A 72,089-nucleotide genomic window follows, 5' to 3' on the forward strand; every position below is an offset into this window, starting at 1 on the left:
TTCGGTTCCGACAATATCAAATCCTTCCTAAAACATACGTCACGACTCGAATACAAAAAAGTGACTCACGCACTCGTAGCCATGACAGGTGGTTAGTACCATTTAGACGCACAAATTATCTTGTGCAGTCACTACGACATAGCCTACCTTCGTTGTTAAACAAAGTGCAAGGGGAAACATTAACTCTGAATACTTTGACTCGCAAACAAATTAGACAATACTTTTGTAAATCGGATTGAACATATAAAAGACATCGTTGATGCATTTTCGCAATTACTGTTACATTATCTACTTTGCGCTCAGTGTTTCAATATACAAAGTATCATCATATTGTGCATCATGGTCATTTTTATAACAGTGCTTTTCTTAGTGTTGTAAATACTATTGTTTCCTATGTATCACAATGTACTGTCACATCTCTTCTCACATATGTATTACATTTCTATGTTATTTTTAAGTACCATGTGTTCGTGGGAAATCACTGTTATTCAACATGTTGCAAGTTCTAGTTTCAATTGAAATGGTGTATTTGCATATATGCTAAACATCTGTATTTATGTTTGTCTTAGTGTTACTGCTGCCATGTGAGGGCCTTCAGGCACATTCAAGTTGTACTTTGCAGCTTTTCGCCTGAAGGACCCCCAACAATTTCGTTGGAAAATAAAAGCATTTCTGATTCTGATTCTGATACCGCGACCTGTGGGTCAGCAGCCGAGTACCTTAGCCACTAGACCACCGCGGCGGGGTATGCTGGTTTGTTTCTATACGTTCTTAGTGCACAGAGGTCCGAGTTAAGCTCTATACTGACGGTCCCAAAGCGACATAATCACGTTCTCGTTGTCGAAGGCCTTTCATTGCTTAGGGGTCTTCTCGCAACAGCCTTGTCCCTTCCTGTTCCCTAACATGCTTTCGTTGTACGAATACCCAGGGTCTTCCGTTCACCGCTGTCGCTTCGTAGTCATTTTTCGAGTAACTGTTGCGTTCTTCTATGGCGCAAGTTGTGTGTAGCGGGACCTATCTGCTTTCCGTGGCACTACCCTTTTACTTGGCGGTAGTTTATTGACACGGAATGAAAAAAAGAGTGACTTGGAAAACAGCGTTGCTGTTGGTAATATAGTGGTGCCTGTAACAAGCCAATAGCCAATGTGCTAGGCAGCTCGTAGCAGACATGTGCCAGAAGAATAGGATGAGCCGCGCTGCTCAAGTATGGTCTTCTAAAGCAATGGTCCTGCCGAGGTGGTGTAGTACTTATGGTCTAGTACGGTGTTCATGTATACAATTATGGCGCTCGATTGCTAACCGAAAGGTCGCAGGATCAAATCCTGACTGTGGCGGCTGCACTTCTGATGGAGGGTATGTTTGGACTAAGATTTACGTGCATTAAGAAGAACCCCAGGTGGTCGAAATTTCCGAAGCCCTCCACTATGGCGCGTCTCAAAGTAGAACCAGCACGAAGCTGTTTCTTCAACAGTCCCACGATCGTCTTTATACATGTGCTACGTCACACCAATTTTAGAGTATTGTTGCACTGTGTGGGAGCCTTCCACAAATGCCTATTGCGAGAATACTGAGCGTGTTTATGACGTGGGTGCCAGGTGCACTATTGGTAGCCATAAAGGAAACCTTGGTATTACTGCTGAACAGAGAACATTGAAATGGGAGCTTTTATACAAAAAAAGACAAATTTTGCGCTTGAAGCTTTTTTATAGTATATATCATGGCTACATTGGAATAGACCATAATCGGTATATTCTACAGCCTCATAATACATCAAGACGAACAGATCATGAGCTCAATGTTATGGAGCATAGCTGTTGAACTAATCTTTTTAAAAGCACTTTTATTCCCCAAAACAATTTCTGAACAGAATAGTCTGCTTGCCAACATGTTCAGCATACTGGATAACGAAGCCTTCGCTGAAGTTGATTTTTATATAATGTTCAGAAATCTTACCACATAGTTCATGTATTTTTTATGTTTGTACAGTATAGTTTCATGTTTGTATTTCCCTCTCCGTGTATAGGTTAGATGGTTTTTATGTAATTCATGTGAATTGACAAAAGTGACAACAATGTTCTTGAAATGTATGATGTACCAATTCTCTGCGTGACCACCCCACAGTAATGACTTAATGACGCTGTGGGTATGAGTGTAAATAAAAAAAGTCTTACTTTTGGGACGTTCAAACACAGACACTACTACAAATTATAAAACTTAGCGGGTGTGTACAGAAATTGAGCAAGTGTCCACACTCATCTCCGGTCCCCTAAACGTTATGACATTTAAATTTGAAGCTCCTTCACTAACTTAACATCGTGCAAAATGGTTAAACCATGCAGATGGTGGCAAGCCAATCATAGAGCAATGTTAATTGGGGAAGTACCAAGGCGATGCTAGTAGCTCCACCGCTTAACCAGTCTTTTTAACGTTAAGTCAAATGCAGCTGCTTCACATTTTTTTTACACAATCTATCGAGAGTTCGAAAAGCCCCACGAAAAGATAGATGTAAAATCGGGTTATAACAAAATTGCAAACAGAAATATACAATTAAAATTGGGTGGCAATCACCTGTTCATGTTCACATTTTTGTGATCGTACAGAGGAAGATGGTACGCGAAGAGAGAAGACAATTAACTAAGCCCTGGAGGAAACGCAGAATCAGAAGTATTACGTCAATTATATAACGAAACATTCTCCTTTGCCGCGATGCAGGAATCAAATAAACTTAGGGTCGGCCACCGCATAAATACAGTACATTTATGCTCCGTGTCATAATGGATGCAATCAAAAGCAAAAGGTGTCGAATGACCCCGGTCCCCCTCCTCTCCTTCAACCACGCCTGTACACGCAAACCAAACATACAATGCTGACAACAGTCACTCCAGCTAGTGAAAAGGTAGAACCTGCACTTCCTAATGCACTACTCTGAAGCAACATCTCTCAAGTGCCGTTGACGTGTACTTTTATTTTTTAAGCGTTGTATAATTTTTTTCAAAAATGTATTTCTCACTACATTCACTACCGCTTGTCACTTTGGTGCAGTACGTTATCTGTCTCCTTATCTTATCGCAGCGTTCGTTCTATTCAAAATTCTATCTAAACACAAACACATTGTTTTTGGAAAACTTCACTATAAGAATTAAACGTTACTAAGAAGTGACGGACATTCGCGTCAGCTTACACGCTAATAAAGTGATTTCAAGAGAAGTATTATCTTATTAAGAAAGACAGAACAACATGCTTACTAATTGTGAAAAAAAAATTAAGTTGCAGACGTGGCTGAGAAATTTGGCAAGGAAAAGCGTGGTATATGAGAGATACTGGGAAATATACCAGACCCAGCCTGCCCTTACGTCGTCTCAAGTGCTCAAGAGCCACCGAAGTTCTTGCTTCTTTGCGATGTCCTTTTTGTCAAATCGCTGCAGCTTCCTGTCGATCTTTGCTGCGGAAGCCACCCTGTTTTCGCCTCGACCCACTGATGGTGACGCAAGGTTGACCATACTCTTCGCCCCGGCAGGCGCTCTCGTGTCCTCGGAAGGGTCAGAATGACGTCGACGTCCGCCATCGAACTCATCAACGCGACTCAAGGGGTGATGCTGAGCTCCTTTGGGGTGCACGTACTCGAAGGTTCCGTCCTCTAACCATACAACTCCATCAATGCCCACTGGGAAACTGGAGACAGTGGGCTCCGGTTCGGACATCACGGGTCCCCGGCTTCCGGCGGAAGCAGAATCAGAACCCATTCGTTGCTCCACATTCTCTTTTTCCGTTCGCTCACTGGCCCCGGAACTTGAGTTCTTGAAGTGAGCTCTACCGGATTGGACCATCGCTGCGTCAAAGGAGTCGCTGCCGTCAGCCACGAGCACGTCACCACCATCATCCTCTGAGTGCCGGCTGCCGTCCTTAGCCCGGTCTTTGGAATTGCGCAGTGCGAACACCAACGTGAGGGAAATGGCCACCGCCAGCGACACGACCATGACCGACATCTGAACGTACCACATGGCTGACCTGTGAAGCAAGAAAGAGACGGACATCCGCACCTTTAGCTCGGCGTTTAAAAGCTTAGCATTTCTATAGAGCGAATGACAGACAAGACACTGAGGAACGACGTGGACCGGGACAAGATACTGAAGACAAGACATTGAGGTATAGTCCTTTGCTGAGGTACCGGCGTTGTCCTTTCCGCGTGCTGTAGGTGTTACGATGGAATACCAGCATACCCAAGATCACGTTCTTTATGTTCGAAAACTCATCTACTTTATTTATTTATTCATCAATACTGTCGACCTCCTTCGTGATCATTACAGGAGGAACACAAAGTGAATGGCCTTGAAGGAGCTTGATAGGAGGTGCACAGGACGTTTTTTGGCAAGACCATTTCCGTAGAGAGGCTCGTTAACGAGGGCGCGAATGATGTGTACGTCGAAGGGCCGAATACGTAAGACAACGATGGAGCAGGGAGGATCAATATCGATTGAGAACAAAAAACAAAAGATGACATTCACCTCTGGCCTGTCTTGAGCGATTGCATAAGGCACCCTTCGAGTGCTTGCACTAAGCATACATGCGATGCCAGGCAACTAGGAAAGAAGACCCGAAAATTCGTGCAGCTCGTGATTCACTCCGCCACAAACAATGTAGCAAAGTCGATACATGCTCACCACTGATGTCTCCTCGGCTTCGACGACTCGCAGCGAAAGCTGAGGGCCGGCTTTTGACCATCCTCCAGCACTTTATCTACACATGGCGGCGGAGGTGAAGGCCGGATGTGCTGCTGTCGCTGTTTTTCTTGCTTCTCGTCTTTCCCATGCTTCTTTGCTCCGGAAAATATAGGCGCAGTCGAACGGCTCGTCTCCTCCGCGTCTTGCTCGCTCCATGCAGAACCGCAGATCGAGTCGTCGGTCAGCGCCATCAATTTTGATCTATCCTCGTGGTGATGGCGCCAGAAATCCGTGGCCATGAGGTTGATCTTCTTGAGCTACGAAGGGTGAAAATATGGACCCATTCGATACAGAAAATAAATTTAAGAGGAGTGGCGCAATAGCCTAGGAATTACAGATAAAACACAGTAAACTAGCTTTCAATAAGGGGCGCGCGCGCGCGCGCGCACGCGCGCGTGTGTGTGTGTGTGTGTGTGTGTGTGTGTGTGTGTGTGCGTGCATGTGTGTGTGTGTGCGTGTGTGCGTGTGCGTGTGCGTGTGTGTGTGTGTGTGTGTGTGTGTGTGTTTTGCAAGCCCTTGTTTGACGTGCTGCTTTCACATTCGATCTGAGCTGCGTTATCCGAAGGTTTCAAGTTTGGTCCCCACAAGTGAAAAGCTTTCTTTTTGTCCGGTTTACATTCTTCACCTCTATATCCCAATACAATAATCTCCAGACAATAAAACTAAAGCCCCTTGTATTTACCTTTGCTTCTTTGTCTCCTTGTTTTTGTCACAGTCATCTCACACAAAGAAACGAGCCGTCAAAATTGCACCTTCTTTCATTCTCGGGTGTTACCAAGTGTGACCCCACAGTTATTTCAATAACGGCTCGAGAGACAGCATTATTATACGAGGTCAAAGTTACTTTTGCACCAATAACGTTATGAGCTGCTAAGGCAAACCATCACAGTAGCCGAGTGGTTATGGTGATTTAGTGCTGGCCCGTACGTCACACGATCTAATCCTGGTCATAATGGCGGCATTGCAATGAAGGCAAAGGCCTTGAAGACCATGTGCGTAGATGTAGCTACATGTTAAAAAACTCTAAGAAGTCTAAATTACTGGAGCCCTCCACAAGGCGTCTCTCATGATCACATTTTTCTCTTACGTCGTACAACCTCAAGGAATATTGTTAGCTATAAGAGAGTTTGGGAATTGGGGACCCAAAGCATTAGGTCTCTAAGCTGCTTTGGATAAGCCTTCGGAGAATCACGACATTAAAATTGGCTCAAATGCATGCAGGTTGCGTTGGGTCAGACGCACGCCACGCCACAGGTGTTAAAAATGAAAATTTTGCGAGAAGGGGACCATAGGCACCATGCAGTCAAGTTTTTCACTGTGATTGCCGAGCCGGAGCACATGGTTCAGCAGACGAAGACATCAATGTTGAGGCGGGCCATACAAAATTATGATTTATGAGGTTTAACTTCCCCAAACCATGATATGATAATGTGAGACGCCGTAGTGCAGTGCTCCGGAAATTTCGACCACCTCGAGTTCTTTAGCGTGCAGTAAAATCTAAGAACGCGGGCTACGAGCATTTTCTTTCTGGAAAATTCTATCGCTGCAATTGGTGATTGGATACCCTAACGTGGCGATCAGCAGCAATAATATAATATGGGGTTCTACGTCCCAAAAGAAAGATGTAGTAGAGGGCTACAGAAATTTCGACCATCTGGTGTTTTTTTTAACTTTCGCTGACATCGCACAGCTCAAGGACCTTAACCATTTCGCCCCCAACACAAGGTGACCTCCGTGGTCTGGATCGAATCCGCGATCAGCAGTCGAGCCCCTCAGTCACTAGACCACTTTGCCGGGTGCTCGCACAAAAAAGATCGTGATGCGAGCGTCCTTATTGCTGCGAAATCCTGAATGAGACCCTTAAACACTTTTGACGATATTGTATGAACACGTTGGACTGGTAGACCAAGTACAAAGGGTCATTTAAGAAGCGATTCAAGCTCTTTGCGTGAACTGTGTAATTTATTACAATTCGTTAAGGCTTCAAATCGCTGCAACTCGGCCAAGCGCATTTTCAACTGCGCATTTACAAATCGACATGCTCTGCCTCATCGACGTCACTGTGGCTCCTGATCTGATTGTCTGTAGAACGTGCGGCACAGGTCCCGTGAAGGTGGAGCTTAGGCCCGAGCACTCGAGCGAAGTATCAAGGTTGTTGAGGGTGAAAGGTGGAGTGGAGGAGGAGGGTACTTATTTATTAGTAATAGCTCCGTTATTAGGGGGTGTGTTGACTCAGTTTTGGCGCCAATTATTTGCTCCAGAAGTGATCTAATCAAAAGTGAAATGGGAAAAAACCACTTCAGTGACCCTTTAAGCTAAAAATACAGGGCTCGCCAACATGGACACTTGGAGAAATTCAGGCAACCACAAAGGTCTTTGCAGTGTCAAAAAGCGTTCGTGGTGTCATGACTTCATTTTGTCTCTATGTTTGCACACATTGTCTCTTTAGAATAAATACGTAGTATTTATCTCAGATCTTTGTTATTCTGAGCCTTAAGCTTTTCTCTGAGGTGTCGAGAACTTGAAGTCCATCAATGACTGACTCATTGAACGAAACACGTAAGGAGAAAAAAATGGTACCAACACCCACAAAACTTACTAGAATGATGACCATGTATGACATTATAATGATGTCGCCGTGACGTCACGTAATGACGTCATCATGTAGCATCGTAACTTGGTACAACGTTTGCCGATCTCGGTGGTCATGCAACCCTGCCCGAGAGGATAAAATCATCAGGTGGAGAGAGGCTCCTGCAATCAACTGATAACGTCAAGGTTATTTAATGCGTGTACCACTCACTGGGTTTCATCGTTCTCTCGAGAAAGTCTAGTCCGTGGCTGTGCAACTCAGTGAATTACCAAGTGGGCAGAAGGCTTTCGCCTTTATTTGCTGCAAAGGGTCACGTGGTTCTGAACATTTTATGTTGTGGCTATGTTCTTCAAGCTGGTGTAAAAGAACGGTTTTAATGTGGCGCTATATCCTGGTTAAATACAGCGATGTAATAATGGTTTAGACCAGGGGTCGGCCACCTTTTGAGACAGCGGGCAATAGTTGCATAAAGCCGACATGACTGAAGGTCACATGGCCAACCGAAGAGCGTGGCAGGCAACGTCTTTGCAGGCAACGAGCAAAAGCTCAGCGATTTGGAATTCACACTAACGTGATAAGCGAGAGTAAAAGTAACCTTTATTTCCAGCACGCATGTAACAATTTTACGATTTGCAAACGTATCTTGGAACCATTTGAGATCAAAACTGCCACGTCAACCTTCAGATAGGGTGTGACAAGGAAGGGGAGTGTTGGCGATGCCGTGCCGGGGCCTGTACAATACTGCCACGTGGGCCGCAGGTCACAGAGCCCTGGTTTAGGCTACCTCTAGCGCTTAAATTACAAGGCTCAGAGGTATAGAGCGTAAACAATAACTGTCTTCAGTAACCTGCGGTGTGACTCTTTTTAAGTGTTATCTGCTTCCAGAACTTGGTGTCAACAATAGCATTTTCATTATTACACTTTTCTGACGCCTCACGTCTCTCGCTCCATTCGTCCAGCCCATTCGTGGTAAGCTCGAGCTCCTTCATACTGTAGTCAAAGTTTCGCTTGCCAATGCGTTGTCTTCAGTTTCCCAGTAACTAGCTTCGTTATACTTTGCACTATCATTGCCTATCAATGCTAAGTAACTTGATAATAAGTGCACTTTCTCCAAACGAGATACAATGTTTGACCTAATCAGAAATGGCACTTTGACCTAAACTTTTTGTCGTGGCTAAGCAGGTCCGAGGAAGCAGAAGAGAAGCACAGCGGGTCGCCGACGTGGTCAGCAGGGACACGAGCTAGCCATGGCTCAGTGGGGTTGACGCGAAGCGTCAACGAACAACATCTACTCTACTCGAGTGCTCGTCACATACTACTCACACAATTTGTTTACAAAGCCTCATAGGCACTCTCACGGTCCGTACATCCTCGTTTCCGAGTGAGGTGCCCCCAGCAACTCTGATAACCGAACCCAAACTAGACAACAAACCACAGCGCAGCAGAAAAAGTACTGCTTATTTTACAAGGGGTAGTACCGATTGACGTTACCGTTCGAAGGCCATAAAAAGAAGGGCCCTCCTTGGCGTTATACGCTATGGCAGGTTGATGCAGCAACTCTTGCTACACCACCTGCAGAAGGTTTACCAGGATGGTGTGCACAGGGCCACTGATACCACTATAATTCCTTCGGATTTAAGCTACGTGGGACCCGTGTTTCGATTACGTGTCATGCAGTCCCCATGCGATATTGTGCGATGCCTAGAAGAGGAAATTCTTACCATTTGGCAGCTTGTTCTCAACGAGGCTTGAGCGAAGATTTGCCGGTTGCTTGCTTGCTTGGCTCTTGTGATATGGCTCATACCCACTTCGGCTATCGGCCTTCAAACCCGCGGTCATTATAGGGATAAAGATGAGGCTTAAGAAGAAGAAAACAACAGCAACAAACAAAATAACAAAAAAAGCAAAACCAATTGGTTTACTGGGAAAATAAATTCAGAGGAATAATATACCAATATAACAAAATATAGATGAATACAGCTGAGCATTCTGTTCTTAATTCTTTTTCTTCTGCCCTGTGTCGCTTCTGCCTGCCTGTGCGTGCGAGCTACACTACGGGCCTACAAGTTTGAATAATTTTGTGAGAAACCTTATCCAGCGTAGTACCCAGACACATGTCCGGGGTGTTCTGAACAGCCATTTTTCACCCACATAACGTGGACGTGTAGACTTGAGCCACCCAAAATGAATCCACCCTTTTAGGAAGAAACCCTCTGTAGAGGCAGTAGGAGGTCTGGCTTAAAAGCAAGGATCAGAACATTCAAGTTTCCTCTGCTATTCGAGGCCCATCGAGCCTCAAAAGGCCGGTAGGACCCTGGACTATAGGACCCACCCACCTTCGCATAAATTCCCTCATGTACAATAAAGATTCTACTACTACTACTACCCCAGCAACGAGAATGGCTTAGAAAATATAAAAGGGTCATTACAATCCAAATTAATGAAGAGGAATGGGGAGGAGCTGTGCCTGTCATCTTGAACTGGAACCAACAGCCACAAGACGGAGCGTAGAACTGTGAAACGAAGAGTGCTTATCTCTAGTTGAATGACTTGTGCCGCTTGCAGAATGTTAACGAAGCATTGTGTACTTGGCAGGTCTTATATTGATGGTAACTCATTTTTATGGCATCAAGTTACAACTGGTACATACAAGAGGTACCAGTGGTATAGCGTATCACGTACAGGTACCAGTTCTTTCTTCATTTGGCTCAACAGCTATCATGTCTAATAAGCCTGATTACTAGCCTATGTGAAAGAGAATGAACCCTCAGCGCTGTCTCAATGTCAATTACCAATGTTACCATGCACTCGTATGTTGAAAGACGGCAATTTTCGTGTGTTTAGCTCTAATCAGTGATGCGGTTCAAATGTAAAAAAAATGATTATTGGTGTGCTGATATTTCTGTAGAGTCGATTTCTAAAGACAGCTTCGCGTTAAGGAATGTTCTGTGCGAAGAATTCTGGCCATTAAAGCAAAAAAAAAACTTGAATCTTACGCGCATGTTTAAGTAATACAAGTATGATCATGGCAGTTCAGTCATAAGTTACGTCATAGACAACTAAGGAACCCACTGTACAATAATACCTAAGGATGAACTTTTGATTGTTTCAAAGTAAATTCTCTGATAGTCATGCTTGCAGCATGGTCGAGTTACTTGAGCGTCCCTTTGTCTCTAAGCCAACGTTTTAACATGATCTCCTAGATTCCAGCAGTACAGCTCTGATTGCTTAAAGGTGATATTTGGCGAGATGGAGCATATATTGCGGGAAGATTAGGTACAATAGTACACATTCAGCCGTGTTAAAAAACACGAGTGGCACCTACTTCCACCAATACTTTCATTAACACTTTAGATAAAAGTTAGCGTTGCTCCTGTCACTCTCAACCTACGCTAATGTACCATTTTTCTCTTCAACTCTTTACGAAAGACTTTGATTCCACCACTTGGTGAAATCAGCGCTTTAACCTGTTTCTGAACAGTCGTCTGTTGCGTTGACATATTACAAATGACAGCGTGATGCGCTGGTGTGATCTGAGCTCTTTTCAAAAGCTCCGCGCTTCTACAAAAATCAATACGAACGCTTGCTGCGCCCACTTCCACCTAGCTGGCGCTGCTTACCCAAATCCGAAAGCTAGCGCGAGGTAGCGCGAGGCCGCTTACTGCTCCATCTCTTGGCTGAAACAAAAAGTTTCAGTATGAAAGTACAGCCTCAGAGTGTTGTTTTGGGGCTTAAATTTCAAGTAAAGTCGCACCAGCTCACACGCAGTCGGTGCTGCCCAATCAAAATTGGCGAAGTTTCAAGGCCACTCACTGCGCTATCTAGTAGGCAAAATTGTAGAATTCCTCATCAAAGCATGGCCTCCGAAAACTAAAGGGCATCCACTCTCGAAGGCCAGAATCGTACTCTTACTTTCGACGCCACGGGGCACTACCATCGTGACGTTTTGTGTCGCCACCTTCTGCGAAAGGCCACCGCACAGAGCGAAAAAAATTTGTCATTGAAATAAATTATGAGCGCTCTATAAAGATTTCTGCAAAAAAAAACTTTCATCTGCCCTCAGCACTTTTACCTGTCCATTTATGCAGCGTAATTTCCGCTTTGTGGGCCAGGCAGCCTTCGAAAAACGCACTAAGCGGTGAAGTTTCAATAAATATTTGGTTTTAATTACTTTTTCATGCACGTAGGCGAGCGTAAAGGGGGCAGGGTGAGGGTGTCCCCCCAAAACACAGAGGGCGGTGCTGGGACGACCCTTCCCTTACCCTCTCCCCCCGCCAAAAGGACGACCCTGCTTACGCGTAAGGTCATGCATATAAACGGACTGACACGATATTCACAAAATTATAATGAAGATGAACCATGACTTGCGCAGCTTTCTTTCATTCCCCTTATATCTTTTAGTCTAATCAACATTTCATTCTCTTTCTTTACACGCAACGTTTTTTTTTGAAGGCAAGAGAACGTGCTCCACGTTAGAAGAAGATACTGAATTCACTGGCCTTGGCCAAAGGTGTTTAAGAAGCATGGTATAGAAAGGCATGTGCACGTGTACGTGTGCGCTAGCGTGCCATGTTTTCGAAAACGACCGCCCGCAAGCCTGGTATAATAGCTGCACGTTAATTTGTAAGGCTGAAACTTGATCGGGGGCCATTAAGACGGTAATGCGCAAAACTCGATAGATTCGAAACAATGCTGTATACAATGCACCTAATGGCATCTGGGCAGATAGACTGGTGTCACACCAGTTGCAAGGCAGAGATAAGTGTTTCATTGAACGTGAAAACATGTCCAAGAATAAAGACCTGTTTTGTCGTTTAATCTTAGAAGCAAGCCAGAGATTAAATTCCAACATTTAGATAAGGTGCAGGCAACAGAAAACGGGACATTAGCTGCACAGCATTTGTGAGTTTCTTTTTTAAGTTTGAGAATGCTTTTATCTGCCTTGTGACTGCTGAAGTTGTGATTCCAACTACAGACTGAAACAGTAATTTGGAGGTTATTTTCAGATACAAAGTGGTACTATAACTTTGTCGAAACTTTTATGTCACACATTCTTTTGCTGTTTGGTGTACATTCGTTACTGTCACCTCACTTATTCTGCTAAGCTTGCATGTTTATTTACTGCATAGATGGCCCATAAGTTGGTAGTTTCCTTACACTGCAAAAATATATAGAACTCTTTTGTGCACTTGTTCGACAAAAAATTGCGAGCCAGTAGCAATGTTGTTGAACTTTCTTTTTTTTCTGATGTATCATAAGCGAGTCAGAGATATTTGGGTAGAAATAAGAAACGGGAGGGTCCTTTTTTTGCATAATCCCTATATTATGGGATCACGATCTGAGAAAGAAAAGTTCGCGTTATTGTAAGAACCACCATTAAATATAAAGACAGAAATGGGAAGGATTGTTCTAAAGCAATCCGCTTTTCCCGAGGGATTGAATATGTGTATTCGTTGCCAGAAATTTTGCGAGCACATTCGTGAAAAGGGTGGAAAGTATCATTGAAACTCCATTTTACTGGCACAGCACACTGGAACTGGCAGCTAGGCAACGAACCCACGACACATCTTCAGCCATTCATTAGCCCCTGAATTCCTCGACTCCTGACGACAGCCTTTCGGTCCAATCGCTTCAGTTCCCTGCCGAGCTTCGCTTGGGCAACCTTGTCTTCATCTCTGTCAGAAAGAGATGACTGAGGGCCATTCGCGACCTTCGACGGCTCAAGTGTGGTCAGGCCATCACGCGGCATAGAACGCTCTCGTCGACGTCCGACGTCCATTTCTGAAGCAGGACCCGGTGAAGGCATCAGCGGTGGAACGTCCAGGCGTACGTTCCCGAAGGTTCCATCCTGTAACACCAAAACCGCTGAAGAATCGTCACTGGATCTCTGTTCGGGCGTTGAGGGTCTCGGTTCTTTGATATTTCTAATAGAAGATGGACTAAGCCTGACCCGTCCACCTCCTACGCTGGCGGTGTCAACTTCGTGAGACGCCGGAGGCTCTGGCTCCTTGACACCTGCGTCACTGAGGTGGATCACGTTGTGGTCGGTAGCATTCTCGGCGGCTACGATGTCGACGTCATTACCGTCAGACAGTCCAGCGATGTCTAGGTTCTGAACATCGGTGTCTCGCAAGGTGAACACCAGGGCGATGGTAGCGGCCACCGCCAACGACACGACCACGAGGGACATGTGGACGAAAAACATGGCGGACCTGTGACATGTATAAATGTAGTGTTCGTTACGTTTGAGTTCGATAGAATAATTTACTGATGAAGCATGATGGCAAGTTGGGTGATTCAGTTCAATTCATCTTGAAGAAAAAGCGTATTACTCAGTGTGTACAATGCGAACTCTTACAGCGTGGTATAGAGTGTCACAGTGGGATGAACTGCTTGTGTGTTAGTCAGCTAGCCCTTTGTGGCATAGTGCGAAAAAAAAAAAACTTGTATAGGCTTGATTTGGAGGGACGTTTCAGCAAATCTCCACTCCACTATATTATGCGCCATTAACACGTGCTACCATCTTGTATGTGCACTACATGTGTTCCTACATGTACACCTTAGTTCAGAGTTCCGCACACACTATGTGCATTACCTTTCTGGTCCTTTTTCGCGTAATGCGCTGTTCTCTTAAAAGAATAAAGTGTTTTCCATTTCATCATATTAAGATGAGCGCCCAACGTGGTTGCATAAACTTCTTTTTATTCAATTTGCGAAGAAATGCTACGCCAGTCTGTCATCGTTTATGAAAGAAAACAGTTTGTGTGTTTGCCATGAGTACTGGGCTTCTGCGAGAAAACAGTGAGCTAGAAAAAAGCGCGAAAGCGTTCCGATGCTATTTGACCACCTTTCTACCAATAGAGCTACATTATCTTCAGTGGTTAAATACATTTCAACAAACAGACCCTACATGCACAAAACGTTGTCATTTGTTTGAGGAAAATTCGCTTTCCAGGAGAGACTTGCCATCAGACATAAAACCCTTTGAAGACCATCGACATCGGTTCACTGTGGGGAGTGTATTGCTCGTCTACGCTTCAAAAGTGGTCGTTTCAGACTGTTGCCGAAAAGAAGTCCTATGGCTTTTACATGAAGAATATTTTGGCACAACAAACACACTTTCACGAGCCCAGGGACTGTGTCCAGGGGCCCCGCTTAGGATCTGACGTCTTGTCTCTAGTGAAGTGATTTCAGCAATTCATTGAAACTTGAGTCAACAAGAAAAAGACCACCAATGAGCTCCTAGTTGCCTGAATGTCCTTGACAATGCACTACGATAAACTTGTTTCACTTCAAGAACCACTGGTGATTAATAGGTAGTGATTATTACTGTAGATACCCTGAACTAATCAACCTGGAAGAGATAACTTCCGCAGCTGTCGTCAACCACTGCATTTCTTGTTTTGTACGCCACATAATTCTCAAAAAAGGGGTTTCTAACAATGACCCGCAGTTTTCATCGACTAAGTTTTGATTCTTCACCCAAGATTACTGCTTCAAGCCGATTACTACTGGCGCTCACTAACCTCAGTGAAATCACCTTGCCGAGGCTGCAGCAAAAATCACCTAGATTTATATGACGAAGACCGAGGGCCTTACGTGGTCTTATAGCTTACAGGTTGAACCCTTTCAAGAAAGAGGTATAGCCCTTCTGAACTATTGATGGGTCATTGGCTGCAATTCAAGGTTCCTTATATTTCACCAAGCTGACACCTTGATTGCCAGATCAATACAGCCTTCGAAATTTTGTGGAAGCTTACCGAAAGCTTCAAATGAATAACTTTGAAAGACGTCCCGTAATCCACGACTTGTCGAAAGTTCTTGATGAAGATGTCGTGTGGACGATCGATATCAAGATAAAAGGGACAGTTCAAGGCTTAGCTGATGTTGTTCGATTTTATTAGGTTAATATCGATATTGGTATTATACGCGAAAAGTGAACGCATCTAGTGCCATATTTCCGAGGTCACAACGCAGAAGACACCAGTACCACTGAGGGAGCTACAGACGTCCGTTCGTGTTGTCAGGACAATTCCCACAGGCACACTAGAAGCGGGAAGTGCGAGACGCCCCCTGCTGCATGATACAGCAAATTTGTGTACACATGAGTCAGCCTATTGCCTTCTTCGCTCATCTTAAACGACTTCAACAACATCGTCATCCTTTGTGAAAAGAAATATAGTTTACGCGTAGGTGACGAAACCTGGCCTAAGGCAGTTCAGCCAGCATTTAAAAATGAGCAAATTATGGATGAGCCTGTGCTCATTCGAGGATTCGGGGAAATAAAAAGCCATTAGAAGATGCGTGGAGTACGACTCTCACCTCTGCTGTCGCCTTGGCTTTGGCGAGGCGCCTCGCACGCTCGTGACGGAGTGCTCGGAATCGTCCAGTACCCGCTCTAGCGAGGACTGTGACGATGAACGTCGACTACGTCGCTGGCGCTGCGGCCGCTGCTGTTGCTGCTCGGGCTCCGCATCGCACCGGCTGCGTCTCTTCTCTTCAGGCAGGACTGCCTCGGTCGACGAGCTCGTTCCTTCCTTGCCTTGCTCGCTCCAGGTAGATCCGAAGGTGGTACTGTCAGTGAGCGGCGTCATCTCGGTCTTCGCCTTGCGGCCATGACGCATAATATCAGCGGCCAAGCAGCTCGCCTTCTTCATAAGCTGCAAAGGAGATTACCATTGAGACGCTGAATTTATTCATTCGCTGCATCGATACGTGTTACGTGGATTCTCTGGTCCTAAATACAAATGATAACAGACACAAAGATTCTGTAGCGGCTGTAGGCTAGGCACTCTTTGTAGAACTTTTTGCTAAAATAGTTCGTCACCAGCGTGGAAATATCAAGCACCATGAAACAAGAAGAATCTGCATATTCATGCTTCATTGGCAGGTAGCTTTGTACTTAAATTGCAATCCTAGGTACTTGCAAACAACATGTATTGTGCAGCTCCACCAAGCACAGTGAATATGATATTAGAAATTGCAAAACGTTCATAGACTTAGTTATCCCTAATGCCACGACATCAACTGCACTTCCAATTTATTATTAAACAACATGCGCAAGGAGAGCTGAAAGAAGACTACACGTCTCTTTCTGGGTCGTCTTTCTTGTGAGGTCTCTACGCGTCTTGTTTATTCTAAGAACCTCGTTAGACACTTGACTCCAGTACTGCAGATTAGAGCTCTCTTCCTATGGGCGATCCGGCGTTTAACGTGTCGTCACTTAATTATTGTTACCTCTTGGGGTTCGATAAGATAGATGCTTGGGTGAGTTCACGATTTAGAATCAACATAATTGCGCAAAGCAAAAAAAAACGAGCAGTTACAGCGAATATACTGAAAGAAGAAACGTATACAGGAAGAAGCGCTGACTTTAACTAAACTTTAATGGTGAAAACCCTGGAAATATATACACGTGATAGAAAGCAGCGCGCCACAGTACAACCACACAACTTACTGCTTTACAGCCAGATAATCGATATGTTGTTAAGTGTGTAAAACAGCTCCCCTCAGCACAAACTCATAATTTATTGCGTCACAGCCTCATACTATTTTTAGTGAGCACAACCGGAGGCATGGTTAACACATAGGTCACCCAACAGTTTGATTTAATTAGCCTCGAGGATCTCACGTGTTGGCTGCTGACGTTGTACAACAGTGTACTTTTCACATTCTGATTTGCAACCGCAGTCTCTACAATGAATACCAAAATTACCCTGAACATCTGAGTGTAGATAATATATAGTGATGCCCATTTAAACTCTAATTCAATCATCTGCCCATTCGGTCAAAATACTTGTTACGGCAGGACACAGGGACCATGTAAACTACAACCCCGGCACATGCTACAAGTTGCCTTCTATCTTTTGTTGTGCAGGTGCTTGAGCTGTTTGAGCAGTCACACGTTTGCAGAACACCGAAATCTTTTCTGGGGCAGACAAATTAAGCTTGACGCAAACATTATCCATTACCTTTTTCAGATTGTGTGAAACCATTCTATCAGCGTCAAAAGGAACCCGAACAGCAGTAAGCCTTTGCGATAGTATACATTGCGTGCCGCCCAGTTATCCCTACGAACAGGCACGCATATATGCGAGGGGCTACCGAACAGGATGCGAGCGCCTGGCAATGGTGATAACTGGACGGCACGCACTACACTATCGCAAAGGCTTGCCGCTGTTTTGGTTTTATTTTATACCGGTAGTACGCAGATAGGCAAGCAAAGCGACGAGCTTTGTGTTACTGGCCACGCCGTTAGCTGATGTTTCACATCTCTGCCTAATGGTCTTCGGCACCTTTCCCACCACCGAAACCAACCCAACGATTATCAGACGGAAAGCCAGCTCAATAAAGCTGCTGTTTAACTAGTGAGCGCTGTTTCTTAGGTTTCTTCATAATTAGGCAGCGAAGTGTCAAGACGGCACAGATAAGGCATGAGACTTTTGCTTTTCCTTCCTCGTGAAACATCCCATCAGGCCGTATCCCTCCTGCTTGGACGATCTGTTCATCAGCAGGCTTGGATGGAAGACAATGGGCAAGCCAACGAAAAAGCATCTTCCTTGTTGTCGCAGTGAAGACCGCTACTGAAGAGGAGAGCTTCACGAGAACCACGTGTAATGCAGTTGTTATGTGAGTTAACTTAAGTAATAAAATAATCTCACCATTATGAGGTCTTTGCGCGGCAATTCCAGGTAGCGGAACGACAGCTGCGCGAGGTAGGTTAGTTGGCGATGATGATTGTCCAAAAAATATTGGTTCCTACCCACTCGGAGGAGATGCTGAATATTCAGGCGTACCGTATCTCACAAATAATGAAAGTCCCAACTTGGGAAGAAACATTTGAAGTTTAAAGTTTGAGGCTCCTTTGTAACAAAGTAAGGATACATAAAATGAAAACACGTTTTGCAGACTAGAGTCCCATAGCCCGAAGACTGAGAGGGGACCCATGATTAGAAAGCATACAAAAATATGACAATGGCAAATGGCAAGTCGATGTAGTATTACTAGAACAATGTTATAGAACAACTCTAAAAATATATTAGAATAATAAATATAATAAAGTTTCCGTAAAGGGACACTGAATAAAAAAAATAATTTTTTGCGTTCAAGTAAAGTACAGCTACACAATCCCGAAAACACCACTCTTATAGCATGAGATGACGTTTGGTAAGCGAACAAATGAGCGAAAAGGAAATGGTGGAGACCCCACCTTGAGATTCTCGCACAAAACAGCGTGACTTCATAGACTTTGATGGCGTCCACTAGGTCCTTCGCAGCTTATGATCGGTGAAAATGAAGTACAATGTCATGGGAGCGATGGACCTAACGTACGAAATTTGAGAAAATTTCATCGAGCGAATGTCGCAAAAATGCAATGAATTCATTTTAAAAACCGTGGCGCAACGTGCGGAAATTTCAACGCAAAACTTCAGAGTCAAACTCCAACCTTGATTTTATCCTTTAACGTGATCTTACGGGGAAACTTATTACAACAGAGTTCTTTAGGTACAGTTTAATAGTCAAAACCAAGGCAGTGTTTCACTTTGGTGTCCCTTCATTGAATGTTAGTAGAATGCTCAACCAACCTTTTTGAATAAATACCTGGGGGGAAATTTGCAAAAAAACAATACGACAAGAGACAATGTGATGTAATTACGACAGATTAGTGAAGAAACTAAACTCTTAATGAAACTTTCAAAAACAATTTACATATTAAGGAAGATTCCACTAGCGCTGCCAAGTATGAAGGTCTGGGTAGCCTTTGTTCTTTTAGTTAGTTTTGCTCTCATTAAATTGTTTCCTTGATTTATATTTTTTTCTTTTCCCACCTCTCTATTTGTCCTCTGCTTTCTCTTCGTCTTTATTTCTCTCTACCTCTCTTTGCTCATTACCACTTTTTTTGGATACTATATTTTCCATTCCATTTTTATCTTTCTGCGTTTGTTTCTCTCTATCTCTCTCTTGCTTTACCAGTCTATGCAACGTCTTACTCTCTCCCGTACTTGTTTCACTCATTCTTTCCCAAAGATGTTTTATCCTCTGCGTCACTTCTTCCTCTCACTCTTTTGTTTGTTCTCTCTAATTTTTCTCTCGCTTTCTTGCTCTTTCTATCTTTATCTTTGTTCCTCTATCTTCTTTCTCTAACTTTCTTACAATATCAATCATCTCTTTATTTCCAGCGCATTGCATTCTCTTGCCTATTTCTTTGTCTTATTCTATTTCTGCCTTTTGTTTTCTTTGTCTGAGTCTACTTCTCACTTACTACTTTATTTTCTACTCTCTTCCGTCCTGCTTTGCTTCCTCTTCTACCTCCCACCGCTCCTTTGCACCTTCACTTCGCATTGCCGCCCTCCCTCTTGTATACTATAATATACAAAGTTATGCTATGTTCTGCTTACGTGTCCCTGTAGGCGAGTGCTTACGATGCTAACCTATTAATCTCGAGAAAGTGGGTATGAATCCGGCCTAGTCATAAAAACTTTTTTGCAAAACAATTGTTTTTTTTCTTCTGTTTCCTTCTTCATTCCTCTTTTCTTGGTCCTCTTTCATTCTTTCTACACTCGCTCTCTCCACTGCCAGGTTACTTTTCTTCATGCCGAAGAAATCGCCGCACATGTTTGTTCTCGAAGCTATGGAGTTTTCTACAATTAAGTAATTAAGTAGAGAGAACTCTGGCACTGTGTAATTTCGAATATATATATATATATATATATATATATATATATATATATATATATATATATATATATATATAATACATTTGTTCCGCTAAAGCGAAAAGCATTTGACAAAACAAAATTGCGACAAACAAATATTCTTTCCACTCGCCCAACAGCAGGTTCCCTGGTTTAAACTTCAGAGAATATACTCGTTTATCACGTAGTCCTCACATTTATTAAGAGAAAGTGATTTTTTTTCGGTCAAGAACAATAGAGAAAGCGAGAAGGCAAATGCCTAGGTTTTGATTCGACAATGGCAGTCTCCAGGCGACAAACTAAGAAACAAGTAATAATTTTAGAACATAGCTTTGCCATTGTTGAGCAGGCAAATTGAAGCGCGTCTTTCATTTAAATTTCGACGAAAAAGTGTGTAAATATTGACACATACGTTATATCTCTAGTGTTTTAGGTGGCGAAGACCGATCAAATTTTTTCTTAATTTGTCTTTCTGAAGTATATACCATCGCGCACAGTATGTGTAAAAAGAGCAAATTTTTCATATACGTTCAGATGAATGGTAGCGCTCTTGAATAGTGAGTGATTGGGTCTGCTGGCTCGAAAATGAGAACGTTCAGGCACTGTGAAACGCGCGAGACAACAAAAAAGAAACTGCTCGAACTTTTTTCCTCTCATCACTTATTGAAAACCGTTCGGTTTACATTCTTTACTTTGACATATAAGAAACCATTGTAAGAGTCAGGTTTTCTCTTACAGAAGACAAAATTTAGTAGCCACAAAATCATGACACAAAGCCCTTGTGGTATTGGGCCCATATTTGTAGAAATTTCTTTCATCCAGATTTCGCACATCTGTATTCCGAACGCTCAGAGTGCATTCTCCGATTACAATAAATCCATGCCAGTAGAGATTTATACGAATAGCGCAAGCCTCATATATCAAAATCATTTTATACGGACTTGTTATTAATAAATCAGCACGAAAGTTTCTGCCGTAACCCTGACGGTCTAAGTGCGCATATCTCAGCCACTCTAAACCGACGTCATCCGCTCAGTACAGCTTCTCTCTGTTTTTCAGCGCCTCACTGCGAAAGTAGCATCAAGATAAAGCGATGTCAAGTGATAAAGTTTGGCACACTGCAGTATTAGGGGTGCAAGAACTGCTCGAGCTGTTTGAGTCAAAATTAAGCACGGGAATGGTGCACGTGCGAGCACTCACAGCGGTTCACTGCGGACAGTCGCAGGGCGCAAGCAGCTGATTTGTGTCGCGACTCCTACCACCAGGTGCCAGTTTTTCGGTGCACCACCTATCTAGTGCTGCTTTCCCACACCACTTTTGTGTCTGCGGAATGCGTGTGAATTGAGCCTTATTTGATATGAAGCTATAATAATAATAATAATAATAATAATAATAATAATAATAATACCTTTTATTTCTTCAAGTTAAACAGTACATGTGACTAGGCCTGCCAAAGCCAATTGGTGGCTTGAGTGGCAGAGCCTGGCAGACAGCAAAACAAACCGGACGCGTTACAAGACTGTATTTCATGGCCTAAGAGGGATGATAGGACAAAAAACAACGTGCATATAAGATTAGAAACAACAGGGCATACAAGCAATAGTTACAAGCATTATACAATAGTTACAGCAATTGAAAGTGAAAAGGTGTAAAGGAAAAAAGAAAGAACTAGATCAAATGCTTCTTAAGCAAAGTAACACACTGGATTATTGTGCAGCGTCATGCTTGCGAATGGGTGTATTTGAAATAACACACGACAGGCATTACAATTGTAGACAGATACGCCGTAACAGTTTCTTTAATTTGTATTTTGTTTTTGTGCGAAAAATGCTGGGGGAAAGTACATGTAACCCGTATCTCCTGGACTTCGCAATACAATATAGTTGCGTATGTACTCCTCCTTATCCTCCTAATGTGCGTAACGTTCCCAGAGGGCTGCCTTTCTTCGACAAGTACGCGAGAAGTCAGCAGTTTTGAAACGCCAATCAAGATGCCCAATTCAGTTCCCCAGCCGGATTTTCCAATAGATGATCTGAACAGTGCCAAGTCACGCTTCTTTGTTGCGACTCGTGCCGCCGTGGCGTGACTTTGCATGCGGAAATCGGGCGTGCACGAGTAACTCTCGAAAGCACCGAAGCAGCCGTCACGGTCTTGCGCGTCATTTATCATGGCTCCGACCGAGAATGCAGCCATGCTTGACGGCGAATACTGTGACGAGATTCACATTTTCCTCAATCAAGTCACGTGGTTTTGTGTGAGTGCGCTGTGGGCGTGTTCTTGTCAACTACATTGTTGCAGTTTTATTGACATAAATGCACCAATTCAGGGGGGGACGGCGTTATCTAAAGGGCGAGATTAAGAAATGAATATATTTTTTAAATCAGTTCAATTTTAATTCAAAGTAGTACGAACTGCGAGTCACTGATTAGCCTGTGGTTTCCTTCTTTTTATTATTAAGTGTTAAGTGGCCCTTTCTGTTCTTTTCTGGCTTTTAATGGTGTTCATATGCTCTTTTCGGTATTTTTCTAATCTTATTATGTGATATTTTGTATCCTTTTCTCTTCTCTGCTTGTGACTACCTCATGTGTTTTGGCGACTGTTCAATTTCTCCCTGATATGTGGTCTTCTTTATACCTTTATACCGTTGTGCTACTGTTGCCGTTCTGAGCACAGTGCATATTCAGACCGGCACTGGTACTTTGCCAGATTCCCTGTTCCGTAGGTATGTGTCAAAATTCCAACGCTGGCGTTTCGATGTCAGTGCACGGAATTATCCCTGCGGTGACGCTGGCGTTCACTGGCAAGTTTCTGCTCGTGTTCCAAGCGAAGCACCCAGGTCAGCTTACGTGTATCAAACTTGCCGCCTGCATCACCCCAACACGAGACGTGAGAGGATGACTGGGCAACCCCTTAAACTTCTGCGAAGTTAAGTCCAGCAGTAATTGATTGATATGCGTGGGTTAACGTCCCAAAACCGCCATATGAATATGAGAGACGCTGTAGTGGAGGGTTTCGAAAATTTCGACCACCTGGGGTTCTTTAACGTGCACCCAAATCTGAGCACACTGGCCTACAACATTTCCGCCTCCATCAGAAATGCAGCCACCGCAGCCGGGATTTGATTCCGTGACCTGCGGGTCGGCAGCCGAGTACCTTAGCCACTAGACCACCATGGGGGGGGGGGGGGCAAGCTCGGCAGCAAAGATTTTTTATCATCACATTTGATGGTTTTCTTACAGCAAACCAAAGGGGTCAGGGCCAAAGGCCTGAGTACTCCTGTACAATCGGTGCTCGGCAAGCGATATAATAAATAAATAAATAAATAAATATATATATATATATATATATATATATATATATATATATATATATATATATATATATATATATATATATATATATATAAATAACAACTTATGTAGACAAGAAACACATTATCAAGTAACAAACATATTCAACATGAGTAACAATAGCGAAATAAATTACATAGGTGGTGGAAGTAGCTTAAGGAGCAATACAAATTGATATTCAGCCTGCAGCTGTTGGCACTGACAGCAACAAAATATAAAAAACAATAATTCGCGACACCTTGATTATTAGGATTCACGAGGAATGAACTTGAATCATTTGAACTTGAAGAAAGTCAGTGGTGCATTCTTGGAAAGCAGATAAAAAGCAATGGGGATGATGTCCTAGACAAGGTCGTGCCAGTCTGAAGGTGAACTAAGCAATATTGAAGCTCAAAACATAGTGGTGTGCAATAGCTGGCGGGCCACTAGATGTGAATGACTTCTGAAGTATGATATGCGTGGTGCAGCTGTGATGTGCGGTACTTGATTAAGAGATTAATAAGAAAACTTATCATAATATTAACTTTCTAAGACGTAATGACTTGGTTTTGAGCAAGAGACAGCGCACTGTTCGCCCATAGTTGAGTACAAAGTACCCGAAACTGTTAAACGCTTTTTCTAAATATATATCGAAGCAGCCAAGCGACATGGCGACGATAAAGAACAGTTTTACTGACTATGCTTGTATTGCTTGCCGAGTGTGTCGCTATGTATGAAGCAGCATAACCCACGATATTTTAGTACTGTAAGTAGCTCATAGGTTCTACGCGGAACAGTGGTGGTGTTTCATATACACATTTGCCGTGGAAGACATATATGTTAGTCATATTAGAATATAAAATTAGTCATGCGTCTGGCGGGTATTTTAAACAACCACAAGGCCTGTGCTGTACACCCAGCACCGTCACACCGAAAGCTGAAAGAGTGGCATTTCAGAGCCTTTTTAAACATTCGTTGGGTAATTGCTACAAGTGCCATTTCGTGGTACCTACTAGGTCATAAGTCATCGCTGTTTTTGTGCAGGTCTTCACTATGCCATCCTTCGTCATTCTTCGTTGAAGCATGGTAACGGCTACACACTTCAAACCAATTTTGGACAATTTTTTTATGCTGTGGCTGACAACAATGAAGAATTATGCCTAGTGCTATTGTAATGTGGTTGTACCAATCGACGACCCACTCCTTACGCGATTCGCATTGCGTGACGCCCAACTGTTCGTTCGCTGTTCTAAACGCTTTATTGCACACATTATTGCGATTTTTTTTTTTACATGAACCCTGCTTACGGTAAGTTTGCCACGGAGTTTCAAGCACCGGCTTATCTCGGTAGCTGGAATGAAGAAAACCCGGATTTCAATCGTATTGTGTCCTTGGTGTTTTATTTACTTATCTTCTTCCTCGCTTTCTGCGATATTAGTTACGGACATTAGTGGCGGCGGACAGGTACGGCGCACGCGACACGCGTTGTGATCTCATAACAGCTTTCACTGCAAATTTATGAATGATAGTTAACCACTATTCCTCAAGATGAATACATCGCACAACTGCATCTTATACCTGTACTTACCCGCAAAGCAGAAATCTGGAGCATTTTTTATGATACAAGAGAAAACATTCTGCATCAAATGACATGTATGGCATTCCTGCACGATTGGATAAAATTATAAATCTGCGTTTTGCTTCAGTATTGTTTACTTTGTGTTGCGTAAATTTTCAAGCATAAGCATTCGTTCGGTAATGATTGTTGCACAAAACACGTCGATGATTCGGAGAAGTCATGCATCTGTGACAGTGGCACGTGAATCTACGACGGCAGAATTAGTTTACCCAATGAGGTTTGTTCAGAAGGCCGGTGCAAAAAACTGTCGGACCATGCAGTGCTGAAAGAACAAGAAGATGAGTGCAATAACTAACTTTATCACCAATACGGTTAATAATCGTTGGTAAAAAATTATCGAAAACAGAACAGCATGTCGAAAGAAATATAGTGAACGATATGCACACTGGCGCTAATAATGGGTTGGAATATGCTGGCCTTGACTGAAGAGACTCGATGACTATGCTGTAACACTGACAAACGCGAAACAAGCTTTGCAATTACGAGAGGTTGAAACAGGGTTTACTTCACTTAATGCGTCACTGATTACTCTGGTACCACAGTGCAGTGCAGGTGATACCTTGACCCCACCCAGCACATTGTAACTCATACTGGACGCGATTGTACCGTGCAAGTTCGACCTGCTAATGTTGTTGCATTGCTATTTTATTCCCAGTTCTTGCATTGCTATTTTATTTACATTTAGTAGTTCTTTCTCATAAAAGGTGAGCTAACAAAAAGTTGTTTAACGCAAAATGTCACCAAAGACAATATTACCACAAGTGATTTTGTTCCGAACAATGGCCTATGTTTAAAGCCTGTGTGTATTAGGACAACGAAGTACTTAACTGTGGTAGCTCGTACCAAGGTATCACCAGTTCGAAATGCACATCGCTTCAGTGAGCATCACCTGGTTTAATTCATTCTTCAAAGTGATCTCCTTGAGAATTCGTTAGAAATTATTATTGTCCATTTATAGGCAACTGATAGTAATTATTTATTAATGTCTGGAAGCACATGTCACGTGTGCTGCCATCGATGTCTAGTTAGTTCATGAAGCGTAAACTGGTTTTCGGAAAAGCTTCCATTGTGGAAAATATTTTTTGAGCCTTGATGACACATGACCCTATGTTTTTTTGTTATATTTTTGCCCTCACTTTATTTCGAGATGAATAACGAGAATAACTGCGGCCGTATACGTGATTCGCAGGATTGCAACCAATTCACAAGCTTTGTGCTATTTTGTAGCATTTTTGTAATTTATCCGACAGCTCATAAAGCGCTCACCTGTCGTCAGACATTCTGCGCCCATACCTGGTTTTACAGCGAACGCTGTTAGCATTAGCCGATAATATTAGCCGATTGCACAGGTGAAGTCACCGCTGCCATCGCGACATCCAGTGTTGGTAGCAAGTTTCACGCACAATGACAAAAACATGTCCGGGATTGGGCGTTTTTGGACCCAGCTACTCCGTGGAGCACTTGAGTATTCCATTACGGAGCCATGCCGGTGCTTCAAACTCATCCACGTAAGGGCCCTATACAGTCGTCGTGTCGGGTAAGAAATCACGTTACATGATCTGATACAGCGTGGCTGAAGAGTAAGCTAACAACCAGTCATCACACAATGCAAACATTTTAACAAGGGGGTCATCCAATGCTTCGAGCTCATTACAAATAGCCTAGACATGATTATTCATTGCCATTAGATAAAACACCAACAAAGTATGTTTTGTTGGTGCAGTAGCTGATGGCGATGAATAATTATGGTAAAACGTTAAGGGTATACCCATATAGTCTAACAGATGCGTAGCGGTTACTTTACTGCTTCAAAGAATTATGAATAAATGTGTGGTGCTTGTTTCCTTACTTCCAAGAAGTCCCGAGTTATGGCATGGGGGTGAATTTCAATGAACTTGCATCGATTGTCCCAAGTGTCCTGACAGCGGGCTTTTACAAGACCCTTCTTCCAGCTTTTGTTACTTTTCTACGCTTTCCGAGCAGGCCTGACGAGTTTTTTTTTTTCATCGTTCTGCAGTAAAGCAGAAGCGTAAATAAATGGGCTTGTCGCCTTCCTCCTGCGTTGCGAATTCTAAAGTTGCAGATTATACTCCGCGGGCTTTCCGAACCGCACTCATCTACATGCATCGAGAACCAGAAAGTTGGTGCTTGACTGCCTTGACTGCAGATGCGAAGATCGCGGAATCGAAGGCCAGCCGCGGCGGTCGCTTTTCTGTTGCAGCAAAATACTAGTGGCCTGTGCGTTGCTCAGTGATAGTGCACGATCCAAAACGTCAGGAGATCACAAACTCCAAAGTTCTTTCCCTCGCCGTCTTTCCTAATCATATCATACGTTTACGTCATGAAACCCCAGCGGTTATTACTATAATTTATCATGGTTCCGCATATGCTTCGCTGAACAATTTATTGCAAGCTTCAATTTCAATTCCTTATTGTTGGCGTTGAACTCTACAACCGTTCTCGTCCGATGCGTTGGTGTAATGCTTATGGCGTTCGGCTGCTAACTGGAAAGCTGCTGATTCTATCTCAGCTTCTTTGGTCACATTTTGGTGGAGCCGAAATGGTAGCTGCCCGGGCGCTGTGCTCTGTCATTGTACATCAGAGGACACCAAATGATCCAAATGGCCAGATCTTGGCACTCTGATATTTTTATATAAAAACACTCGGGTATTAGGTCGTAAAGCTAGAGATATTCTTCTTATTCCCATTATTCTTATGTGCTTGTACATGCAACGTTGTCAAAACATTGGCGCTGCCCCAGTGAAACTGAAGCGGCTTTTATGCATACGGAACAGCAGGAAAAGGTCACAGGCAACAAAATATGAATCGTCATAAGGTGTTTATTGTAGTGACGTTTATTAAGCCACAATAAACGACAAACAACGCAGCGATTCACACTTTTGTTCTTCGCTTCAGCAGAACAGCTCAGACCAGGCGAACGCCCCTCGGCTGCTGTCGGGTAGTATGGTGGCTCAAGCACCTGCTTCCAGTGCTGCCAGTTTAGGAAGAAAGCAAGCCTGAAAAAAAAATAGGTGACACAGGTTTGTTTCCATAGTTTACAACTTTTTTGCCAACGTTGTTTGAATCAACGTTGACCAAAACTGTTGATCGCCAACGTTGAACGTCACGAAGCAAACCACCTCCTTTCGTCCTTACCGCGGGCAATACAATTGTACTTTTCAAAAACTGAAATAAACAAGAACATAACTCGCCGAAAGGTCACTCATGTGCATGACCGCGAAGTGTGTTTAGCTGTTTTGTCTCATAAGAGAAAGCACGTACCCTATCGTTCCTAATCTGTGTGACTGTCCCGTATCTATTGAATGCTTTTTTTTTTGGATTGACCACGTCATGCTGTGACGAATATGTTTTCTAAAGACAATGTTGGCTCTGACCTACGCTATCATGTCAAATTTACGCCGATACAACCTAAACTGGAGACAGTGGAAACAAAAATATGCGCACTTTTTAGCCCCCCTTCCCCAAAAAGGTCCTGTTTCAATCCACCAGGTCTGTGCATACTGTTCCTAACTCTTTTTTTGTTTTTGTTCTAGTCTTCATTGTTTTTAATAGCGTTGTTCGTTTTTACAATAGTATTATCATCGTGGTGATATCTGGCTCTAAGGTAGCCAGCCATACAATATTAGTTATGTAATATTTACACGTGGCATAACATTGAGTTGGTCTCAAGCAGCAGTGCAGCTCACACACGAACATCCTACTGCTGAGCGGACTAAGTTAAAGGTGAGCGTGGTGGCTACGCGTATTTCCTCCAAATGAGAACTTTTAGACTCACCTATATAGGACTGTATATATGTATATATGCTCTTTGGCTCTTTTATTCTTTATATTCAACAATCAAGTGAAAAGGGGGTAGCCGCCGTCAAGCAACGGTGACATCTACCGCTTCGTTTATTTTTCATTTCACTTAAAGAAGTGTGAGCTTCTTCACCTTCCTGCTGGACGCCTCTGAGGGTATATCCAACTATACGTCGTTAACGTCAGCGATATAAACGCAACAACACACCATGTTTTAACTGATATTGTATGAATGCCCCACCGCGGTGGTCTAGTGTCTAAGGTTCTCGGCTGTTGACCTGCAGGTCGCGGGTTCGAATCCCGGCTGCTGCGACTGCATTTCCGACGGAGGCTAAAACTCTGTGGGCCCGTGTGGTCAGATTAGGGTGCACGCTAAAGAACCCCAGGTGGTCGAAATTCCCGGAGCCATTCACTATGGCGTCTCTAATAATCATATGGTGGTTTTGGGAAGTTAAGCTAAACACATCAATTATCAAATCAATCAACATTGTATGAATATTGAAAATCATGTTTCTTATCCCATCATAACGCCTTTGACCCAGAGGGTATCGTGAAATAAGTAGATACATTATTTGTACAAAATACACGAAACGCGGAAAAAAACATGGTATTTTGAGAAAAGCCACCTCAGAGAAATGATACAGGCGCTCTATATTTCATGTAATGTGTCTACTCGGGAATCAAGTCATGCCAGTAGACAGACACAGCGCATCCACCTTTTAGTTTCTCTTCCCATTTTAGAAGTATGATTGCATTTTTGTGCACCAAACGTATTTGTCTTTTTGCTGGTCCCTTTTACTTGATTAGTTATTGTATGTAGTATCAAGTGCTTGCATTTCATAGTCTCCACCCTCCATTGAAAATGTATGAGTGTCTGAGAACATAGACGCACGGCCATTGCGGGGCCCTTGGCAACACAGGCATATGAATTGGGCAGCATGATAGTTGCGCAAATATATATGTCCAAAAAAAACCAAATATTTAGACAACTCGTAAAAAAAACAGTGAACTAAGCTTCTCACATAACTGAAATGTTTTTATATAAGTAAATACAATGACTTCGTGCTTTTGTGAGCAACTTAGTTAATTTTAGTAGTTTTTATGAACATTATTTAAACAATCGCACAAAAAACTTACTGGCCATGACAATGTGGATAATCTAATCAACGTGAAATAGTGTAAAAAAATTCAAGCACTAGTTCGCAGTAAAACCTTTAGTATCGAAAAAAAACGTACACAATCATCAGTGTGCCAAGCGCTGATGAAAGTGAAAACGCCTAGCCTGCGCATTCAATTTCTGTAAAATTGTCGGTTTTGGATTGCCCCGACATGGTGGTCTAATGGCTAAGGTACTCAGCTGCTGACCCGCAGGTCGCGGGTTCATATCCCGACTGCGGCGGCTGCATTTCCGGTGGAGGCGGAAATGCTGTAGGCCCGTGTGCTCAGATTTGAGTGCACGTTAAAGAACCCCAGGTGGTCGAAATTTCCGGAGCCCTCCACTACGGCGTCTCTCGTAATCATATGGTGGTCTTGGGACGTTAAACCCCACATCATCATCATCATCATCAGCCTGACTACGTCCACTGCAGGACAAAGGCCTCTCCCATGTTCCGCCAGTTAACCCGGTCCTGTGCTTGCTGCTGCCAATTTATACCCGCAAATTTCTTAATCTCATCTGCCCACCTAACCTTCTGTCTCCCCCTAACCCGCTTCCCTTCTCTGGGAATCCAGTCAGTTACCCTTAATGACCAGCGGTTATCCTGTCTACGCGCTACATGCCCTGCCCATGTCCATTTCTTCTTCTTGATTTCAGCTATGATATCCTTAACCCCCGTTTGTTCCCTAATCCACTCTGCTCTCTTCTTGTCTCTTAAGGTTACACCTACCATTTTTCTTTCCATTGCTCGCTGCGTCGTCCTCAATTTAAGCTGAACCCTCTTTGTAAGTCTCCAGGTTTCTGCTCCGTAGCTAAGTACCGGCAAGATACAGCTGTTATATACCTTCCTCTTGAGGGATAGTGGCAATCTACCTGTCATAATTTGAGAGTGCTTGCCGAATGTGCTCCACCCCATTCTTATTCTTCTAGTTACTTCAATCTCGTGGTTCGGCTCTGCGGTTATTACCTGCCCTAAGTAGACATAGTCTTTTACAACTTCAAGTGCACTATTACCTATCTCGAAGCGCTGCTCCTTGCCGAGGTTGTTGTACATTACTTTCGTTTTCTGCAGATTAATTTTAAGACCCACCTTTCTGCTCTCCTTGTCTAACTCCGTAATCATGAGTTGCAATTCGTCCCCCGAGTTACTCAGCAATGCAATGTCATCGGCGAAGCGCAGGTTACTAAGGTATTCTCCATTGACTCTTATCCCTAACTGTTCCCATTCTAGGCTTCTGAAAACCTCCTGTAAGCACGCGGTAAATAGCATTGGGGAAATTGTGTCCCCCTGCCTTACACCCTTCTTGATTGGTATTCTGTTGCTTTCGTTATGAAGCACTATGGTAGCAGTTGATCCCCTGTAGATTTCTTCCAGAATGTTTATATATACTTCATCTACGCCCTGATTCCGCAGTGTTTGCATGACGGATGATATTTCTACTGAATCAAACGCCTTCTCGTAATCTATGAAGGCTATGTATAGTGGTTGGTTATACTCTGAGCATTTCTCTATTACCTGATTTATAGTATGAATGTGGTCAATTGTTGAGTAGCCTGTTCGAAATCCTGCTTGTTCCTTTGGTTGATTGAATTCTAATGTTTTCTTTACTCTGTTAGCAATTACCTTTGTAAATAGCTTGTATACTACAGAGAGCAAGCTGATCGGCCTGTAATTCTTCAAGTCCTTGTCATCTCCTTTCTTATGTATTAAGATGATGTTAGCGTTCTTCCAAGACTCTGGTACTTTTCCCGTCAGGAGACACCTCGTCAATAGAGTGGCTAGTTTTTCTAACACAATCTGTCTTCCATCTTTCAGCAGATCTGATGTTACCCGATCCTCACCAGCAGCTTTGCCTCTGTGCATGCTCTCCAAAGCTTTTCTGACTTCTTCTATCGTTACCGGTGGGGTGTCGTCTGGGTTACTGCTAGTTCTTATAGTATTAAGGTCGTGGTTGTCTCGGCTACTGTACAGATCTCTGTAAAACTCCTCCGCTATTTTAACTATCCTATCCATATTGGTAGTTATTTTGCCTTCTTTGTCCCTTAGTGCATACATCCGACTTTTGCCTATCCCAAGTTTCCTCTTCAATGCTTTGACACTTCCTCCATTTTTCAGAGCGTGTTCAATTCTCTCCATGTTATACCTTCTTACATCGCATACCTTACGTCTATTTATTATACCTTACGTCTATATTATTAAACCCCACATATCAATCAATTAATCGGTTTTGGATTCATCTAACTTTCAGAAAAAAAGGCCCAAATATTCCTACGATATTGTATTGACTATAGTTTGCACTTACTGTTTCGTTTGGCAGCTTGATGATGTTCACCTGGCCATTAATGAACATTGTAAAGTATGCTTTAAATTTTAAGTGCAAGAAAGCTTGAGTTTAACTGTTCTTCAGAAGGCAGATACTAGAAAAAGCATGTAGTATTTTTTTTCTGTATGTCAGGTGGCCGTCATTTTACCACTGTTTTTTGCTGTAATAATGACACAGCGAACAGAGAAAAAAAATCCTCATGGAACCTCCAGAAATACTTGGAAATCTTTTTAAGCAAGTGTTTTCCTTTCAACTTGCTCAAAAGTTCTTTCTGTAGTACTGTGTTAGCGACCACGAAAATGAGTCTAGAATATCCATGGCTTAACATCTCGCTTAATCTCTGGCTCACACCTGCTTGTTGTTTTCTTGGCTTTAAGATATACGCATGCTTGTCCGTACTTATTCCCATCACACATTGTTAAGCACCCCCGCATTGTACCTACCTTGATGGCGTCGTAGACTGCGCTTTCTTTTTCAGTCGGTGGTGTTGATTCCTGCGTTCCGAATGACACTTTGTTCAGCAAGGCAGCGTTCAGACAGCAGTCGCATCTATCGTAAGTGTCGTATCACTCAACAGCTGTATCCTCTGTTTGCGTAGATAGGAGAGATCACGTTTGTCCACAAAGGTCTTTTCATTACGACGCGTTTTTTCACGGCGTGCCAATTACCACTTTGTATAGGCGTTGCATCCTCGCTAACGTTGCATCTAAGCAAGGTGCGAGTATTTGCCCATGGTGTGGGCAGGTTGAGCTAGAAGGACGATGCGACGAGCACTTCTATTGTTCGTCAGCCTTCTAATCCGGCCAATCAACCGCACAGACATGTTACTACATGTCTTTCAAGACTCGTATCAAGATGCGTAAACTTCGGAGGCTGGAAGCCCCGTGAACGAAAAGTAAAAATGTATCATGCCTTTCCCATTGGCCGTACGGAAGAGTCACATCAGTATTTATCCTAAAAGTGGCATGCCCGTCAACATACATTCACTTACTTCAAATAAATTAAGCTCTCTACGCTATATACAACAACGTCCAAACAAGCTCATAACGTTGCTTGTGTTTACTCGTACGTTCCTAACCGAGGATCTGTACGTAGTGCACCTAGTCTGAACGTTGCTTATGAATAAAGAAGCAGCCAAGCGACATGGCGACGATAAGAAAAAGTTTTACTGGCTATGCTTGTATTTCTCGCCGAGTGTGTCGCTATGTATGAAGCAGCATAACAACTACGCTTTGTTGGAAGGGTATTCCATTAAAAATCCTGCCTTTTCTACCACCAATGTCTGCTACCACCGCTCATTAGGAGAAAGTAAAACTTAATAAGAAGAATGGTGCTCACGAGATATTTTGTCACTACATAAATTGTTCTTCAGAGTGTGAAGTAATAAATATTTGAGACAAACATAAATTTTGGCTATTTTTATGCTTTGTATACTCTGACGAAGGCAGTCTGACTGCTGTCAGAATAAAGTTAGCGAAAACGTGCAATGCCTCCAAAAAATGGGTTCCTGTTTTTCCTAGGCCTGCCTGCGTGGCACGTTCATTATCTGTCTTTTTCTTTTTACAATTTCATCTGTGCCATCTTTTCTCAAGTTATCCGGCACTGCCATGACATTTTAAAGCATCCACAGTGTTTTTCTATGCTCTCTAACTGAGGACGCCGATCTTGCAGTATTAATCCTTCAGGACTTCCGTCTGTATAATTGTGTTTTGTACGTTACGTAGTGCACAAGAAGGCTCTAATTGAAACTGATCTGACTGAACGTAGTTCATGCAAACTTTCGATATAATTAGACAACGTACCTTGAACCGCTTTGAAGCCTCCCTAAAGCACTGGTGTTCCTAAAAAAGAAAGGATAGAACGACAAAACATTATCGTTTTTTTCTTACAGCATGGTGACAGAAAACTGATTTTCGCAATTTCAGTCACAGTTTCCGTGAAATTACGTCGTCTTCTTTTTTGCCACTTCTGATTTGTAATAATTCTTAGACACGTGATTTTCAGGACAGCCCGAAACACATCTACTTAATTTCACGATGACTGCATAACTGTTAGCTCAAAATAAAATGCCTGCACGCTCAGACAAAGACACCGTGGTGACGTGAAATGTAGAAAAAAAGCAATTTATCATGCATCCTAAAATTTTGGTCAGTATTTTTTTCCAACATGCAACTACGTACTGAATCTTCGAGCAATATACTTAGTCGCAAGTTTCATGCATGTTAGCTGCTATTTAGAGAACATGATAAAGGCATCGTTAGCGAAGGCGAGCGAATACTCTTTCTACGCCAGAAAGCGTTGAATTATTGAGTAAATATCAATTTCGTATGGGGTGGGTGGGGGGATCAAAAGTTCTCCGGTCACGTCCGATAAGAATACCTGGGATAATGGCCTGGAAACTTCTGACCCTGCCCCCTGTACGCATTCGTGCAATACGTCATTGAATGATATATCGCTTAATGACAATGAAAATTTATACTTACAGCAACGTCCCTTTCGGTAGCATCTGCAATGTCAGATTTTGTTGCAGCACACTTTGTTGCCTCCTTGGTTATCGGTACAGTGTACTGAAATGAAATAGTTATATTCTCATAAATTTCTGTCTCAGAAACAATGCCTGATGTTCAGTGTCAAACAAGACACCAGTTGAGTGCCATGAGTGGCTCAAGCAAGCAACATTGCGTAACTGTAACTGCTGCACCTCGTTTCTGATTTTTCCATGATTGCCATAATATCTCTCGAAATGAAATATTCTTAATGCAACTGCTGAAAGGCAAACAAATGCTCTAGACAATAAATTAAGAGAGAGAGAGATGAAAAGAAGGCTGGAAGGTTAACCAGATATGGGCATCCGGTTTGATACCAAACCCTGAGGGCGGGGAAATAGGGGCAAGAAAGAGGGTGTATAGAGAAATATATAGAAAGGAGGAGGAGAAAATGCACGTGCAATCAGCAGATACCCACACACGGGAAGGGCGTTCTCGCTACAAACGTTCAGAAAGGCTGGTCGATTACAAGAAAAGTGCGCTATAGCGCTTTCAGAACCTTCTTTTGTGACGTTGCGTTCCGGCGACATTGTAAACTCTGTCCTTCGACAGAAGTTTATTATCTAGTTTGTTCTCTCTGCATTAGGTGATGAAGTCCTGTCGATGCTTCGCCGAACATACATGGTCCCTTTGGGTAAACTGTGGCTAGGCGTTGCGTTTACGCTTTTCGCATTAGGATGGCCGACACCGCAGCTTGTGACCACTGTGGCAACGAAGAAACCATTTGACATATCTTTAGTGGCTGCCTACGGTATAGTGAACGACGACTTTGTCTCATAGGTGACAAATCTAAATTCTTTTACTCATAGAATCTAATCAAAATGTTCCTTGGAAATATAAGAGCGATAATAAAAGATAAAACCACCCTACCGTGAAGTATTGCCCAAGGTTGAAAATATAAACTGGCTGTTAACTGGACAATGGAGCTTCTAAAAGTGCTGTCAAAACATAAATGGTGACATCACAATGCTCTGCATTGTCAGAAGCCACTCATCATTGCTTTCTCTTGCATTCTTACACTAATCGATTAACTTGAAACGGGGAAGGCAGATGTCGTAACAGGCAGTTGTGTTGCTTGCACTAATAATGTTGTGCCTGTCTATTTTGCCTAAACAAGTAAGTTCGCAGGCTGAGTACTTGAAATCCGGTAACGGCACTTTTAACTGACTCGTTGTCTGTGTGATATTCTGTTTCCTCGTCTGGTGAGGCACCTATACTGAAACTTTTTCAATTACTAAATAGCTAGTTCTGTGTCATCTTAGATGAATTCTATTCATCTCGGTTCCGGGCCATAAAGTTCTAGTTTACAACCAAAATAGCTGATTCGCTTGCAAGAGTGTCTCTCTCCATGCCGATAATTTTTGTTTTGCTTTTAGTCACACGCATCACGGTGGCACGATTTCGCACTCATACAATCAGGCAAAGTTTACCAGACCCAGCACTGACTACTTCTCTGGATTACAAACGCCTTTAATTTTCCTGGCGCAGTTATCTGGCTAGTTCAAGGATTATGGAAGTTGCCATCACGAAATCTCCTTCCCGCGTTACCTGCCTCAATTTCTATTTTTATGGATCAGGCTTACTGAATTCCTTTTTGTATTTTTTTCTGTAATCAGGAAGAAACGATTGGTCACTTTTTTATATCTTGTCGCCGATTCAAATCATTGAGGAAGAGTATACTGGTACCGCTACTTCAGCGATTGCGCCTGGAATTCTCAGAAGTTGTTCTTCTTTTGCTTGGGGTACTGCTCTGGGGTACAGCCAAAGGGGTGCTCTACTTGCCGTTCAGTACAATGTCACTGTGACTCAAAGAGTATCCTGCTAAATTAGGCATGCATACATTATTTGTGCCTTAAATACAATTACAATATATACAGTACCTGATTAGTAGACCTAAGAATATTATAATGCTGTAAATATGGGAAGAATTCCTTTTCTCCTCGGCGAAGCCCCGCCAATGGTGATGTACCTCGTGCGGAGGACAAGAAAAAAAACGTAATTTAGTGTTTGCCGCTGCCAAGATTGTACTCTAAGTGGCTCCATCAGCGATTCGTTTGCTTGTTGAAAAAAAAAACTGCGCTGATGAAGTTGGTTGCCTGCCCATTTTATTTATTTGAATATATTATTTTTTATCGTCTGTCTGACTGACTGATCGATTGACCGATTGATCGATCGGCTGATCTCAGCTGCTAGTATTTGATTTGTACACTGCCCTCTCAATTATTTATGCCTAATACTAATTTTGCTTTTTTGTGGAGTTGCAAGCAGCACTATCGAAGAAAAGTTTTCCGAATAAAAAGAAGTGTGTTATGTATATACGTTTTCAATATCTTGAGCACTTTGAAAAGTCATATTTTATAACTTTGTTTTTGTGGTGCACAACAAGTTGTCCTGAAGTTGTAGAAAATTTCATGTGATGGTTATTTGGTATAATGTTGTTTCTTTGGATGGAAGTTTAAGGATAACTTACAAACAGAACAGGCTATCTAAAATTTACAAGCTGGTCTGAACTACGCAGCATAGATGAAATATAAAGAGACTGTTCAAAAGAGCACGACTGTCTTACTAAACTATGAAGTTACCTTTTTAAGCAGTTCGATGCCCTCCTCATTCTGCTCGGCAGCACAGTCTTGAAGAATCTTCACTCTTGCCAAGATTTTCTCAGCCAGTGCGTCACTGCCAGCGTTTTCTCGAATAGCTTCCTCGATGAGTTTAGCCACATCTTCAGCTGCGAGATAATTATGCTCAGAAATAAAAGAATTATGCGCGCTTTGTAATAAGTGTCTTAATCTTGTTTTACAAAAGTCACCACATTTGTATAGAATGCTGGAACGGCATGCCCTGGAGGGTTGTAACCAACAACGAGTAAATGAAACAGGCTTTCACGCATAATCGTTTTTAAGTACGAAGCATTTTTTCATGTCCTCTACGAGCTTTGACTATCTATCTATCTATCTATCTATCTATCTATCTATCTATCTATATATCTATCTATCTATCTATCTATCTATCTATCTATCTATCTATCTATCTATCTATCTATCTATCTATCTATCCATCTATCTATCTATCCATCTATCTATCCATCTATCTATCCATCCATCTATCCATCCATCTATCTATCCATCTATCTATCCATCTATCTATCTATCTATCTATCTATCTATCTATCTATCTATCTATCTATCTATCTATCTATCTATCTATCTATCTATCTATCTATCTATCTATCAGGCGCGTTTGGGACCATTTTGAAAGGCTTTCCACTGCACGTAAAAGTTCGCCACTTCGTGGAAGCACTTGTCTCTAATGCTGGAATAATTTGTCATGAAAATTGAGAAATCACATTATCAGTAATCTTTGCCCTCCATCCCCTTTTATAAGCCTACGAAACTTATCTATATACGCTGGCGCTGTTGGAAATGTAAAAATTTCTAATCTACAAAGTTCGCTAAACAATATTGAACATTGGTTTTTGTGAATCTGAGTTTGAAATTATATTACCATAGACTAAGTGACATTGAAAAATCCTCAAGGTAAGAAAGCTGCTTTAGAACGTCAAGCTTTCCCGTATGCGTTCAGTTTGTCAATGGCGTTCAAGCACAATAAAATTTTCATAACTCGAGAACGTTTAAACTTAAGTGCACCTAATGTAAGTGCCACAATTCGATATGTCACGGCTATGACCTCAAAAGACGCACAAATAAAGGGTGCCTTTGTATATTTAATTATCGCCTAGGAATGTCTCGACTTTATCAATATGATTTATTTTAGTATTGTTGATCGTGCATAACTGATACAGTGGGCTGGCGGTTAGGACGCTGGTCTGTTGACCCAAAAGTTGTAGTATTGAACTCTGGCCATGGGATTGGTGCTTGGACGAAAAAAATTCTAGAGGGCCGTAGGCTTAGGTTTAGGTGCATGGTAAATCACCCAAGGTGGTCTAAATTTGCGGAATCCTTCATTGCAGTGTTTTTCATAATTGCATAATTTTGGATGTTAAAACACAAGAAGTAATATTAATTTTCCAGCTGGTAGATTGAGCAAGCTAGCCTGAATTTTTGTTTAATGAATTTTCGCCTAATTAGTCACTTCACAGCACAAGTGCTTTCAAAATGTTTTGTTTTAGCACTTTGTTTTAGTCGGCGCGACTTTGAAAACTCAAAAAGTGGAAACCACAGAAAAGTGCAAGAGTTCTAGTCGCAGGAAATATTTTACGGCAGATTGTTACATATACCTTGCCAGCGCTTACTTTACAAGTGGTATTGATAAATATGAAAATCTTGTCAATGTGAGCGCGTTTGCCTATGCAGTTTATAAATTTTTTTACAACTCACAACAGAAATATCCCCATGTGTTTCAGAGCATGACACAGTCTTCTGTTCTCAAATTATTTTAAATCTGCCATTGTACCTCGTGTTTTTTCTCTTTAAAAGAGCTCTTGTATTTAGGTGATAATCTTTATAGCATGTTTGTTGAAAGTATCTAAAGTAAACCTTCCGTGCTAATAATCGCATGTGAACTCACCTTCGTCGGCGGCTACCAGGCACACATTAATCGCACGTGAACTCACCTTCGTCGGCGGCTACCAGGCACACAAAGCCTAGGCAAAGACACAGCAGAAAACCCGTCTTCATCGTGCAGCTGTGCTTGCGTTTAACTAGTAGACGATATCAACACGAAGATGGCGTATCAAGTCGCAGCGAAATCCAGACGTGTCGAACTGGAATCGACGCGGTATTTTATATACTACCGGTGTGCATCACCAGGTCATCAGCTAGATGACGCTGGTGTCCTCGCGTTGCGGCGGAACCCACCTAGCAAAAGTGTTTATAAACTACGAGACGCAAACGACTCTTGCAGTGAGCGAGAGAGCATTCGAAAATCAAGAATCAAGAAGATGGGAAGATTAGAATGGAAACCGCCAAGGTCTACAATAATGGGGCGTCAACTCAACTTTTTTTTCTTCAGTTCAATCGCGAAAGGAAGTTGGTCGCGCAAGGTGGCACCTCTTGATAGTCCTTCACGCGCTGCTATGCATGGAAAAACCAGTTTGCCTAATGCCTTCCTGATAGAACGCGTCTGATATTTCAAGTCGGTAGTGAACAGCCCTTCACTAAGATGCGCATCTCCCAGAAAGGCGTTGGTTTTTTTTTTTACTTGCACATTTAGAGATTGAGTTGTCAGCCGTGACCGACATATAAAGTGACGAGGAAGTTTTCTAAGCATCGATTATTTTTCCAAATGCTTGTCTCGAACATAAAATATATTAGGGGACTACGTGCGGTGCGTATTTGCCCATGCAATAATCGTTCGATTGACATACTTTAGGAATATGTTTTGGTCACATTGCTATTAGGTTGGGAAGAGAGAACGATAAAGAGAGGGGGGACCTATTTTGAGAGGGTGGTAAACTCTTCTGAAGAAAATGTCAAGGCGTTAGTTAAAGTTGTCAGATGAAAACTCATTTGGCAATCTATAACTAAGACATGTGATGAAAGTCACTTGACTTCAATAATTTCGTACGCGTGTTCTGTGTGGCGGTAAAAGAAAAAATATCCCCATGCTGCCATGAAGATGACATTGAAAGGCTGAACTAATATTTTTCATGTGCCTATCCTTTTTCTGTGCTGCTTCTGAGCCAAAATCATCGGATTGCACAGGCAGGAAAACGACTGTGCTATTCAGCATATTACACCATGAACAAACATGTCCAATGGTCAGTCAGTGTGAAGTGCCCTTGTGTTCATGTCACATAGCATTGCCCTTACGCTTCTTTTGTACAATCCTTTTGGATTCCTCTATAAGTTGTCACTTACTGATGCATACGACGGACTTGCTGCGTCGTCTTGCCCGAACCAAACAGATACACCAGAACAGAATAGAACGCGAAATTTGTCTCCAACAGGCATTCTTGTTGGTTTTGTTTGTTTGTTTGTCATTATGCTGAATGCTTCCGTGCCTGCAAACCTTTGACAATGCAGACGTGCATATCAATTGCAATAGATGACTACAGCAACAACACTTTTACATAACTTGCAACGCAATGATGCTGAATCTTAGGTCTTTATTATTGTACTACGTGTTATATGTCCTGAGTAAGTGTGCAAGGTAAAATAACCTTTATTAAAGCAAAATATAGTTAACATGCCGATTGGAGTCTGAAGCTGCAGCGGGTTTATACCAATTCCTCACACAAAAAGCGTCCAAAGTACAAGAGATTCGCACTGGCCTAGAATGCGAACCTGGGGCCAATACTTTTGCGAGATGTTCGTTTGAACACTTCAGCTGATTATAATGTTGATGAAGCACTGAACAACTGGGCGTCAACAGCCGACACATGACACGGCATGTAAAAACACTGGACCACCTTGAGAGCGTCCGCAGCACCACTTCACCTCGTAGTAGCGGGCAGTATTCGTTGTAATAATCCGCACAATCTGGAACACTATATACGGAAAACCAGCCATGGCCCTCCGAGATTTCGCTTTACCCAAATGGCATCAAAGACGTCCGCTCCCTCTTTGGTGAAAGTTACTGTTCCAAGCAGCAAAAGATAAAGCCACTCCAACTCAAAAATTTGTCATTGTTTGAAGCAAGCGTGGTGATAAAAAGGTTTCTACAAGATAGCCTCAGTCCGGGAATGTGCTTGCAGATGGAGTACATATAATTTTGATGTGAGTATGACATCCCCTGAAACACAACGCAAGGTTGTAGAATCTGACATCCCCCGCCGCGGTAGTCTAGTGGCTGAAGTATTCGGCTGCTGAACCGCAGGTCGTGGGATCGAATCCCGACTGAGGCGGCTGCATTTCTGATGGAGGCGGAAATGTTGTAGGCCCGTGTGCTCGGATTTGGGTGCACATTAAGGAACCCCAGGTGGTCGAAATTTCCGGAGCCCTCCACTACGGCGTCTCTCATAATCATATGGTGGTTTTGGGACGTTAAACCCCCCTTATCAATCAATAAAAATCTGACAAAAACTTTTAGTGGATGTAAGTGAAATAAAACCATTGAGGTTACATGGTTATCGGTGCTTGATCATTTGTGCATAACGTAATGATTCCTTAGTCATTATTTTAAGCCTCACTCTCAGGTTGAAGAATCAGGTACCGTGGATATACACAAGTAAGTGGTCGCGAAGCAGTGTTACGTAAAACAAGGTCCAGCCTAATCACAAAAAAGGAAGGTTTACACAGAAAAAAAAGTAACCATTACTTTCAAGTTCTAGAAGTTTTTAGTTCAGATGCTCTACAACACCCGATTATGTGTACTCTTAAAATGTGCAAGCTGTGTGGGTATAATAAACAGTGACTGTTGAGCATGCCGAATATTGGCAACGTAACCACGATGTACATTTGTACATTTGTTGAGAATGAGTCATAAAAGAAATACCATTGCATGTTCTGCTGCGTTTTTGAAGCATCGTTTATTCTTCAAAAGAAGGGAGACAAAATATTATCCATGCTATGCCACTTGCAACAGTGAGTGCCCGCAAAGAGTTTGGGCAGACCATTTAAGACCTATGTGTATACCCGTGACGTAGTACCATTAATCTGTGTGAAGACGACCGCGGGTACAAGCATGAGAAGCAACTTAAAACTTCGGTTGAACTGGTGGCACTGTTAGGCAATGTATGAGCAAAGGCGCGCTGCGAAGCTTACTGCGAGCAATCATAGCATTGATGCTAACACTAGCTCATCAAGAAATAACGTACATGTTAGCAGGAAGAAGTGCCCTGAAAAGAAGCGCCACTAGAGTATTAGATATTATATAGAAATGTTGGAATCCCAAGTGATTCCAAGAGAGCGGCGTGGACTGAAGAGGAGATCGAGGTTTATTTGTGCGTGCAACTTGAATATAAGCATATGGAGACGAAGAAAACATGTAAAAATAATGTATGTATTTTTCAAATGGGCACTAAAACAGCAATATATTCGTGTATTTCTGTGTGACAAGTTGAAGAAGCCATAAAATGTATCAAAATGTTTACACTTTTTTACAATGAGAACAATTACCTCAGTTGGTACAGTATCTGACGCGTTATTAAAAGGTTGTAAGTTCGGTCACTGCCCTCCGGCAAGTTCCCCTTTCATATACATTTTTTTTTGTCAGATCTACATTACAAAAACTTCCGAAAATCTCCACTATAATTTCCTTTTTGTTATTATCTGTTATGTTTCATTATTATACGTCTTTACAACAAATGTTCGACAGTTCAGAGTGCAATGTAGTCTACTATGGGAGAGCAATACTCAGTTCCTGTACAAAATACAGACAAAGTATTGTAAATTCCGTGTCTTCAGACTATCGCTATAGAAATAAATTAGCAGACTCAGTTAGTCTTTTTCTATTTTTTTGACGTGCGTATTTGTCGCACGTACAACTCTATAAATACACATGATAACTCTCTTTGAAAATTGTTTTGGACTTCTCGGATCATCACGACACTACAAAAGAGAGTTCATTTGCATCTTTAAACTGTGCTATGGTTGTGAAATTGGGACTTAGCAGGAAGTGGCGGATACCTTTTTTTGTTTTCGTAGTGCGTATCTCAGAGAGGAAAAAATATCAACCTTCACACCAGCGGTGCCAAGACTGACAATAGATCATAGCATGGTTGCTGTCTTTTTTGTGTAATTTTTGTTCTTTGTTCTGTTTGTTGCTTGTGTCTATTTTGTGCACAAGTTTCTTCTTATTTACTTTGTTCTGTTCCTCACTTTATTTTATTTTTCTCTCCTGCTTTTCCGAGCTTTGTACCTTTATTTTTTTTATTTTATGACCTAGCTCTGTTTCTCTGATCTATTTTTTGTATCTGCTCCTCTTAATTTCTTGTCATCACCGCCTTCATCATTTATTGACACTTCAGGATGAAACTCACCACCACCATTTGGTTATACTTGTTCAATAGAAATAACGTATAACAAGTTTTTTTTATTAACCATTGCCGTACGCTATCTCTCTTTCATTCCTGTTCTCCATACATACGAGAGAATTCACGTTACACGGTAACAGCATTTTTCGTTATTCCTTCGAACACGTCAATGCAAACAGCAAATTTTGTATAAAAATCGATACTTCAGCGTTTGATAAGCCATTCACGAAATACATGACAAAGGAATTTCGGAAATGCCGCAATGAAACCATGGGAACGTGAATCACTGTGCGTAAATGAATAAAGCCGCGTCTTTTACAACATTTCATCATGCTGGAATGCCAAATCCTCTAAGTTTCGGAAACCCCTCAAACTTACAGCAGCGTCTTTCTCCGCAGTTACAGTGGTGCTAGACTTCGTGGTGGTGCACTCTGTTCCTTCAGAGGCATAATTTGCAGAAACATTTGAAACTCCCAATTTTAAAAGCGACCTTTCAGGTGCTAGCTTTATTTTTATGCAATACTCCTAAAAAAAAACCATGCTTGCTATAGCCGGACTCTTAAAGTGCTTTCATTTTAAAAAAGAACTGTGATAAAAAGCCTTCCTTAAATTCTCTGAGTATTATTCTCGCTTGCTGCTATAGTGTTATTTAGAACGTAGGTGCACCATAAAAGAACATGGACAGAGCAACCAGTTATACTTCATAATCTTTTATGGCTACGTTAGCGCGTGAATGGCTGAACTATAGTACACTATAGCTTGAACAAAGCTCAACCAAAATTGCATGGGTGGGACATTTATTTCCGCCCTTCTCCGTTTCATTGCGACAACGTTGAGGCCTCTAGAAGGCCACTATGAAGGTAAAAAACATAGCCTGTTTTTAGTGTAATCTACGTTTACCTATATGTTGCATCTCGGTAACGAGAATTCGAAGTCATCAAGACCCATAATAGGCTCGCTGAAGTATACGTTACGTTAAGCCAGGGGAACCCTCCTAATCTAGTAGAAGTCTCGTATGAAAGAAACTCACTTGCGCAATCACGACACTAGCTGCGTGCGACGGTGTTGGAACCGGAAAAAAGGTGTTGTTTTTCAGAGTGTTCGACCATGGAGCGACGGTCCTTCGCGTTGAAGACTTCTTTTTTTAAATTTCTAGGCACCATCTCTACACCACTACGTGACACCAAGAGAGATGTATATTCATAACGGGTGCAGTCTGTAAGCATATTTTAGCTACACGCACTACGCAAAATCACGTTGAACTAAATAGCCATAAGTAAGGAACATGAGAAACAGCAAAGGCAGTGAAATTGACCAGTTTACGATGACTGGCATGTTACCATACAATAGGGCCATTGGAAGAGTTATACAGAGATGGAAAAAAAGATATAGAAAGGACAAAGGGGAAACCCGCACGCAATTTTACTGTCTTCACAGTCAAGTCTGCGCAAGTCTGTTGAAAGTTGTCTGCAACGTTTTGAACGGTTCTTTTGTCGCGACCATCCGAACAAAATACAAGCACACATGCTATTACCTTGATGTTACTCCATATTTTCCCGAAGATCGAGGCCTAAATATTCAGAGAATTTTTCGTGGGAGCCGTTTTATGATAAAAGTTTACTATACATGCGGAAGCATTATTCAGCTGTACAAAGCAGTCTAACTCTTGAAAATGGCTCACGGATCGTTGTAGTCAAGAGATGTAGACTATAAAGCCGCTTTGAGTGGTGAGGGCAGAGTGGGTCAGGGAATCAACGTGTGTTAAGGACATCGTAGTAAAAAAAATCAAGAATTGACATGAACAGGGCTTGTAGCGCGTAGGCGAGATAACTGCTGGTCATTATGGTCATTATGCGTACCCAAATGAGTCCCACAATAAGGCAAACGCGCGATGGGAAGACAAAAAGTTAGGCAGTCAGATGAGATTGCGAAGGTTACCGCTATAACAGGGCCGTCGCAAGCAGTGGACTGGGTTTATTGTCGGGACATGGGAGAGGCCTTGATAATGATGAAGATCATGTTTATAAGTTATTGGTGTGATGACGACCTCAGCCCATGGATTACACTGATAGCGTATTTCGCGTAACATTAAACAATACGTTTGTTTAACATGCTGCGTTAAAATAATTTGGACTCGTCTAACTTTCGCTTCATGTATATCACACTTATCACCCTTCGTAGTCACTACATTGCACTCAATGTCGAGTTCATACTGCCCTAACTCCTTCTGTGATAGCTCAATTGAGGAGGAAAAACAAAGGTTTTATACCATTATTGATCACTTATTCCTTATGCATCTGTTATTAGTAATTATGTTTGAGAAAACAATACAATTGGGGTGAAACCAACATGTTAATTATGTCGTCAACTAAGGAGAGAAAATGATGATACAATATCAACTGACACAAGGGCAAGCACAATAACATGCCCTTTGAAGCGGCATCCGTGCAGAGGAAACAGCTCCCCCGGTCCGCGCTGGGTCGCGGCAGCGGGACCGGATATTATGCATCTTTTTTTTCCTGAAGAAGGCCCTCTTGAATAATTCGTGGTGTTGCTCTACACATGCTTACACGAGCCAAACATCATGCCACTTTTGTCGGGATGAGCCCGAAGGCCATTGTTTCCAAACGTCCCGCGTCCCGCCTTCATCTTATCGTCTAATCGAATGTTCATCACAAATGACGCGTGATGCGCAAATGTTCTTTTTGTCTTGTACCTCCGGTGTCCCTTCAGTGCGATTTCAGTGAAGCGGAACATCTGAAGATCCGTTTAAAAACGGCCATGTTCGCTCCCGGCGAACGCTTTAGGGTCCATCCTTACATCGCACGAGGGTCGGCAATGGATTTCCGCTTTCTCGTCGCCTCCATTCTGTTGTTTGGAGCAACGATAGGATACGTACAAGGTAACTATACACTCCATAGCGTTCACTACTGTCTCAAAAGAACGGGCTAATTTTGGGCGTCTTTCAGCCACAAACCCAAAAATCGTCAGCTACCTCGCGTGCCTCTCTTTGCCGTGTACTTATGGGTCACGATAACTTTGGATCAAAAGCGGCGTGCGTGCCATCGCCGTGAGGTATACAATTATCGATAGGAATTTAGCGAGCGGGCTGTTCTTTTTTTTCCAAAATCGTACGCAAGTATGCTACAATGTCATTATTGCGTGTGATGAAGGCATCCCAATACCGCCCACTTTCTTTATTGTGCTTAACACATTTTCACCTGTATATTTTAAAGCAGTCGCTAAAGCCGTAGTGTAAATTTTGGGTCTACCTTCTCCTGCTTTATCGGTACGCAGCCGGTACTTCGAGGTAACTAAAGGTGCATTCGCAAGTGACGTGACATAGTTGTGTTTATAGTAAAATAGTGCGCGTATATCATGCACAAGAACAACAGAAAAAAAGAGAAAAAACAAATACAAGCAAGGTAAACAACTGGTTATTGTTGTCTTAATTTAACACGATCAGTAGATTGTAATTGATTTCAGAGTGTTTTTTTGTCTAATGCGCAGTGGTGTGTACTTATGAAACGACATACAATGCATGCAATGTTACAGCCTCCCCACAGTATCTCAGTCAGTATTGAATTACAGTTTATTAGAATATAATAATTTGAAAACTTGCGATATATAAACCAAGAACGCTGTGAACATGACTGAAAGTAAAGCATACCAACATCGTTGACATTCTGCATTTGGTAATCAGTATACTTATAGTCCTAGAGTCGCTAAATCAATGGTGTCCACCGGTGTGAGTTATCCGCCTGCAACTTTGTGATGAAGGACCTGTCTTACATATTTACTTTCTATGGGGTTGATTTAGCGCAAGGAGGCCTGTTGGAGATTGTTAAATCGCTTATCGACGAGAAGATCACCGATGCTGACACGAAGCAGCTTGTTATTTCCAAGTTTCCAGAGATTCAGGCCTGCCTCATGGGTATGGCCACCATGACGCCTGAAGTCGCCATGCAGGTTAATGTTTCTTTATACTTTACGAAAAGCAGAACAGGCCACCTTTCGTTTTAGTAGCGTAGTGTTCTGCTTGTGTTGGTTTCATATGATATACCTATTAGCCCACAAAGTGACAAGGTAATAAAAGACGTTGGGACACCGACTCACTAATTTCGCCTGTGGGTTCTCCCCTCGGCATTGATCTGGGCGTTTACCATCTCTTAGTGCTCTCGTCTTGCTGAGTCGTAACACGTGTATCTCACAATTCGGGTTTCACTCTCTCACGCCAGTAATTTCATACAGCAGGGCAGTTCTGCGGAGTACCCGAAATTTCGTACTTCCGACGTTTTATTGAAATGGTGTGGCTGGCGGAAACAGCTTCTCGTTGTTGTTTGAGAGGCTTCATCAACTGTACTAAAGATAAAATAAAGATTGCAGAATTTTGGCACAGTACTATCCAACAGCACGTTAACCACAAATATCGCCTTTGCATCTATTTTACGTACATGTATTCAGCGGCGACAATTCCACAGAGAAGAACTTGGGTTTCATAAAGCTCGCTTTTTTGTTTGATTAAGTTGTTCGTTAGTGAATGACACCTGCTTCATATATAAAATGATGACGTTCTTTAAGAAAACAAGCAAACTCTGTTGCTTGTTTCCGCCACTGCAGAAATAGCTTGCGACAGCTGAAAACTGAAACATTTGTCAGGCCCAATGCACGAACAGTGTTGTTCTTACAATGTGAGATTGCAGTGATAACCAGCCAATAATTTTTAAGCTGCTTCTTTACTACTTTTAAGGTCATCAACCAGATGATACCAGCCCTAAACAATTGCGGAGTACAGTTGTCGGCTGTTCCTGATGACCAGAAATCAAGCCTTGTAAGTGACTCTTCTTTCATATTCGTATCTTAGGCCTATAAATACTATTTGCATCCAATGCGACTAACCTCATTATAACTAAGATTTCCTTTCAGCACGAACCTTTTAGGTAGTGTCTCTTCAACATATCAATTCACATTTTCATTAAAATTACTTTGTACTCACTTCATTTTTCAAGCATAACTACCCAGATAGGCATTGTCTTCGATTCCACATTTTCCCGGACTAATCACACACTGGGTTTGGCTATGCAATATCAACATTTTTAGTCAATCATTACTAATAATGCGTTCGAGATCAACGAGGGATCAAAGTGATTATGCATTATAGAATTTACCGGAAACCTGTATATATGTGCTAATGAGTGAATTAACTTCTAACAATATTGGCCCATAGGAGTATTAGGACAAATGTATAAAGGGTAATAATGACTTGTACGGACGACTTCCAACCAGTGACATTTCAATAAGGAGTGGTGTATGTACCAATACTACCCTCTCAAGATAAACTACGGTAATCAGTATGAATACACAATGATTTGTTAATAAGTATAGGGTAATTTTAAAAAACATTTTCCAAAAAGATATTTGTGCCGCCTTTTTTATTATTTCAGTACGTCAGTTGCTCGCAAGAGGCGGTTGCCAGAGTGAAGGTGAGTTTTCAAATAGTCTGCTGCCGAATGAATTAGGTTCATATTACAGGTACAACTAGTTTCACGTTAAAGATTTACTTCACTGACACTACTGCTGAAGCCCACCACCTACACTCTTGACCGTGGTGATTCTATATTCAGCAGCTCGTTAGGAGTTAGCAATGCTTGATCGACCCGCCAACAAATTTTTCATGTTCTTTCTCTTAAGGAAGAGTTGACAGGATTCGCGTTTTTGCTTCTTAGAATCACACCATTACACCACTAATATTTATATTATGTGTTGTCTTTATTCTTGAATATCCGAGAACGCACAAAAAGGAATGCATGAACTAGGCAATCAATATGAGTCATCAGAATTCTGAAGCGAAGTAGTTCGTTATATAACACTAGAAAAGCCCCCCAAAATAGAACAGTGGACACTGGGACACAGAGCTGCGTCCTATGTGGTCACTGTCTTATTTATTGCGTCGTTATGGCACAAAAGTGAGTCATTGCTTTTCTAATAGTTTCACGCACCGATCCCACAAAAATACGTTGAAGATCTATTTTCGATAGCCCGATCAAAGCTTAACAATTACTGCTATATCCACGTGGTTAAAGAAAAGAAACCAGTGCACTCATCTTCCACATTACAGGAGTGTCTGCATCTTGCTGCGTCACAGTCAATTTCCTATACGCTGCTAAAAGAGTGACTTTCAGCCTCTACCTACAATGGTCACCTTCCTATGAAGGCGATAGATATGCAGTCATGAGTTCTTGAGCTCTACAACACAGAAAGCTATCAAAGCTAACCTAGGGCCACTGAATGTTGTCTTCACGTGAAACAACACATATTAACAGAGTTAACTTGAGCAACAGTCTGAATAAATAACTGCTGAAGATTGCGAGTAAAGTGACCCATGTACCCTTTGTCTGAAGCTTCGTTCGAGGCCGTGGCGGTAGCATCTCAGTGCAAGCAAAGTGCTAGAGTTTCCGCTTACTGTGCAAAGTTAGCGCTTGTTTGTGGAAACCAGGTGACCAAAATTTCTGAAAAAGTTTACTACGGCTTGTCTGAAAATCAAATTTTGGTTTGCCCGCGTAAAACCCCATAAATTGTGTTTGAAATTGTGTCGTGAATCCCATGCGTCTGGCACTGTACGTTTTTCTTCTTGAATTGTTAGTCTTTTTGTGAATGCCTTGTCATTGTATTATTGTATTTGCCCCTCCTGCATGGGCCAGCATATTGGCCTCCAGTATCGATAAATAAATAAATAAATAAATAAATAAATAAATAAATAAATAAATAAATAAATATGAAGTGCTCCGGTACACAACTTTTTTATTGTGACCAAGACTTGCTTTTAGGGCATAATATTTTTGGTAAATGTGTGCCGTTAGGCCGGTGATGTGTATGAATTGAAGTAGTGCCTTGTAGAATCTGTTTTCATGTATCCAGCGGTTGTAGCTGGCTGTGTCGCTGTAGCGAAGGCCAGCTTGAGCGAGGTGACGGGAGCGTTCTGGCTGCAACCCTTTCGGTACCCAGCGGCTTCCGGTATGTTTCGATGCGACCACCTCTTAAAACCTACATGGTGCATCGAAGTATAATAGTAGCTCGTAACTATAGCTTCCTATGTGAACATATATCCCCCAGCTATTTCGGCCCAATGACCTTACCTTGGATACAATAATTTTTGCTGCTGGTTACTTGGAGTTACTCTCTTACAGACGGCCACCGGTATGGGCGCGGATGATGCGAAAATTTTCGATGATGGAATGGTATGTATATCTTTATTTAAATTTTTAATAGATATATTTAAACACAATAGTGTGAGCACAAACATTGTGTTCACTTTTGCTGCATCGTAAAATTGTCTACAGCGACCACACACAAATACCTGGCATATCGCCATGTTCTGTAGAATTCTGTATTATGATCATGTTTATCACATGTTGTGAGTCAACAAAGTTCTTGAGACTTTTAATTACTTGTCTAACATAAATTTACCTTATTTCGGGTTATCTAATGCTGGTTTATTTTATGACGACTTATTTGTACAGCCACCCACTGTTGGATGTACTCATAAAAGTGGACGAGGTCAATGAATAAGTATTTTCAAAGGAAAGATGCTTAATTTATATAAATCTGTCGAATAACCACAACTTCTAACCACCCCAAATCATTTCGTGGAAGCTACACAACTTGACGAAACTTTTCAAAGGCTACATACATAAAGCGAGTAACAATCCGCGGTATTTGCAGTGACAGTGGCGTAGCGTTGTGTTGCGCTGATATAAGGTACAATAGCTCTAAAATTCACTAGTGCTCCACACGGTTTTAGAAAAAAATTGGGAAACTCTAAAGCTTCGCCTTTAGAGTTGAACGCGATAGCAAAATCTGGGCCCTAGTGCGCCCTTCAATTGCTAAGTTCACACTTATTATTATGTTTTGTTACACACAAACACACACACACGCACACACGCACGCACGCACACAGTAGATTGTACCAGCGCGCGTGCACGAATGGTACATAGACGTTCTTGATCTAAATAAAAAGTCGCATGGCCTCCAAAATACACGCCTTGCTCGCCATCTCGCAGGCCATAAAGAGTCTCACAACGCCTCACAGATGGCAGCACATTATCTAGCGTTGGCTGTTTGCTTTATCAACGCCTCTGGAAAGGCGTTGATCAAGCAAACATATCTACTAGACAAACATAGTTGTCCATTTTTATAGGTGTTTGAAAGTTCCTGTCTGTTTTTAGCGGCGATGGCTGCAATATCTTAGACTTTTTTGACGTACGTTTATTGCCTCCCAAACACGTCTACGATTTGCCGATAGGGCTCGATTTTGTCGTGACACCTGTCAAACAAAATGCGTTAAGGAGACTCCTTCTACTTTATGGCATTTATGTAGTATTTTTTTTCGAAGCACCTGGAAGTAACATCAGGGCTTTGTGGTAGGACACCTGCTTTCTACAAGAACAGTGCGGGTTCAATTCTCAATTTTATTCTTTGTTCTATTTGCTTATTTCTCGATTTTTCGCTCACAAACCATTTTTCGCCCTCAACCAATGGTGCCAACGCCGATGGCAGGATTTGTGCGACACGAGCTCTCCAATCCTATCGCGTTAAAAATCTCGCGTTTAAAATTCAGATTGCCAAATAGCTGGAATAATTGTTTGTAGCATATCCTCATCCAAAGAATGATATAGAAAGAAAGCATTATTGTTCCAAGAGGGAATTGGTTGTCTTCATTCTTGGCAACAGGCCACATCAATCAAAATAGACGTGGGCCTTTGCTGTTATCTGGTATTGACATTTACCAGATTCCACTGGTTCTTGAAACTCTTAAAAAAATTAGGGGACCCTTAAGGTTCGCCTTTATGAGTTGAACGTGATAGCGAAATCTGGCCCCTGGTGCACCCTTCAACCGCTAAGTGCATACTTATTCATATGTTTTGTTAGAAACACACGCACGAACACAAGCACGCACACAGTAAATTGGACCAGCGCACGCTATTATCACTGAATGGGCTCGTTTTTGTTGTGATATTTGTCGAACAAAACGTGTTAAAGGGGCCCTGAAACACTTTTTCAAGTAACCATGGAATGAATTCACTAGAAGAGCTTATTTCTTCACGAAGTCAACGCCGCGAAAATTTTAAGAATTCGTCAATTGCGAGTGGAGTTACAAAGGTGTGTCGCATGCTGCAATTGTATTATCTCTTGTCTCGTCCCGACGAAATCGCTTGAGGCTAAGCAGGGAGGAGTGGCAGGGCAAAGAAACTACCACGTCTCGTGACCTTGAGCACTTTCTCTTTTTCGAATGCGTGGTTTTTTTTAGTGTGATCAAGCGCGTGCGTGTGGACAAGGGCCTCCCACGGCTATCTCAGTAACTTAATTTTTTGGTCACAGACGCACAGATGATTTTTCGCTCACAGCCAACGGGGCTGACGCCGGCAGCGGGTTTTCTGCGGCACGAGCTCTTTAACGCTATCACGTTAAAAATATAGTTGATCCCCCTTTTTAGGATTTGGTTTACGCGAAAGTGAAACGTTTCCTCGCAGAGGACACACTTCACTTTCTTTCCCGTTAGACCGGTAGTTCAGGATTCATTGTGCATTGTTCCGCCACAAGGGCGAATAAATAAATGCTGCAGCAACAAAGTGCAATGCAACGTGAAGAAAGGCAAGCAGCTGTCAACTTGCAGGGCACACCTCAAGCAGATAGCGCGCACGAAAGGAGCACACACAGGACGAGCGCGAACAAACAGCTGTCAAAGCCTGACACTTCGAGCACGCTGCTAAAACAAAAAGAACGACGCATGAAACGACCACGCAAGTATACATCTTCACGAGCGCAAACAACGGCACCGATTCTTACCTCGCATGTCAGCAGCGCGCTTTTCGCTTAAACGCGGCCGCGGCAGCGAGTGAAGTAACGTCCGTGTTCTATTTAACTACTGTAACATGGAAGCAAGCTTGCGGGAAGCACAATATGTACAGAGCGCCCGAATACTTAGATAAGCGCACGCGTGCTATTGAGCCACCAGGTTCGATAACATCTGTACGCACTTTGACCCCGTCATGTGGAGGCACGCGAGCACATCGACGCACAAGGTGAAGCGGAACGATAACCTTTAACGCACGAGCGGACAACGCGCACTTATCGTGCCCTCTTGTAACTTATTGCGAAAACGCGCTGAAATTCCGAGCTCGGAGGGCTTCCAGCGGTAGATGGCGTATATATATGACTCGCCATCAACATGTCAGAGAAGAATGACGTGGTGGCTCAATCGTCATCGCGCGATGAAGAGCGCGAAGTCGCTGGTTCCATGACCCGCAGCGCAACTTCTCTTTCGTTCTTTTTCCTTTTGCAACCAATTACAAAATAGTTTACAGTGTCATATTTGTCCCAGAATTACGTCACGGGGCTGTGGTGAACCCCGGCATGAAACACTTTCGTGTTAAAAATTTTAAACATTACCATTTCTCCGATGGTATCTTTCGCGCAGCAGTTTTAACAATTCTCGCTTGAGTACGTAACCTTGCTCCCTATACTTTTATTTCTTTACAGGAATGTCTGCAAAAGGCCCTCGGTTTCTAGGATTCAGTACCACTGTGCTTTTGCTTGCGTTGCAGTCTGCCATGAAGTAGATAAACAGGAAGCGAGAGTTTAGGAGGTCTAATGTACTCATTTGAATAAAGTACGCTTCTTGCAATACACGCTGTACGGACTGCGTTTTGTGAATTAGAGATTTGCCCTTAACCATGCACGATGCTATGGACGTTTTCATACAGGCTTAGTTGCATTTCACCTACACACTGTGCGTGCGTGATGTATTTAATCGTTTAAAAAAACGAGACTCTATTTTGAAATAAAGAAAAAATACTTAGAGACCTCTGAATCATAGACAATGATTGATATGTGGTGTTTAACGTCTCAAAACCACTATATGATTATGAGAGACGCCGCAGTGGGAGGCTGCGGGAATTTAAACCAACTGGGGTTCTTTAACGTGCACCCAAATCTGAGCACACAGGCCTACAGCAATTTCACCTCCATCGAAGATGCAGGCGCCGCAGCCGGGATTCGATCCCGCGACATACGAGTCAGCAGCCGAATACCTTAGCCACTGAACCCCCACGGCGGGGCTGAACGCACTCATTACAATTGAAGTACGACTAGATGACGAGGTAAAGAATAACGAAAAAGGAAAAAGTTATTCTTCTAAGTTTTTTTTTTCAAATTTACTGATAATATTTTGGCTAAAGTAATCTGGAAGTTAATTTAAACCTTATCTGGCACAAGGTTCTCTTAAGTAGTTGCTTGCCTCGTAGTTTTTATTTTATTTTGCTTATTTACTTTTGTGTATTTATTTATTTGTTGGTTGAGTGCATTGACTGCAATCAGTTTTTTATGGGGATATTCTGCGTTGTCGGGTTAACGAGATTGCTCAATTATGCGCAGTTCTTTTATCCCCACCTCCATAATTTTTTCGCCATAGCATACAGAGCTAAAAATGACAATTTTAATGGGAAGTCTTCTTCGAAATCGAAGAGGTACACACCCTCGCCCCAACCGATATATGTATATATATATATATATTACGGCTACGCCCCTATACCCGAATCCCCCAACACATTTCTTTGTGTTGTATACTGCCGTGACAGTTCGAAGAAGCGGATATATACCTACCACAGAATGTGCAAATAACGACATCTGCGTCGGCAGAGTGCTTTGTTTGGCGAGTGGCCACTGTGCTCTCTCGACTTTCGTAACGGTGAATGCGGCACACTAAGCGAAAAAATAGTGTGTTGTAATATTGCCGAAGTAATACTTCCAAGACTGATGCTCGTTCCAATAGCTTTTCTCGGTCGGCAACGTGGGTTTTCGAACTATTCTGCCATTGTTCTCATGTGCCACTCTATCATAAATTCTTCATCTTCAAAGTATACCTATGTATATCATAAGTTCATTATGTCCCTGGAGATTATCCGTCAAGTAGGGGGAAGGGGACTGGTTGATTTCATTCATTTGCATTCATATTCGTAGAGTGAAACGGGGAGACATGGGAGCATAGAAGCAAGACGTAAAGAGGATGGGCGCTAGACATCAATTGATTTTTTAGTGAAATAATATGTGTCAGTGTTACGTCAGTTGCCTTCTTCTGCAAAGGGATTGAGTATTTGAAAGTCTTGGGCATTCAGGGTGGTAAACACGTGACGTTACAGCCTTAAAAAGCAAGCGGATTCAGAGAAGGTTGGCTTGTAGACGCTAGGTACGCCACCTTCTATTTATTTAGGGGCGAAGCTTCTTATAACGGCACCCATTCGTCCCTCGTAGGCGTTGTAGTGTCTAACAAGTATAACATTTTGACCTCCAAAGTAGTGTCGGTGAGAGATTTCTTCTGTGCGTTGATGAACAATGAAAAATAGCGCTCAATGTACATGCCAATGGCTGCTAATGGAGAATGAGAGACAGGAGCATTTGGCTTTTAGTTAACGTGCACACTGCGATCCCCATTAGCAGCCATTGGCATGTACATTGAGCACTATCTGACTAGAAATGGTTGCTATGTGATACTCGCTGGGTCTAACCTCCTTAGTTTTAAAAAGGTTTAGCGAGCGTTGAGCCGCAGTGCCATGAATACAATGAACCCGTGTATACCATGAATGAACTCGAGGTGGTTAAAGAATGGGAAGTAGATACGAAGCGCAAGCTGTAAGAAAGTAAAAGCCGAGTTCTCCTGTCTTTCATTTCCAACTAGCAGCCATTGGCATGTACATTGAGCACTGTCTGACAGGAAAAGATTGCTACGTTATACTCGCAGGGCGTTACCTCCTTGGTTTTAGAAAGGTTTAGCGAGCGTTGGGCTGCAGTGCCACGAATACAGTGAACTAGTGTATACCATGAACTCGAGGTGGTTAAAGGTGGGAAGTAGACACGAAGCGCAAGCCGTAAGAAAGTGTGCGTGCATGTGCCACCTCTCGTTTAGTCCTTGGAGAGTCCGCTAGATGGCGGTGCTTCTATATGGGGAATATATGATGAAAAGATGCGAGATGTTGGTACTTGGAGTGTTGAATAGATGGACGAACGGATACATAGACAGATGCATAGATGGACGCATGAACGGACGCAGGGGCGGATGCATGGACAAACGTAGGGACGGAAGCAAGAACAGACGCACGCACGGACGGATGGATGGACGCATGGACAGTCACACAGACGAACGCATGGACGAACGGAAGCAAGAACGAATGAACGGACGAATGCTTCGCTCCACTCTTCATCATTCACTCCGTGGATATGCTGCCAAAATGTTTTTCCCTATTACTCTTAGAGGCATGTTTTCTCTCTTCCATACTTGAGTGTGCTATGCTCTCAAATGTCAAGAAATACCGTAGTAACTCAGGTGGATCCCCCACACTTGAACTGGTTCAGCGCATAACGGGAAAGACGAAACGGCTGAACTGGCGATGGCTTTAGGACTAATCGGCCTGCAAGTACATAACTTCTTTCCCGTTTAGCGCTAGGCCAGCTCAAGTACGACAAAACAACTAGACCAGCCTCCAACGCAAGCGGATCCCACGCATTTTGAGAGTCAATTTCTTGCAAAGCGATCAGTAAGTATGTCCCTACCTGGTATATTTCTTGTGTGTGAATGTGTGTGTGGGAGGGGAGGAGAATGTTGTAAATCAAAATATGTTCCTCATTATTTACTTTGGTGCATACCAAGGGCATACCAGGCAGGTCGAATACAGAGGCGCATTAGGGGTGGCTTGTGGACCAATGTAACATTGATTTTCGCATTACAGTTCAGACGTCAGTTTTAACAGAACGAACATATAGATATTGTTACGGGGATAAGGCGTCCGAAAAATACCTTTACTTTTAGTAAACCGGCAGGCATACAATATGGAGCCGAGTCAGCACGAGCTCGCGCTAAGCATCGTCCTCTTTTCTACAACGTTCGTTTGTGCCACCCCGTAGCATCACCCCCGGCGCCGAAGGCACCGTCTCGGTGCTTAGTTGGTCCGAGTAATATCACTTCAGCCTCGTGACGTGAACAACGTCAGAACGCGATCGCGCGCTGGTGGCGTTAAGAGGTTCAATTTCATATGTCACGTCGGTGACTTGGCGCACCACACGGTACGAACCCGAGTATGGTGAAGTCAGCTTTTCGAACAGGCCAACTCGCCGCGACGGCGTCCAGAGAAGGACTGTGTCACCTTGAGTGAAGTGGACATCACGATGGCACGCGTCGTAGACCTGTCGTTGTCGTTCCTGCGAATCGCTCAGACGCCGGCGAGCAATCTCACGTGCCTCTGGAGCTCTAGAGATGTCATCGCGGGCATATTCTGACGTGTGGCTAACGGCAGGAAGAAGCGTGTCAAAAAACGTAGGTTCTCGTCCGTACAGGAGGAAAAATGGCGAGAAACCTGCAGTGTCATGCCGAGACGTATTATAGGCAAATGTTACAAATGGAAGGACGGAGTCCCAGTCACGATTGTCGGAAGGAACGTACATGGCGAGCATGTCCGTGATGGTTCTATTTAGCCGCTCCGTGAGCCCGTTGGTTTGAGGATGACATGCCGTTGTGAACTTGTGCTTTGTAGCGCAAGAGTGTAATATGTCTTGGATAACTTGTAATAAAAAGTAGCGACCCCGATCGGTAAGCAGTTTCCAAGGAGCGCCGTGGTGTACTATGACGTCTTCTAGAAGAAAGTCAGCGACCTCGGTCGGACAACTGGTAGGAAGGGCTCGCGTGATGGCATACTGAGTGGTGTAATCCGTGGCGACTGCTATCCACTTGTTTCCGCTTGCCGATAAAGGGAACGGTCCTAGTAAGTCAACACCTACCCTATAAAATGGTTCGGATGGGATCTGAATGGGGTGAAGGCGTCCCGCTGGAAGAGTTGCTAGTTTTTTGCGGTGTTGACAGGATTAGCCAGGGGTTGACGTAATGGCAGAAGGATCGGTAAATACTGGGCCAAAAGAAGCGACGTCGAACGCGGTCATAAGTTCTTGAAACTCCCAGGTGACCAGCTGTCGGAATATCATGCAACTGTGCAAAGACAGTCTGACGCATATATTGTGGTATGACCAACAGCAGCTCAGGACCACCAGGATGCATGCTGTAGCGATATAAGACGCCATCTTGTAGCAGGAACATACGGAGAGACGGAGGAGTTGTGGGACCACTAAGCTGAAGGATTATATCTCTTAGGTGAGGATCACGGCGTTGCTGATCTCCGATGTTGCTAAACGCGGAAAGTGCCAAAACGCAAGTAGGCTCATCGCTCTCAGAAACGTCTGCTGGTTCTACTTACTGGATGACGCGACAAGCAATCAGCATCCTCATGGTGGCGACGTGATTTCTAGACAACCGTGTAGGAATATTCCTGTAGCCGTAGAGCCCACCGGCCGAGACGTCCACTAGGATCTTTTAAGGACGACAACCAGCATAAGGCGTGGTGATCAGTGACAACCGTGAACGGGCGTCCATACAAATACGGCCGAAATTTAGCCACTGCCCAGACGAGCGCGAGGCATTCGCGTTCTGTGATGGAGTAGTTTCGCTCTGCTAGCGATAAAAGACGGCTAGCGTATGCAATAACGCGCTCACAGCCATGCTGGCATTGTGCCAAAACGGCTCCGATTCCGTGGCCGCTGGCGTCGGTACGCACTTCCGTTGGAGCGCATAAATCAAGGTGGCCGAGAATCGGTGGCGTCGTAAGTCTACTCGTCAGTTCAACGAATGCTCTGGCTTGTTCAGGTCCCCACACAAAAGTCACATTTATTTAGTAGTTCCGTGAGCGGGCGTGCGACGTCAGCAAAATTCCACACAAATCTACGAAAGTAAGAACAAAGGCCCACAAAGCTTCGAACGTCATTCGCAGAGGTCGGCACAGGGAAGACCTTGACGGCGCGGATTTTCTCTGAATCGGGACGAACACCAGAAGAATCGACAAGGTGTCCAAGGACGGTGAGCTGCCGGCGGCCGAATTGACATTTCGACGAGTTTAGTTGGAGCCCTGCTTTGCGGAAAACTGAAAGAATCGTTGAGAGATGCTCGAGGTGAGCTTCGAAAGTTGGCGAAAAAACAATGACGTCATCAAGGTAGCATAAGCAGATTGACCACTTGAAATCATGAAGAAGAGCGTCCATAATTCGTACGAATGTAGCCGGGGCATCGCATAACCCGAACGGCATTACTTTAAACTGATAGAGCCCGTCTGGAGTTATAGATGCCGTCTTTTCACGGTCCAGATCATCAACTGATATCTGCCAGTACCCGGAACGAAGTTCGATGGAAGAGAAATAATTTGCTCCCCTAAGGCAGTCAAGAGCGTCATCTATCTGTGGCAGAGGATACAGGTCTTGTTTTGTAACTTTGTTAAGATTTCTGTAGTCGACACAGAAGCGCCAGCTGTTACCATTCTTTCTCACGAGCACAACGGGCGAAGCCCAAGGACTTGAAGAAGGTTCAATGATGTCTCGGGCAAGCATCTTGTCGACTTCTTGCTAGATCACGTGGCGCTCAGTGGAGGAAGCCCGATAGGGTCGCCGGTCTACTGGATTTGCATCACCGGTGTTGATACAATGCTTTACGACGGTCGTTTGACCTAGGGGTCGGTCACAGAGATCAAAGACGTCTTCATACGACGCAAGAAGGCTACGAAGCGCAGACACATGCTTGGCCGGGAAATCAGAGGCAATCATTCCAGTTATGCAGTCTTGTGTACTGCCCGACTGAATACTTGCAGATGACGGTGTATCCTCTGTTAAGGCCGATATGTGGTAGTCGCCGGCCGGGGCAAGGGTTGCAAGGGATATCCCTCGTGGCAACACTTCAGAGCAAAGTCCAAAGTTCACAATAGGGAGACATGCCACGTTGTCCTTCATTGAGATGATGGTGTGGAGGAATGCAACATTCAGCGAACAGAGGACTGTAGGATTAGGTGAAATGACATAATCGCCGTCAGCCACAGGTGGATCAGAAGAGACGTCGATGTACGTCACAGCTCGACAAGATAGGCGAACAAAGTCGGCGGAGCATAGCTTTGGCGGCGCAGGATTAGGAGGGTCTACGGCGTGTGGCAGGACAAGCTGAACAACACCAGCAGAACAGTCAATTAGGGCGGAATACTCCGACAGAAAATCAAGTCCCAAAATGATGTCATGTGGGCAGTGGTCCAGTACGTAAAACAGAACAGTGGCATGACGTCCAGCAACAGTGACACGGGCGGCACACATCCCAGTGACTGCTGGTGTTGCACCATCACCTACTCGGACAACAGTGATCGGAGCAGGAGTGAGCACTTTCTTGAGTCGAGCACAAAGGCTGGAGTTCATGACTGATATGTGAGTGCCGGTGCCAATGAGTGCTACAACAGAAGTACCGTCAACATTTACATTAATCAAGTTGTTGTGTCCGGGTATCGTGTGTAGAGGAATTTCGGGTCGGGTCGTCGAAGCAGGCTCACCTCTAGGAGCTGCGCCCGTCAGTTTTCCGAGGACCGGTGGTATGAGGGTGAGGGGGAGCGACGTCGGTTAGTTGAGCGTGACATACGTTCAGAGGGCGACGGGGAGCGGCTTGGTTGGGCGGGCCTGGATGGCAAAGCATCATCTTGTGCCGTGAAGATCGGCATCCGAGAGCCAGCAGGTGGGCGTCAGGTGTTGGCATAATGCGACCATGGCTGCCAACCCCAGGAAGTGCGGCAATGACGTGAAATATGGCCAACTCGTGCACAGTTAAAGCAGATTGGCCTGTCATCGGAAGTTCGCCATTCTGCCGGGTTCCGGTAACGTGGGCGGTTGTTCAGCCCGCGGGACATACTAGGTGTACTGGGCAGTCGGTAGTCAGGTCGGTTAACGGGGCATAGCGTCTGAAGTCCGGCGTTGGCCAGTTCCTGGCGTACGACACTCTTGGTCAAAGAAATCGTGGTGCGAGAGTCGTCGGGGGCCTGGACAGGGGAGACGCTGCCTCGATTTCGTGGCACACGATGCGCACGATATTGTCGGAAGCAGCAGGGGCTGGTGGCAAACGGGCGTCCTCGCAGGTAGATGTTGCAGCCGTGTTGGGAAGACGCGAAAAGTGTGGAGTGATACGGCGACTTTTCGCGTCTTCGAAGCGTCCGCATTCATTGATAACGTCGTGAACGGTAGATGAGTTTCGAAATATGAGGAGATTGAAAGCGTCATCGGCGATTCCTTTGAGGATGTGCGCGACCTTTTCAGATTCCGGCATCTTGTCATCAACCTTCCGGCAGAGGGCGAGCACATGTTGTATGTACGTAACGTACGACTCGGTACAGGACTGGATTCGGCACGCTAGTTCTTTCTGCGCAGCACGACGACGCCCGATGGGCTTGCCGAAGAGATCAATGAGTTTCTGCTTACAGATGTCCCAACTCTTGATATCTTCCTCATGGTTGGAAAACTAAACTTTAGCTGTACCATCAAGGTAGAAAATATTATTGGCCAACATGAGCGTCGGATCCCAGTTGTAAAGAGCACTCACTCTTTCGAACAGCTGAAGCCATTCCTCCACGTCAGCACTGTAGCTGCCCGAAAAGGTGCCTGGGTCACGCGGTTGAGTGAGGACGACGGTGCGGTTAGTAGCAGCTGGATGCGATGCTGTTGGTTGCTGCGTAGTTGGACGAAGCACGGTTGGGGTAGTCTCCGAAGAATCCTCGTGCTCGTCTTGATCAGGCATCGCACAGGCAGCCAAGGAACGTCCGCTGCGTAGAATCGTCGTGGTGTTGACTGTGGGAAGACCCGCATTCTCCACCAAATTGTTACGGGGAGAAGGCGTCTGAAGAATACCAGTACTTTTGTTAAACCGGCAGGCATACAATATGGAGCCCAGTCAGCACGAGCTTGTTTGCTTGTTTGTTTGTTTGTTTGTTTGTATCCTCTAATCTATGGCTCATACGCACTCTGGGGGATTGGCCAAGAGAACATGTAGTCTCATATGGACGATGACTGCACTATTGCTTACAACGAAAAAAAAAGGGGGGGGGGGGAGTTGTATAGTGAAGACAGTATGTTAAAAAAAAGAAACCAAAGATTTAGATAAGGAGAAAAAAGAATCAACAACAAAGTAGACACTAATAGCTACAACTTTATTTTGGGAGCCGACCAGACAGCTGGTTTTGCCAAACCCGATTAATTTGTTATGTCAAGGATTTATCCAGAAATTGAAAATTCATTTTCGACCCGGTTTTTTTTTGAGTATCTGTTAATGTCGGCTTTATGTTGAAAAACGTTTAGAGTCTTGAATAAATATACACACCACATCGAATGCATCTCTGTGGCAATTTCCCAAAACAGAGGCACCGAAACTTAGAACATTTTCTGTGGTTAAATTTAAACCTAGCTTCGCAAATGGAATATATAAAAGTCGTTTCCTAATTAATGCATAGTTACGACATGAGCCAAAATAATGTTCAATAGTTTCTGATTCTTCGCAGAACGGACAAAGGGGGGAAAGTGTCAGACCAGCTCTGTGTAAGTAAAAATTTAATGGGGGGACACGGCACCGGAATCTGGAGATTATAATTTCAAGTTTTTTTGACGGACTCCACTGGGATTTCCGTGGAAATTCGAGGTGCTGATAATCTGTCCATTGTGTGATATTTTCTAAACTATCTGTAAAAATAGCGAACTTCCTATATCTAACCCCTGATAAGTATTCTAACTCGGGAAGTACTGAAATTACTGGTCCATCGAGTGATACTCGTGCCACAGCATCTGCCAATTCATTTAATTGTAATCCGCAGTGACCTGGGACCCACACTTATTTGAGGAGTTTTAAACGCGGTGGTGCTAATGTGTGGAACGCTGCTAGGGCACGAGATTGTTCAGAGGTTGTCAGAGCTGCACACACCGAAAGTGAGTCTGTTAGGATGATTGCACTGGTCTCGGTCGTAGGAATTTTACGAAGAGCTAAAATAATAGCTACTAGCTCGGCTTCAAATATAGGAGTGAAATCTGGAAGCCTTACTGAAAAAGACCAGCCGAGGAAATCAGACGCAATTCCTACGCCTGCCTTTTCATTGTTGACAGAAGCATCTGTAGCTATTACATTTTTTGTTTCTGCATGTACCAAGTAATCGTTTAATGTAGTGGTCAAAAATCTAATAGATTGCAACTTGGCTCTTGGGGGGGAAGATTTCATCGTACTCTATTCTAATGTTGATGGTTGAGGAATTATTTTCAATTACTGTGCTAATGTCTACATTTCTGCAATCCAGTTTCTTTTTAACGAAAATTATCTGAGGGGTATGAAATCGAGGCCAATGTGAATGAAAAAAAGAGTCAGGGTCACTGATAAATGCGTACTCTGATCTTCGCGCCGGTAAACTGTAGAACTTTAAGAAGGTTTGAACCGTTAGAATGCGGAATTAACAGAGGAGTGTTGGCAATCGCGCTTCTTGATACAATACATTAATCGCCATGAACCTGGGAAGTCCCAGGCATATTTGAAGGGCTTCTCGCTCTAACATTACTAGCGGTTTAATTTTATAACCAGCGGCCCCCGAGAATAATACACACCCAAATTACAATATTGGTCGCACATACATTTTATATATCATTAACATCGTGTGTCTGCGCAGCCCGTATTTTCTGTTGCTTAACCTGCGTAATAAACCTAACGCCCGTTGTGCCTTTGCTGTAATATATTCAATGTGTGGGCTCCAATTTAGCTTTTCATTATAAATCATTCCTAAGTACTTGACTGAATGTACTTGTGGAATAGGTTCTCTATTATACAATACAGAAATTGAAACTGTATCTGCTGCAGGAAACACCAAGAGCGCACTTTTACTGATGTTCAATGACAATGAAATGGATTGCAACCAAATTTCTAGTGTATTAATATATCTTTGCACTATTTGATGTAGTGAGTAAATGTCGCTCTCTGCAGCGAAGAACGCGATATCATCTGCATAAATGTAGACACTGACATCTTGAACAATTGGAATAGAGCTCATCAGTATATTGAATAATGCTGGAGATAGGACGGACCCTTGGGGAACACCACGTTTCTGTTTGAATTTATGCGAACAACAGTCATCCTTCACGCAATAAAATTCCCTTGATTTTAGGAATTCTGCTATCCACTCAGTAATATACTGAAGAAACTTTAGACTCTGCAAGGTGGTCAGTAGAATAGAGTGCTCGACACTGTCGTACGCTTTAGCTATGTCTAGAGTTACTAATGCGCGTACTGTTTCCTTTTACGAGCAAGCTGTATTCGACTCTCTAAATCCACATGGGCGCACCAAATTGAGCATCCACAACGAAAACCAATTTGATTTGGCTTTAATATGACCTTATTCGTCATCCAGGAGTTTATTCTGCCCTTTAGAACCCTCTCTATGAGTTTCACCATGTTCGAAGTTAGCGAGATGGGTCTGATATTTTCTATGGTAAAACCTAATCCTTGCTTTTTTATTAACGGGATTACCTTAGCTATTTCCCAGTCATACGTTATCCAGGCATTCTTTAAAGAGTAGTTCATAAGATCGAGTACGTCGCCGGGGGATAGCTTGAATAAAATTTTAATCATAGGAACTGTGATTCCATCTCGACTAGGAGCTGACGATGGTAGATCTCGAATGACTTTTGATGCCTCAGACAGCGTTACGTTTTCGAAGTCAGTGCTTATGCTAGACTTTTGCCAGTTGAAAGCCATAATCGAAGAAAATCTAATTTCTAGATCTCTGCCAATTGACTCTAAATAGTTCTTCGTTTCTTCCAATGATAGTTTTTCATAATAAGTATTTCATGTAGACGGCAGGATTTCGCGAGATTGCATATATTGAAATGAAGCTTTCTTATTTTCAGATTTCGAGAGAAAATCGAAATGTCTTCTATCATATTCTTCTTTAGCTTAGGCCACCCTGTGTTTAAATACACTGGCAAGAAATTTATAATCTGACCAGTTCTTAGGGGACTGATTATGTATTAGCTTCTTCCTAGCTGCCTGTCTTCGTCTAGGATCTCGTGAACAGTCGGAATTTCACCAGGGGCTATAGGGTACTCTTTTCGTCGATTTAACAGCAAATTCAGCGTTTTTGTATGTCCTTTTGATTACTGCGCTCATTTTCATAGGTTTCGTGTCATCTCCATCCTGAGAAGGATCGTCTAAAGAAGTTTTTAGGTCGTGTTGAAATTTCGCATAATTTATATAGGTCCGGGCATGGAAGCATGATGGTTTGACGGGGCAAGTGATCTCGAACATTATTGGAAAGTGGTCACTGTTGGAGGCGCAATGAAGGGCTGTCCACGATGTACTAGCAATGGCCGAGCTTACAAAGCTTAAATATAAGGCGGAGCGTGAATGACCTCGAATAAATGTGTGAGTTCTAGTGTTAAGGCACAATAAGTTGTTGTCTACCGACCAGTCCCACAATCGTTGTCCACACTGATCTGTTCTAAAACCCTCGCAGGTATGGTGACAGTTGAAGTCGCCAACTATAATTTTTCTTTACAGCCTGAATTAGCCGCCATATCTTACAATCTCGTGTCTTGAACGCCTACAGGAAAGTAGACATTCATTAGCGAGAAAGGCAAGTATCCTGGCAAGGTAATATCTAACGCGAAAATTTCGCACTCAGAAGACATACATTTGTATGTGTTTGGGACTTTTAAACTAACTTTATTGTTTATAAAGAAAGCTAAACCTCCACCTTTGGTTGGACGGTCTAGACGAAAGGTTTGAAAGTTGGGTAGGTGAAATAAATGATGTGTGGATAGCCAAGTTTCTTGTAGTGCAATAATATCCGGATCGAATTTGGAAGACAGGTATAACAGATCTGTTATGGCTGAGCGAAGAGATCAGCAATTCCAATGTATAATTTTAAGAGACCCTATGATTTAGTTAAAATGGTTTCGGCAATTACCTTATCTAAAATACTTTCTTTTAGAAAATCGGTTTTTGAAAGGTTGTCTTTCTGGTATTTCTTGCTTTTTACATGTTTCGGTGAGCCAGGTTTTTTGATACAGGGGATCTAGAACGCTTTAGGCATTTAATATCTATTTCCACATCTTGTGTGTCCTGAGAAGCTTCCTGTGCACCCTCGCTTTGCCTCTGAACGCCTTCTTCAGAGGGCTCTGCAGACTGTGCATCCGGTGGAGTTATCCGAGATTCTGCCTCACTTGTTGGGTGTGCAGACTCGGCATTTTTTTATGGCCGTACTTATATCTATCTGTGCTCCATAGACTTGTGTGATTTGGTTATTCGCAATGTGCGACAGCGACTCACATAGGGTGGTAGCAAGGCGTTACATAGCCTTATCCACAGCCTTCTTGATCATGTCCGCAATTGATGAGGAAAATGATGCTTCCATTGCTATGTTATGGCGGGCAGCTGCTCCTGCATACCCTTGAGTTCGGGCTTGGATTTCAGCAATGGCATCCTCTCAGGAGCACCGCCTTCTGTCTACAATTTCAAGGATTTGGAATTCACGTGCCTTGGCTGAGCAGTTTGGGTTATCAGCGCAGTGTGCTTCATGGCAAAGACAGCACTTTTCTTCGTTACTTTTACAGTCGTTTGAGTTGTGCGTCTCACCACAAATTCTGCATCTAGGTACTGACCTGCATCCTTTCACTGTGTGCCCATAACGCCAACACTTAATACACTGTAGGGGACGAGGTGATAGTGGCTCCACTCTGTATATTAAAGGCCACGCTTTGATTTCGGTTGGGCGATTCGACCCGGCAAATGTAGCAATCACGGACTCCGTTGGGACCTTGTTCTTGTCCACAACTCGACTACATCTATAGGTAGCTATCACACCTGCTTCTGAAAACATATCTAATATCTCAGTTGGGGTCAAGTTGACATCAACACCCCGGACGAGGCCTTTGACGCAAGCTAGGTGAGGTGGAATGAATGCGCTCACCGGGTTGGTAGCGAATACCGAGCATTTTAGTAGGTCTCGAACACAGAGCTGGTCAGACGAGAAGCAAAGAATGCCACTCTTGCCGAACTGCCTGACCTCTGCGATGCTTTGGTAGTGAGTTGTAGCGGCTCTCAACTCCGTCTGAATCATTTTTGGACTCTTCATCCGTATAATAATGTCGTTGCTTGGGACCAATGCCACAGGAACGGATGAGATGCCATTGCGTAAAAACAAGTCCACTGGCAATTCTTGCGAAGGAAGAGAAGCAGACCAGAGGAAAGCTCCTGGTCCAGGTGAGGAAAACGGCATCTGCCTGGTCGTACTATCTGAAAATACACTCGCTAATCAATTACGACACTATAGACACGCTTTCGAAAATAAAGAATAAACAAAATCAATCACAACTACTTAATTCTTGGCCAAACCCTCAGAGCAGGCAAACGTCAGTCACTGATCGAAAGCTCGAGCTCGAGCTCGAGCGGGGCCGCACCCGACGGTAAATCTTCTTCTTCTGGTGCACCTGCGGGTCTCGAGCCCACGAGCAATTTCGAGTGGAATCTCGAGGGGAATCGAGGGGAACTATATGTCCCTTTATGTCACTCAATTTACATTATACGGGCCCGAAAGGGAGCTTCGCTTACTTCTCATGATTTACTCCGGGATGATGCTTGAATTTCTTGGGCGTCTTGATGTTGATACTGAGTTTGAAGCGCTCCAAATATCACCACGTATAAAAACTGAAAAATAAATGCAGCACGAGCTTGCCCTAAACATCGTCCTCTTTTCTACAACGTTCGTTTGTGACGCCCCGTAGCAATATGGAGCTTTGATCTGAATATCATAGTAATGTTCGACGTAAACTGAAAACCACTGATATTGTCGAAACAAGTGTATGCGAATAAAAATATGTTTACAACAGACAAACATTATTCATAATTTTGATAGAAGAATATAGAACAGCTACAATTGCAAACATTTTATGACAGTCTGTGACTTCAACGTTGGCATTATGAGCAATTGGGCCTAGTTTTATCCTTGACAACTCATGTAACTATATGTCCCTTTATGTTACTCAATTTACATTATATGGGCCCCAAAGAGAGCTTCGCTTACTTCTCATGATTCACTCCGGGATGATGCTTGAATTTCTTGGGCGTCTTGATGTTGATACTGAGTTTGAAGTGCTCCAAATATCACCACGTATAAAAACTGAAAAATAAATGAAGCAAGTGAGGCATAATATGTGCGAGAAAGAAGTAATGAATAGCAAGAAAAATTAGAAAGATAAAAAGACTGAAAAAACGAAAAAACATAAAAAGGGTGGAAAGAAAACGATGTGAAGAAAAACAAAAAAGCTGACCAGATGCGCACTGTCTAGAAGCTCGGCACCTCTATAGTGAGAAGCTGTCATAATGATTTTTATGTAACCTTCATGTCTTTATCATTTCTCTTGTTTTATTCCTACATTCTCTCTTGACACATTTTACACTCCCTTTATGTCTATGTTCGTCTCTTCCTAAAACAAGGCTAACGACATTTTGTTAATGGGATACCTTGCTACTGCTCAGAACTACAATATCATCAATTTCAAGACAGCACGTCTGCTGCATAACGGCAACGTTCGTTCCATAGCACTCGAAAGCCGTGCGCTGTGTTTTGTTCCGAGGCCGTAGCAAGGGCCAGCCACAAGAGACATCATCTTTTTCACCGCACGCGACGGACAGGACGAGGAAGTGTCCGTAGTCGTAGAAGCGTGTCCGTTGTCTTTGACGCACATTAAAGACCAAGGGCGATGAGAAAATATTCAGTGATTCGTGGCATGTTACCAGAGTGGCTAGTGGCAGCTTCTCGTAGTCGCGACCATTTTTCAGGAGCCGATCGTCTCAAGGCCAGAGCCTTCTGACAGAAACAATTTCCCAAATCGCGTGACTGTCACATAGAATAGCTAACGTGTGAACAAAACTAAGATAAAAAAATGAATACTTTCTTGACAATAATCACTTGCCAAAGACCGTGACGATCGTAAGACGCGTCTGAACTTGAGAAGAAAAAAGTGCACGTGACCGTATTCTTTGTTAGCTTATTTTGTATGCTCTGCCAACCGTGTGAGACCAGTTTATATTCTCGGTTGTGTAGCTGTGGCCAAGTTCGAGAGCTTCAGAGTTGGACTCTTTCTAGTCGAGGTGCGTCTCGCCGCACGGATACCATGCGCTCTAGGTGCTTCTCTCTAGCCTTTCTTCTTCTCGCCGCAGTTGTGAGCCCAAGCCGAGGTAAGGGATCAACGGCTAGGAGAGAAAGGAAAGGCAGGACGCTTAAACAGACCAGAATAAGCGGTCTGCTTCCGTACACTGGGAGAAAAGGTTTGGTGCAAATGTATGTCACCCAGGATGACGACAACGAAGGCATTTCTGAAGTTTTTAGGGACAACTGGCTTACTCGACCGGGTGTAGACATTAAGGTTGTATACCGCACACGATTGCCAAACTGTGACGCTGTCTGTCCATGCTCTCTTTATTTACTCCAAAGCTGAGGTAAAATGCAGACGCTGTCGCGAAATGCCCGTCTCGTGGAGCTTCTGAATCATATGTATGCGATAGATTACGAAATGATGCACTGTACGCCGCATGATTATTTACCAGTCGGTTCGAAGTATAAGAAACACTGACGAGAACAGTTTTTCGTGGTCAGTGACTTACATTTTCACAGTGGGAAAATCACCACGCTTTCGGTGAGAAAATCAATCAATCAATCAATCAATTGATTTAATTTTGATAAAAGTAGTACAGGACTAAAAGCTCGACAGATTGACGCGGTTCCAACCCCATACAAATCGGCAAAGCAGCAGGATTGACAGATAATCAAGCATAAGAATAGCAAATAAACTTACACGTACAACAAAAGGCTTCACGAGCGAGAAAATGGGCAAAGAGAACTTGCGGGTGGTAACGCTATTGAAAATTTTGTTCCAAGCGCCATGACGTCATAAATTTTGATGGCGCGTACTGTACTCTACCAAGGTGTAAATTATTCTTACACCAGAGCTTTACTAGTGCATAATCAATAAAAATGTACATTCTTCTTTGAGGGGGACATATACCTAATGTACTGAGTTGCGAAAAATCTCCTTGAGCGAATGTCACCAAAATATGAAAAAAAACTTGCATCTATGATGTCACTAGCGCATAATGAACAAGGAAGTTGGAGCCTTTTGTTTTCCTTGTGTTGAATTAAATTAATACAGTTAACGACATTTCATGTTGAGAGCACAAATCTTCCATCGAACAGATAAATTGCGTTATTTTAGTGTCCGATTGAATCAATTCAGACCTAAGTCAACCGTAGAAGAAATGCTGGAATCTAGAAATATTCAACCAGCTTTGTCCACTTCGTGGACATCGATGAGACAGCGAAGTCAAAGGCGTTTTTTTTTTTTGTCAGGCTAACGCATTTTGCACGCCTTTCACTCGTGTTGTATTATTGCTCTATGTTAAACACTTTTCCTAAAAGTTTGAGGTTGTAGTACAGCCACCACTTTTCATTTCCTCAAATTATCACACGACCATGGTGTGACCATGATAACGTGCACGTAACTTCTTACGCTAATTGTTGCCCTTTATTTTAGTGCTAGTTATGTCTCGTGCGATTTACCTAATTTTCGTGGCACACGCGCGTCTAATATTGTGAATATTATGATGAACTATTTTGAGGCCTTGCGTCCCAAAATCACGATATAATTATGTTGAACGCCGTAGTGGAGGGCTTCAAAAGTTTGGTCATCTGGTGTTCTTTGATGTCCACTAACATCGCACAATACACGGGCCTCTACCATTTTGCCTCCATATAAATGCACCCGCCGAAATCGAACCCACCACCTGTGGGTCAGCAGCCGAGCATCCTAGTCAGTGATTCACCGAGCTGTTTTGTGACGGTGATAGTTTTCTGACAGGCCAATCAGATTTCTGCGGCACGTACATGCCCGCTTGTTAGGCTAACTGTTGGATTCATTTGTAGTACACCGGTGAATGATGGTATTTATTCAGTGTATGTGGTGCATGGCCATTTACGATACTCACAGGCGTTACCATGGGTACCAGACATTGAAAGTCTGGTCGCTTTCCGTGTGATTAGAGCTGATAACAATATATGCAGATTTTTGTCGCCTACAGGAAACATAATATGCACAGAGTTTACAACAAGAATGGTGGGCAATGTCACGCAAGATGCCTAGGCATGTGCCGTAACCGAAGTAAATCATTCACCTTGCTTTCAGTAATAATAATACTCGTAAGGATAATTCATTCTACTTGGGTGAATTCAAAAAAATGAAACATACTAAATGATGTGTTGTGTCGCGCAAAGTGCTGCAATGTTTTTAACTCCTTTGCCCAGAATTATAGTTTTGCCGGCAGGCGCTCGTAAGCATCCATCCACGTAGTACGAGTTACGTATCATAAGTTTCGTACGCACACGTATGCTTACACGTTGCTTAAGTGGCTTCGTACGTATGCCC

At 43.0% G+C, this 72,089-nt stretch overlaps 3 protein-coding genes across 3 annotated transcripts in view; 2 read left to right on the forward strand and 1 right to left on the reverse strand.

Annotated features, from left to right (window-relative positions):
* Window positions 1–27,816: 27,816 nt before the first annotated feature.
* On the reverse strand, window positions 27,817–39,610 carry LOC119163686 (uncharacterized). The gene is made up of 6 exons (XM_037415745.2): window positions 39,396–39,610; window positions 37,405–37,550; window positions 34,760–34,843; window positions 34,079–34,117; window positions 32,720–32,770; window positions 27,817–27,994 (listed from the first exon to the last, which is right to left on the reverse strand). Exons 1-6 carry the CDS (start codon window positions 39,457–39,459, stop codon window positions 27,950–27,952), a joined length of 429 nt encoding a protein of 142 aa, XP_037271642.1. The 5' UTR covers window positions 39,460–39,610; the 3' UTR covers window positions 27,817–27,949.
* Window positions 39,611–46,434: 6,824 nt separating this feature from the next.
* On the forward strand, window positions 46,435–54,383 carry LOC119164975 (uncharacterized). The gene is made up of 6 exons (XM_037417173.2): window positions 46,435–46,599; window positions 47,518–47,666; window positions 48,448–48,528; window positions 49,142–49,180; window positions 50,885–50,935; window positions 54,237–54,383. The coding sequence occupies exons 1-6, from the start codon at window positions 46,479–46,481 to the stop codon at window positions 54,264–54,266; spliced, it is 471 nt and encodes a 156-aa protein (XP_037273070.2). The 5' UTR covers window positions 46,435–46,478; the 3' UTR covers window positions 54,267–54,383.
* Window positions 54,384–69,699: 15,316 nt separating this feature from the next.
* LOC142771301 (uncharacterized) overlaps window positions 69,700–72,089 on the forward strand; it is a 9,999-nt gene continuing 7,609 nt past the window's right edge. The window contains exon 1 of the mRNA XM_075872777.1: window positions 69,700–69,849. Within this exon, the coding sequence (XP_075728892.1) occupies window positions 69,786–69,849 (64 nt within the window). The 5' untranslated portion in view covers window positions 69,700–69,785. The remainder of the gene's footprint in view (window positions 69,850–72,089) is intronic.

The sequence above is a fragment of the Rhipicephalus microplus genome, chromosome 9 (assembly GCF_043290135.1).
Source record: "Rhipicephalus microplus isolate Deutch F79 chromosome 9, USDA_Rmic, whole genome shotgun sequence".
Classification (NCBI taxonomy): Eukaryota; Metazoa; Arthropoda; class Arachnida; order Ixodida; family Ixodidae; genus Rhipicephalus; species Rhipicephalus microplus.

What these genes read in the sequence shown, in the direction of transcription:
- LOC119163686 (XM_037415745.2), bottom strand. Translation starts at nt 39,459, where the DNA reads ATGAAGACGGGTTTTCTGCTGTGTCTTTGCCTAGGCTTTGTGTGCCTG. An exon ending in CCTGGTAGCCGCCGACGAAG is followed by an intron (nt 37,551 to 39,395) that starts GTGAGTTCACGT and finishes ATTATCTCGCAG; the next exon opens with CTGAAGATGTGGCTAAACTC. An exon ending in AGGCTTCAAAGCGGTTCAAG is followed by an intron (nt 32,771 to 34,078) that starts GTACGTTGTCTA and finishes TTCGGAACGCAG; the next exon opens with GAATCAACACCACCGACTGA.
- LOC119164975 (XM_037417173.2), top strand. Translation starts at nt 46,479, where the DNA reads ATGTTCGCTCCCGGCGAACGCTTTAGGGTCCATCCTTACATCGCACGA. An exon ending in CGCCTGAAGTCGCCATGCAG is followed by an intron (nt 47,667 to 48,447) that starts GTTAATGTTTCT and finishes ACTACTTTTAAG; the next exon opens with GTCATCAACCAGATGATACC. An exon ending in AGGCGGTTGCCAGAGTGAAG is followed by an intron (nt 49,181 to 50,884) that starts GTGAGTTTTCAA and finishes ACTCTCTTACAG; the next exon opens with ACGGCCACCGGTATGGGCGC.